We start from the raw sequence: 60,948 nt of genomic DNA on the forward strand, positions 1-60,948 counted from the left end.
CTGATTTGACAACAGGAAACCAATGGACCAAGTTTACTACATTTTTGAGCAGGTAAAACCTTTGTTTTGAGTAAGGGTGGAAAGAATATTCTCTGTGATTGGTTTCTTGGATGAAAAATAGGTTGCATTTGGAAAAGCTGATTGGAATGCTGCGACAAGCTCCATCAGTCTCCATGAACTAATGTACATCAATTTCTGAGTCACATTAAAGTGTAGTTTGAGAAGAGAACGTGCCACTACAATGATGCACTCCCCTACTGGAAACATGGGATAAATGTTTGAATGGGATTCGGGATTTAACCCTTAGGAACTTGGCACTATGTGTGCATACTGGAGCCAATACAACAAGATGTCACTGAATGCACCAAACAGGGACAGAACAAGACATTTTGCTGCTTGCTGGATAAATGAGAAACAAGTGCCTTGCCAAAACAAGTATATTAAGATGACTGGACTAATGGTTGAATCCACCATATTTGAAGCAGCATGGATAAACTGCTAGAGACTATCCATTCTAGAGGAACAGCTCAAAAGTTCATAAGGAACAGATAGGAGGTTTCCACTGTAGTTGCCATGTATCTCCTACCTGAAGCAGTCACAACACTTCACACATCCAAGGTAGTGTTGATCCAGATATAAAAGAGGATACATTCCACTACAAAAAGCACATGTAGGAGATAAAGGAGTAAAATTCCCCTACAGATATAAAAAATAAAATGCTTAATATATATATTTATTAGGCATGTGCAATTGATTTTTAAAAAACTTTCAAAAGTGATTGCAAAATAGGAGGGGCACTGGCACTTCATTTCTAAAGTGTTTCTAAAGTATCATTATTGAAAAATTCATTACTATAATGAGAATAACGAAATTTGGTTATTATTTCATTATAGTAATTGCATACTTGGGGGCTTCTGAGGATCATTTCTCCTTCATTTTTACAGCTATTGGGGTGAAACTTGTTACAATGGTAGAAGACATTAACCACTGCCAGTCCACCAAATTTTGTAATGTTTCACTTATCCAGGGATTTTTGGGGAATTTTCAATTTTTTATAAACAACATATAAATAATAAAGAAAATATATTCCTAGTTTTAAAGTGTTGTTTCCTGTTTAATGGAGCAGTCCTTACTTTCAAAGTAGTTGTTCTACTCCAGAAACTTTGTGTGGAAAAACTATGTTGAATTGGTTGAGATTCAATGATTACGTATTATTAATTGAAAAACTATCACAAAATGTACTATAGCATGATGTCCCTCCCACAAAGACAAAGTTTTTGCATTTGAATGAACTTTCCCCGTGTTTTTATGAAATCATATTTATAACCCAGGAGCTCTTACAGGCAGACATATATCATCAAATCACCCCTGACAGATGGCCATTCAGCCTCTGAATAAGAAGAAGGAAGAAGAAGAAGGATGTGCTGATGAAACAATAGATCACATCCTCAGCTGCTGCAAGAAGATCATGCAGACAGACTACAAGCAGAGGCATAACACCATTGCTCAGATGATTCATTGGAATTTGTGCCACAAATACCATTTTCCTGCAACAAAGAACTGGTGGGATCACAAGCCTGAAAAAAATTATAGAAAATGAACATGTCAAACTACTCTGGGACTTCTGAATTCAGACTGACAGAGTTATGGAGCACAATACTCCTGACCTCACTATCGTATTAAAAAACCAAGTATGGATTGTCGATGTTGCAATCCCAAGTGACAGCAGGATTTAAGAGAAACAACTGGAAAAGCTGACACAATAAAGATCAAACTGCAAAGACTCTGGCATAAGCCAGTCAAGATGGTCCCAGTGGTGATCGGCACACTGGGTGCAGTGCCTAAAGACCTTGGTCTGCATTTAAAAACAATCTGCACTGTCAATATACCATCTGTCAGCTGCAAAGGGCCACCCTACTGGGATCTGCATGCATTTTTCACCTATCCATCTCACAGTCCTAGACACTTGGGAAGTGTCTGATGTGTGATCCAATACAACAGCCAGCATAGTGATCTTGTTTGCTGTGTACTAATCTTGTTATGTTTCAAATAACAATAAAAAATACGTTCCTTGTTTGAAAATGTTATTTTCTGTTTAGTTATGCAGTCCTTATTTTGAAAGTCATTTTTGTACTCAAAAAATTCCATTTATGTGCCAAAAACAATATTAAATTGATGGAGAATCTACAAGATACTAAAGTAAAATGTGCTATAGCATGATATCTCCTGTGCAAAGACAAGGTTTTTGCAGTTTTATAAACTTTCACCATATTTTATGATAGAACAAATTAGGAAACAACATTTATAACCTAGGAACAAAAATCATAGTGTAGCATATTAACCAGTGTATTGGAACTCTGACTGGCTACGAAGGGGAGGAGCAAATCTCTCTGATGCTTAGCACTGCATTCTGGGAAATGTAGTTTAGGGCAAGGACTTTTGAACTCTCTGGCATAGGGCTCCTTACCTTCCCAAACTGCATTTCCCAGAGTTCTGTGCTTCTTCCCAAGAAGCTCTGCTTTCTCCCTCCTTTCTCGCCTCTTCTAATGGCGAGAGGCCATTAATTTACAGAGGAAAGGCAAGACAGCGTTTTGGCTTTGCTTTGCTTCCTTGCACCAAATAATATGAATTAAATTGACTTTGGGAGCCTTCTGAGATTTACAAAATTCAAATGAAAAAGGATGGGGTAAGTTTAGATTCTTAAGTTTTGGGACCATGTGTCAGATATTAATTTAGAAGTACAAATTTAAGATTTTTTTACTATTTACAGAACATCCAAAAATGTTGCACATGCCTAATATTTATGTATAAGTTACCCTCATGTAGCAACCAAAGGGGGCAAAATTACATATTTTGATTTGACTGGTGAATAAGTCATTCCACAAAGGGGGCGGGGAATGGTCAGAACCACCTCAGGGAGGCAATCACCTCTGGTTGTCACCACCATTTTCCTATCCAGCCATTCAAAAAGACCATTCACCACTCCATTCAGAAAAGAAGTTTTTAAAAGGAATCATCCCCTTCTCTGAGTAGTGAAAGCTTAATCCTGGGAGACCCTAAAAGAAGCACTGATTCCTGCTACTATCACACAGCTCTTTTGGATGGAAATGCCAAAGACTGCCACCATTTCCCCACCCAGGCATTCAAAACGGCCAGAGGTAGTGGTAATGCAAAGAGGGAGTTAGTGTTTCCTTTAGGTTCTCCTGAAACAGACTAAGGACACTTCTAGACAATGTCAAAATGCAGGTTTAAAAAGTGGGGCAAAAAATCCTGGAACCTGACATCAAATTCACATGCAGACCCATCGGTCCTGGGAAATGCTCCCCCGCCTTCCTTTGAAGTGAATCTGAAAAAGAAATGAAAATATCAACCATTCTATCTAATGCTTTGAATATATAGAGGCTGGTCATCAAACATCTAAGTCATTAGAGTAGGGAATATAGGAATATATCCTTTTGAGAAGGAAATATTTACTACTGGATCTTTGTCATGGAATATTATTTAGAATACTAAGCTCTTTAAAAAGAGTTGTTATCAAGTACAGCAAGGATTAAGGTTTTAATTCTACACTCACTCATTTTATCAAATCAAAAATGTTAACAGAATGAAGCACAACAATAATTTATTTTCTAATCACTTGTAGAGAATTGAGGAGGGAAGGATAAGTGAGGGTTGGACTTGATAAACCTTTGCTGTTTGTGTTTTAATAGTGATTGTCATGCAAATTCTTTTTTAAAATGCAAATATAAGCATGGGTTAAAACAGTTTTCATTTGTACATTTCTGCCTACATTTGAGCAGCACTGTTTAAAGAATGCACATATTCATTAAGAATGTTTATTATTTTGAATGTTCAGTCTTACGTTAACTTTAATAATATTTCATTTATGTGGAATTATTAGACAGAGTACTTCAGTGGCATTGAGTCATTCACTCTGCATTCCAAGTTAAAATAGACTCAACTTGATGAAGTATGTAATTTGAAATTCTTAAGTTTGTAATTTGAATGATTACTTTGTCTCGCTGTAAGCTGCTTAGGATTTTTCATCTATAAAGCTAAAACATTTGGCTTCACAAATATGGCATCAACATAACTTGTCATACAATCCTTTGTTTTTTAATCATCTTCTCCTGATAATCTAAATGATGATTAGTCTTGTCTCAGTGATTTCTTTGCTCTTCTAATACACATTTGTATTAATCCCTACTACATATTTTGATTTTTTTAAGAACAAGACCATACGAAAATCCTTTCTAAAAAAACAAAATGATTAGGAGAACAACATTTTAAATGTGTGCAGCATTGTGAAAAAGATTCTGAGAAATGCCAGATGTCCCACTTAATATACAAATGCAAATCTAAAAATAAAATGTGCCTTAATGCCATTAACGAGAAAGATTGAAATTAAAAAAAAAATCTGAAGGCTAAAGGAGGTTAGTATATGCATTTAAAACATGCTATATGACCATAGTCATCCCAGACTATGCTGCTGACATCTTCTCCCAGAAAGGTCTTCATAGAAGAATGAAAAGATGTATATATTAGGGGTGATGTATTCTATGAGTTTCAAGGACAGCTATTCAGCAGGGACAGAATCTATAAAATTATCTTTGTGTTGTCAAACCAGACACCACAATATACTTAACACTGTTGTACTGATAGAGACCATCTTGGCATCAGTACACAAAATCCCTTTTAAAGGTAGACAAGAATGCTGATTGCCCTAATCTTTTTAAAGATAGCATTCAGTGTTGTTAATAATTTAATATTAACCCATTAATCAGTTGATCTATTAAATTGACTCTGCATAAAACTGTATAGGAGAAAAGACAATTGTTCTAAAAAAAACAACAGGAAGACACATTTCAGTTTAGCCCTATCCATTTACAAAAAGAACTATAGCCCAGCTTCTTGTGGCAGCAGTGGGTAGGACATCAACTTTGCCTTCAAAGGCAGAGTTGTACAATGTTGGACTGGGACTTGGTTTTAGAACCTAGTACCTCAACAGAGGTACAACAGCACAAAGTCCAATCTCGATAAAATAGTAAAGAGCAGAGACATCACACTGGCAACAAAGATCCGCATAGTCAAAGCCATGGTATTCCCTGTAGTAACCTACGGATGTGAGAGTTGGACCTTAGGGAAGGCTGAGCGAAGGAAGATAGATGCTTTTGAGCTGTGGTGTTGGAGGAAAGTTCTGAGAGTGCCTTGGACTGCGAGAAGATCCAACCAGTCCATCCTCCAGGAAATAAAGCCTGGCTGCTCATTGGAGGGAAGGATACTAGAGACAAAGTTGAAGTACTTTGGTCACATCATGAGGAGACAGCAAAGCCTAGAGAAGACAATTATGCTGGGGAAAGTAGAAGGTAAAAGGAAGAGGGGCCAACCAAGGGCAAGATGGATGGATGGCATCCTTGAAGTGACTGGACTGACCCTGAAGGAGCTGGGGGTGGTGACGGCCGACAGGGAGCTCTGGCGTGGGCTGGTCCATGAGGTCACAAAGAGTCGGAGATGACTGAACGAATGAACAACAACAACAACCTCAACAGATGCAAATCCTGTGCCATTTTCACACATTTCTAAGACACTTCAAAGACAAAGTGCCATGGTGCCCTTCACATAACACAAAACTACTTCCAGTTGTCATCTATCACCTTTCATCCCTGAAATGTAGTAAAAGTATAAAGAAACAGTGGGGAAAGGAGATGTGTTGGGAATGGGAGAAAGAGGGGGAAAACACATGGGATGGGATCTGTCAGATTCCTTGGGTCATCTTGGTTCAGTGATGTGAAGCAATAAGTGGGCAGTCTGCTAATGCTCCTTCAGACACTGTGGGTCCCACTGAAATATGTGCTTTAACTCTCCTTTAGTGGAAGGGTCTTGAGGGCAAACGACCCCAAAGAAAATGATGCCCTAAGAAAGATGCTTTAACCCTGCTTCAGGGGAAGGATCTGAATGGAAAATGCCCCCAGGGAAAGTGGGGCCATGAGAAAGGTGCCTTAATCCTGCTTCAGTGGAAGGCTCTTGAGGGCAAACGACCCCAAGGAAAGTGATGCCTTAAGAAAGGTGTTTAACTCTGCTTCAGTGGATAGAATTTGAGGGCAAACAACACCAGGGAAAGTAGTGTCTTAAGAAAGGTGTCTTAATCCTGCTTCAGTGGAAGGATCTTGAGGGCAAACAACATCAGGTAAAGTGATGTATGAAAAAGGGCGCTTGTTTTAAAAAAGTATACTGGCATCTTTGAAACTAGGGGAGACATTGCTTGCTTGTGTGATGGGAATTAAATGGATGGTTGAGTCAGAAGCTGGAGGAGGCAATCTTGCATGATGGAGTGAGTAAATTCTTCATCTTCTTTAAAGATAGAACCCCATGAAATACCATGCAAAGAAGGTGATGTCTTCAGCTCCATCCCTAGTGAGCCAGAAAACTCTCAGGGTGATTTGGGCCAAAGGATATCTGCTAAATCTGCTTCACATGCTCCTTGTAAGGATAAAAATGGGAAGAGCAGCATGCCTGAAGTTCATGAGAAGAATGGTGGTAAATAAATGTAACAAAAATAAATAAAATTTATGCCACCATTGGTCTTCTGACCACGGGTGTCTTCTCAAGCTCTGTTCTGGAGTGTGAAATGGCATGGGAGGTAGTATTGTTGACTACAAAAAAATCACTCAATCCATTTCCTCTGCTGGGAAGCCTTTAGAGGACTGCTACCCTGCTGAGGTAGGAGATCTTCTCTTTGCAGGGGGCAAGCTAGATATCTGCTGGAAAGAAAATTGCTCTCTGCTGAGACTGGATCCAAGCATTTGTTTTCATTTAATGCATGCAGTCAGCTTTATATTAACAGACGTGTTCCCATTTTCTTCCCAAGAAAATGTGGTGCTTGCCATCTGCAATTTTTGTAAACACTTGTATTCAAAATAATATAGAGCTTGGATTACAACTCTCCAAATTCTTCAGTCAGTGCACAATGACGGTAAGAAGGTTTGGAGATTAACTGCTTGATAATTTTCCAGGGATAAATGTGCAAGCCTGTTGCATCAAAATAATGAAAGCCTAGGTCTATTGAATTACTCAGTGTTATGCAATCACCCTTCTGTATCCATAGATTCAATATCCATGGATTGAACCACCCACAGAAAGAAAGAAATCTTTGATTTTGCCATTTTATATAAAGGACACCAGCTTACATCACCATTGTATGTAATGGAACTTGAGTAGTCACAGATTTTGGTATGGGGTCCTAGCACAAAACACCAACACCATACCTCACCGTACTTCCTTTGTAGAAGAAGGACTGTAGTACCCTCACAAAATGCCATACCATACCACTCTTGAGCCACATAGATAAGTGTAATATTGTTGCCCTGTACAGTTTTACCAAGGAAAACCTAGAAGTCTCAAGCGGAACAAGAGAGGGGGGTCTTCTCCGTGATCGCTCCCCACCTCTGGAACTCCCTCCCTATAGAACTAAAAACAGCCCCTCTCTCCTTTAAAAAGCTTTATAAACCTCATCTATGCACTCTAGTTTAAGGAGAGGAAGACAACTAATTACATCTTTATATATTTCCCGCTTTATATATTTCCCGTTGTTGGACACCTACCTTTACCTGTTAGAAGTTGTATACCATCTTAGCTCTAACATTTTAGCTGGATTTGAAGCGTTTTAAATAACTTATTATGTTGTAAATGTTTGAAATGTTTTATGTTATGTTTATTTAAGTTGTTATTTTTTATAATTTTTTAATTTGTTATTTTGGTTTGTTATGTATTTTACTTGGCATTGAGTGTTTTTGTTGGAAGCTGCCTTGAGTCCCCTCAGGGAGATAGGGTGTGTTATAAATGAAGCATTATTGTTGTTGTTGTTGTTGTTGTTGTTGTTGTTGGCTATATGGCCATGGTCTAGAGGCATTCTCTCCTGACGTTTCACCTGCATCTATGGCAAGCATCCTCAGAGGTAGTGAGGTCTGTTGGAACTAGGAAAAAGGGTTTATATATCATTCCACAGATATATAAACCCTTTTTCCTAGTTCCCACAGACCTCAGTACCTCTGAGGATGCTTGCCATAGATGCAGGCGAAATGTCAGGAGAGAATCCCTCTAGACTATGACCATATAGTCCGAAAAAACCTACAACAACCCAGTGATTCTGGCCATGAAAGTCTTCAACAATACATTATTATTATTATTATTATTATTATTATTATTCTCATATTTAGATCCTTCACCCATTGCTTTTCTTTTCTTTGAATGCCTATAACCTCTCTAAATATTTGAGGGAGGGGGGGAGGAAGGGAGGGAGGGAGGGAGGGAGGAAGGGAGGAAGGAAGGAAGGTTCTTATTTGATAGGAGAATGCCCTAATTGGCCTCTTCTCCCCCACTTACTCTGCTATTAGACATATACATGATGTTCACATGTGAAAATATTCCATAGGTGAATCTATACTGTAAAATTAAGGCAGTTTGCCACCCCTTTAACTGCCATGGTTCAATTTATGGAATCCTGGGAATTGCAGTTTAGTAAGGCACTATCACTCTTTAGTAGACAAGTCTTTTACAGCTACAGTTCTAATACTTCCATTGCACTGAGTCATCACAGTTAGATGTCAAATTTTATTCATTCTACAGTATAAATAAATTACATATTTCATTCATGAAAATAGTTCTGGGCAAGAACCAGCAAAGATGGAAGCAGACAGATGATGGTGACCACAGCTGGCAGAAACAGCCAGCCCATTCACACCATACAATTAAAATGTTATCATTCCTCTTTAACTGGTATGGTTCTATTAAATTAATTCCTGTGGTTTATGAGGCACTGGAGCACTATGGCTTATAATTCTAAATGTCCATCCCTAAACTACCATTCCCAAGATCCAATAGTACAGAACCCATATTAGTTAATATGGAATAATAATGCTATAATTCTGTAGTGTGAAAAAGGTTTTGATGCTGGCAAAAGCCCCCAAATCCATCTTGAAGCCAGCCCAGAGTTTGGCAACCCAGCAAGGAAAGGATAGCACTCAATGGAAATGCTTTATTTCTCTATTGCTTTGCACTCCTGCAGATAAATGCTGCTTTTGGCCAGCACATTTTGCAGAGGAGCCATGAAAAAACTGCTTCTGATTTGGCTGGATCTGGATCAGTTAAATTTTGTGAGCTCTGTGGTAGCTTGCAGCTGGTTCCTGGTTTGACTGTGGGCCCTTCCACACAGCCATATAACCCAGAATATCAAGGCAAATAATCCACAATATCTGCTTTGAACTGGATTTTCTGAGTCCACACTGCCATATAATCCAGATCAATGTGGATTTTATATAGCTGTCTGGAAGGGACCTGAGTAAACACTCCAGCATGAATTGGATCTCTTTGCTCCACACCCTGAACTGGAGGAGATGGCTTTGTAGAAGCCCCTTTCACAGAGCTGAACAAAATCCCACATTTTCTGCTTTGAACAGGAATATATGGCAGTGTGGACTCAGATAACCCATTTCAAAGCAAATATTGTGGAATTTTCTGTCATGATATTCTGGGTTATATGCCTGTGTGGAAGAGCCCTGTGTCTACACTGATTATATAAAACAGTTTAAGCATTGGCGGTGTAGATCCAGCTTATGTTTCAGCCCTTCCTCAAAAACGGTAGTGCCTGATCTCTCCCTCACAATGAAATTGAAAATTTTAGAAATGTCTAATCCATAAAGTATTTAAAAAGCAAATATTATTTGTTACTCAAAGCTGCTCCTGAAAGCTATTTATCTGTAATAATCACATAATAACATAATAACTTACTCCTAATTCCAATTCTTGCACAAAAAATGAACAGAATAGTGAAAACAGCAAGCTATTTTTCCTGAACAGGTGTTTAGGTAATTTGGTAATAAAATTCACTCAAGCCCTGAATTAATTTGTGCTATTTGCACATATTAAAGAAAGAATAAATGCAATTCTATTTTGGAACCTTAACGGGCGAGGGGGAGGGGGGAAGCAAAACAATCAATATATGGAAAAACCTCAGTTTGATGATATAACTATACATTTATTTCTCATGAGGAAAATGCAATAAGAGAAACCGAGATGTGTTATATGTTCAAGTCAAAAATGTTTAATTTTTTTAATTCTAAAAAAGTCAAATATGAAGCGCTGCAGCCCTCTAAAATTTAACGGTTTTAATGGAAATTAAAAGTTAATAGCTACTATAGCTGCAGAGAAAGGTTTCTGTCATTTACTGAAGTGGAACAATCAATATAAAAGCCAGTGACTGAAGTAATAACAAAGACCACAGTATGGTGCTACCAAAGAAGATGACATCTAGGTTTTTCACAGGAAAAGAGGGTGGGGGGAATGAAGCATTCTTATAATAGAACGTGATCCTTTGAACAGCCTGGAGTCCATTACACCTCTTGGATAATGCGCCCTAATTGGACACGGGGAGACAGAGAGAGAAAGAGAGACGGGGAGAGAAAAATCCTGCCAGCATTTTAGAAACTACTTCAGATTTGACATTTAAATATATCCTTATAATAGAGCTGAGCCCACACTGAAATATTATACCAAAAATTAGAACACTTTATCCAACGTTATATTGCAACAAGAGAAACATGTTGGAACATTTCCAAATGATACGAATAATGGCATACAACTCATAGAGACTAGCAGAGGACCAGAAAATGAATCATAACAGCACAGATCCAATAATGTTGAACATAAGTATTTTATTTTATTTAGTTACTTATTGTGTATACTTGTGTATAATCAATCCCATGTATTAGTCAAGAAAGGGCAAAATTGGGAGGCAAATATATCATTTTTGATAGGATCCATGGATAAGTCAAAAGACATTCTATGAAAAGGGGAAAGAGCCAGTACCACCTTAGAGGGTCAGTTAGCCCTGGCTCACCACTGCCATTTACAGCCCAAACATTCTGAAAGGCCAGAAGTGGCATTGTGGTGATGAAAGTAGAGAGGATCAATGTATTTTTAGGATTCTACCACAACAAACAAAGCTCTTGATTTTTGCCAAACTACTCAGAAAAGGGAATGGTTCTTTTTTTGACTAAAGTTAAAGTTCAGTGGTCACAGGTTTTTATGTTGATTTTTTTTACTAAAATTTCTAGACTTATAGACGGTTATATAATGTATTTTAAAATAGAATACAGATGGGAATATCTATTCTATATATCAACCAACAGGATATTATTATAAGTTTGGTTTGTTTGTTAAAAACTACATCTTCCACCAGAGTTTGGCAACTGAGCCAGTCCTTCCCACGCAGACCTTCCTAAGGTCCCTATATATCAATATGCCAAAATGCATGCGATTTTCTTCTCACAGTCCCTCTGAGATATTGCATCACTTCATAGAATCATAGCTGGAAGAGACCACATGGGACATCCATTCCAAAACTCTGTCATGCAGGAAAACCATAATCAAAGCATCCTCAACAGATGGTCATTCAGCCTTTGTTTTAAAGCCTCCAAAGAAGGAATTTCCACTACACACCAAGGCAAAGTGTTGAACAGCTCTTACATTCAGAAAATTCTTCCTAATGTTCAGGTGGAATCTACTTTCCTATAATTTGAACCTATTTCTCTGAGTCCTAGTCTCCAGGGCAGTGTGAGAGGGATTTTCACGAATAGGGACATGATAGAAGCTTTGAGGGAGTTGGGGTAGGCAGGGTAGATTTGCATTTTTTTCTGATGAGAGCACCAAAGGCCCATCTGAGACTAGAAGCTAAACACAACTGTTCTGGGCCATCTTTTAAAGTGATAATGTTTATTGTAAACATTTACATATTTAGTTGTATTGATTAATTCTATTTCATCCTTTATTGTTACCTTAATGAACTGCCTTGGGGGTAATGTTGGCAAAGTGAAAACTGGAACTGGTTTCAGTATTGCTTTGTAACTGGTGGAATGCCAAGAACACCTGCTAAAATTCCCACTTCTTCACAATTGTAAAAGGTACAGGAGCCATCTCCAGTTTTCAGTTTGGCAACTCTGCCTGTGTCTCTTTACATTGGCTAGCTACCAGACTGATAGGAGAAGCAATCCTCTCCCCAGAACTGAAGGATGATTCAGCTGCTTAAAAAGTCAGTTTTACTATGTAGAATGGAACTGTGGAAGCAACACTTCCTCATCCATTATCTCAGATGCCAAAATGTCTGGGACCAGTCCGGTTACAAAGACTATCTGCAGGTGTGTGTTAGAACAGACATAGTCAGTATTTCTATCCTTCACTGTATGATATTTGGCAGAATGTTTGGGAAGCTGGTATCAGCCTCCAAGAAGGCCATTTTTCTTGTCTCCACTTGAAAAATCTCAAAAAGTGCAGTTCCCAAAATAAGCATATACCTCAAAGAACTCGCAGCCAAGTAAGTCCTTGAGAGAGCCTGCATCCAAGTCTAAGCTTTGTGTGTAGGAAAGAGAGATAGAGAGAATACTAGTTCTAGAATTAAAACAGGGAACTTTCCATTGATATTTAGTTGGATGCTTAGTCTAAAGCAGAGTACAGTTCCAACAGGAAAATGCGAGCAGGAGGAACATTAATGTGAATCATTAAAGAGCAAGAACATGGATTTCAAATCCAAATACATGAAGCACTCAAGTGTGCCAACATTAATGTACTAAATATTAGTGTTACTAAATGCATTTGTTCAACATGCTTTTATTTGGTTTCTACTTAAGTTGTATCGATCACAATAAATATGACATTATCCAATTCTTGATTTCTCACAGTCCCTAAATAATGGGTAGGCCACTATGAAGTCAAAAGCACAGCTTTCTTAAAACCCACTGCTCTTGGAATTTCACAAGTTTAGGAGGAAGAAAAAACCCGTTATTTTAGTTCCATAGAAGAGGCAATGCAAATCATGTTGGCAACTTCATTCTTGTTTGCTCAAATGCATAAGTACAGACAAATACTTAAATAGCAGCCCTTAGAAAAATAAACCCAATGTCAGTGGGGGCAGAGAATAATGTTCTACCTTGGATTAAACCTCAATAAAAAAAATTCAAGAGACAGTTTGCCATCTGTCTTGTATTCATGTGAAAAAAACAAGCTTTTAAAACCTAGCTGCTGCTAATGTGACATGTTGAAACATTAATCACCCCCTAAGGCCAACATAATTGTATCTCCATGTTAATTACCTAACAATTAACAGCAGTATTTCCAAGGGGCAATCAATGAATTAGCTAGTGATTTTCCCACAGACTTCAGTCTCACACTGCCAATCTGAATGCATTTCAAACTCCACACCATGGCTCATCAATGATACTTCTGGTGTATGAAATAAAAATTCATTTGCACCCTCACTAATTAGTCTCGATTATATCCCTGTGTGTATTACAAACTCTATTCATTTACACAAAATCTCTGCCACAGGCATTTCTCTTCATTTAAAAATTCATTTTCTATTAAATTATAAGGTCACCTAGAAGGAAAATGCACTAATCATGATTTTGTCACTAACGAATTAAACAGTTTTTAATAAGCTTACTTAATTAAGTTATACTAATAAGTGATAATGGCTATCTACAGCCAATCAGTATTCATGTACTGGTGTTATAAATGGAATGGGCTATTTATAAACACGTGGACATATGTTTTGTGTGTATAACTAGTAGTACTGTAGTATCTGATCTGCTCAAATATTTATTTCATCAGTTCTCACTTCCATGCTCTCTTCTTTCTTTTACATCTTCAAAGCTTACCACTATGGTACAGTCAATGAAAACAGGTGGTTCCCACATGAATGGATAGATAAATCCACTCTGGGTTTTATTCTGAACTTTAAAAGAGCTATTCGAGATACTGAATCTATTTTGGGGATGCAGCTCAGCACCTTGGATAGTTCATTTGAAGTTCAGTCTAGAACGCAGAACGGGTCTACAACCCCATTGATATGAAAGCCAAAACCAGGGCTGGATAAAATTGAAATAAGAAGAAAACAATATCTGTTTTGGAGCCACTGTAGTATCTCAGTTTAATGTCATTTCAAGAGTCCCAGGGGGCTTTTGGGTGTTATGCTGGTCAGCGAACCATCATGAAGTTCCACCTGGATGTGTTTCAGCTTGCAAACTCAGTGGGAAAAAAAAATTTATAGTGAGAACAAAGGTTTACTGAGAAAATTACAGTAGCTGTGGTTTCATCTTTTTGGCTGTAGCTACATCTGGCAAAATATGTCATCTCTGGGAATTTTCAAGGTCCCCCAGGTGAATCTATAAAATGCTTCCACCAGATGTTACCATATAGAGAAGATTGGTTCTCCAGGGTGACTCCATAATAACTTTCTGCAGAAGGCATTCATTTCAGTAAGTTTCACTATTATGCATGGTTTCCTGGTTCCATGGTAAATTTAGGAATGTATTCAGCACAGATATGTGGATCCTCTCCAGCAAAGGATCACCGCCTTGTCGGGGTGCTGGAGCTTGAGCACCTCAATGATGTCATGAGCGAAACCGTGAAGGGCCACCCAAGACGGGACGGTTGTGGCAGAGAGGTCAGACCAAGCGTGATCCCTGGGGAAGGCAATGGCAAACCACTCCAGTATCCTTGCCAAGAAAACTAAATGGACCAGTACAACCAGAGATATGTCGGTATGCCATTGGAAGATGGGACTCCCAGGTCGGAAGATGGCCAAAATGCTACTGGGGAGGAGCATTTAACTTGTATGCAGAACACATCATGCGATGTGCAGGGCTGGATGAATGCAAAGCTGGGGTGAAAATTGCTGGAAGAAACATTAATAACCTCAGATATGCAGATGACACCACTCTGATGGCCGAAAACGAGGAGGAGCTGAGGAGCCTTCTAATCAAGGTGAAAGAAGAAAGCGCAAAAGCCGGGTTGCAGCTAAATGTCAAAAAAACCAAGATTATGGCAACAAGAATGATTGACAACTGGAAAATAGAGGGAGAAACCGTGGAGGCCGTGACAGACTTTGTATTTCTAGGTGCAAAGATTACTGCAGATGCAGACTGTAGCCAGGAAATCAGAAGACGCTTACTTCTTGGGAGGAGAGCAATGTCCAGTCTCGATAAAATAGTGAAGAGTAGAGACATCAGACTGGCAACAAAGATCCGCCTAGTCAAAGCCATGGTATTCCCTGTAGTAACCTACGGATGTGAGAGCTGGACCTTAGGGAAGGCTGAGCGAAGGAAGATCGATGCTTTTGAGCTGTGGTGCTGGAGGAAAGTGCTGAGAGTGCCCTGGACTGCGAGAAGATCCAACCAGTCCATCCTCCAGGAAATAAAGCCCGACTGCTCACTGGAGGGAAAGATACTAGAGACAAAGTTGAAGTACTTTGGCCACATCATGAGGAGACAGGAAAGCCTAGAGAAGACAATTATGCTGGGGAAAGTGGAAGGCAAAAGGAAGAGGGGCCGACCAAGGGCAAGATGGATGGATGGCATCCTTGAAGTGACTGGACTGACCTTGAGGGAGCTGGGGGTGGTAACGGCCGACAGGGAGCTCTGGCGTAGGCTAGTCCATGAGGTCACGAAGAGTCGGAGACGACTGAACGTATGAACAACAACAACATGTGGATCCTATTGTGCAATATTCCTGAATGTAGCCACAACTTCTGACAGCAGCATAAGAACACTGGCAGACACCTATTGGCTTTAGACCTATGACTGAAATTCAGTGTACAATCTGCTTACAATGTAACTGTAATATCATGGTTTTATTTCTCTGGTTATGGGAATGTGGCCCAACTAAAACGTGTAAGAGGCATGAAGCATAGTTCAAGCACCGACTTATGCTATGGTTTCTGTTTCCAGTGTGTGCCCCTTTATGGATTGAAGCAATGGTGGGCTTCGTTTATTCTTAGCTAATTTCTATTAATAACTATCATATTCTTGGTGATATTTCCAAAATATTAAAAACAATATATACAGCATTTCTCTGTTAAAAGAATAGCTTGTTTATTCCTCATCCTTGCTTTATGTTCTTTAGCCATTTGCTATTCCAGAAAAGTATGTCTCCTTTACAGGGGTTGCACTTCTTATTTGTACACTTTCTCAGGTACCTTTAATAAGAAAGCTTTCATGTTAGTGTACAATTTGCTGGTGTTACCTTTACTCTTTTCTAGTCCTATGCTTCAGAAGTTGGTCTTAGTAACAAGTTAGAAATCAACAGCTGTGCTTAAAAAAAAGACCAATTTGGTGGACTTTATCTGGACTTCATGACTTGTCAGTATGATCTACATTTTTCTTCCTTCTCACCATTATTTATATTAGTTCTTCTTAAATTCAAATATTTTCATATTCTATAGTGAGATACAAAAAGAAATTGTTCATCTCCCTACAACTCCCCCAATTCTTTTTATTTATTTATTTTACTGCTCACGTGCTTCCTTAACTAGATTCATGTGTTTATAGATATGCTGAAATATGTAAACAAATGAACTGGTCAACAATTAATAATTGGTCAAAATATTTGAGGAGTGAACACTGGGGGGGGGTCTTGTTATCTACTTACATTTTTGCTGCAGATAACTTCTTTCTCTAATGTTCTTTTTGACATGATTTCCATTCCATTCTCAAAAGGGAATATTTTGTGCCTCTAGTCACTTCCTTGATGCTGCTTGTTAGCCATGCTGCCACCATTGCAAGACTTGTTACTTTTTCTGTTTTGCTATATATATGTTGACTGAATTTCTAATATTGTGGTTTTGAATAACCCTCCAAGCCTTATGGATAAAGAAAATTACCCTCTCAACTTCCCGGGTAACAATTTCTGAGATGTTCCTTCCTCTGAAGTCAAATGTGACAAGGGAAATGTGACTTCCTTGGCAATTATTTTCCATGTAAGCTGGATTTGATAACACTGTAGTCACTATTTCCAAATGCTTAAATTTTGCACCAACTCATAGGTGCTTCTAAAGATTAAGCCCAGTCAATGGAATCTTCCTAATATTCCACCATGACTTCTGAGGGCCTTTCCCCACTATATACATTTCATTATGAATCCAGTTGTCAGAAAGAGGCTAAAAATTAAAGGCTGTTATCTGAGATGCTGATGAAGTGCCATTATAAGCCATATGGGCTATGTGTAAGACAAAGATCAAGGAGAAAGTATTTGATATGCAGGGAAGAAACACAGTTGAAGTTCCAAGAACAGCATACTGTTGGAAAATTCTAGCATCTCCCTCCTGTTCTTGCTGTTCTTGCTAAGGATTTAGATAAAAGTTTCCTACAAGTAGGGCACTTCTATTTTTCTTTATCTTGCATCCTTTTCACACGGCGACCGGCATTACTCCACTTCGTTGAGGGGCATGAGGAATCCAGCGCCTGCCTCACTCCACATATCGCCCAGATCCAGGTGAGAGTGATCACATGGGTGTAAACATGGAGCACGTGGCTTCCCCCATTGATTCTACAGCAACACAGCCTACCATGTTGCTGTGGAAGCAGCAAGCCCTGAATCCACCCTCCTTCACCCACAGAGCCGTGCTTGCATCATTTGATGGGACTCAACTGACTTCATGGGTGACCTGGGCTAAAATCAACACATGCTACTGATTTTAGCCCTGTGTGATGAGGCTGCATCTACACCAGTAGTGAACTAGCCAGAGTGTCAGAGTGCAAAGCTTCTGTCTAGACTGACTCCCCAGAAACTGTACATAAATATTAATCCCTCTAACTAGGGGGCCACTTCACACCGGCAGTGCTCAAGCTGTTTGAAGCCGAATCATTAGTCCAACTCTTGTATGGTGCTCAGCTGGGCCCCTTCCCCAGTTTTGCCCCATTAGAGCTGATTCAGTCAAAGTTTCTGAGATCGGCCTTGCAGGTCCCTAAATGCATTTCTAATGTCACCCTGCGACTAGAGACGGGCTTTATGAGAGTGGAGGCCAGGGTGTGGGTGGCCATACTCAACCTCTGGCTCAGACTATCCCATGCACCCTTTGGTCTTGCCCCACTAACCATGAAGGATGACTTCCAATCCACAGGGAAGCAGGCGGTAGTATCAAAAATCTCCTCATTGGGATTTTCTCCAGCTCTACTACTCGCTATGGATTACAATCAAGCCAAAGCACTTATTAAACAACGTATCACAGACACAGAGCCACAACTAGATCTGGCCTCGTTTCCAACCTTCCTTATCAATGAAGACAGCAGATATCTTGCCTCCCCTATGGCATATTTAACAAATTTAGAGGTTCCCATTCATCGAAGGGCTTTCACCCTGGCTCGATGCCATGCTCTCCCATCAACTGTACTCGAAGGCTGCTACCGGAAGATCCCTTTCCCAGAGAGACTCTGCCCCTGTGACTCGGGTCATGTAGAAACAATAGAACATGTGCTCCTCCAGTGCCCGTTCTACAGGGATATCAGTGCCAGGCTTATCTTACCTCTGTTATACAAGCACCCAGGCCATTCAGGACAATTTTATACCTCCATGCTACTTTCAGATATTAATTCAGCTACAACCTACAATGTTGCAAAATTCTGTGCAGCAGCATACAAAATCCGTCAGGGAATGACTAGTCCCAACAGTTAACTGTGTGTCCAGTAATCTTCTTCTCTGAATCTACAGTTTGGTGATGGATCTGGGCATTGTATGTTTTTACCCTGTTTCCCCTTCCCTTCTGCTCCCTCACCCATATTGTGCTTCAGTAGTTATATTTATATTTTTAATGTACCAAACATACCAAGTTTGTATGAAAATGTGACTATTTCCTGTGCTGGTCAATGACCGAAATAAATGATTTGATTTGATTTGAATCCCTCTAACTAAAAAAAAGGCTTAACTAGGAGTAAACTGTGAGGATCTTCATGAGGTACAATATTTTTAGACTAGGTCTACCACTGATCTACACTATTGAAATAATGCAGTTTGACATCATTTTAACTGCCATGGCTCAATGATATGAAATCATGAGACTTGTAGTTTGGAGGGGCCCCAACACTCTTTTGGCAGAAAAGGCTAAAGACCATGTAAAGCTACATGAATCCATAGCACTGAACCTTGGCAGTTAAAATGTCAAACTGCCTTAATTCTACAATGTAGATGCACTCTAAGGTTTTTCATTTGCTCTTCCTACCCTTTGGAATGTACAACCATAAATCCCTCTGAGTCTGGTTCTACACTGCCATATAATTCAGATTATCAAAGCAGATAATCCACGTTTTCCGATTTGAACTAAATTGTATGAGTCCACACTGCCATATAATCCAGTTCAAAGCAGATACTCCTGATTTTATATAGCAAGACTATGTAAATAAAGACTTTCTGTATATATTTCACATTTTAATATTAATGTCAAAAATGCATAGTATAATTTTACATAGGATTTGTACTACATTAGAACAGTAAAGACAAATATCACTTAAGTAAAATATACATTAAAAATTAAAAAACCAGAAAAATAAAATAAGGTGTAAACACTAAACTAATCTGGGAATCTGCTATTGCAACACATCCAATGAAGTGGTTTAAAACCAGTATATAAGCAATGATAAATGAGCAATGATAAATCATGAGCAGACATCCATAAAATATCACATAATAAAATTAAAATTCCAACGTGGCTTTTCCCATTTTTGGACCTCTTCAATTTCCTCTCTTTATTGCATTGCTTCTCCATCAACAAGATCCTCAAATGTCAAACTGCAACTGTGGAGGACCAACTGTAGGTTCTCTATGTGTATGTAAACATACATGTAAATGTAAAAGTAACTTTGTTCACTTTTTCTAAGTTTGTAATCCCAAACTGCCTTGTTTGTTTGTTTTTTAATCAGTTTCATTTTGAAGAAGCAACATTGGACTGAGGTATGCTTTACTGCTATTCTACTAATTAAAGGCTGATTCCCAAGGTTACAGCTTTCATATTTTTCTACCGAAAGGACTACAACCCTGGCAAGCTCTAATTCTCAATATTAGAAGCAGCTGCCAAAGAGCAGCTGGAAAGGAAAAGAGAGTTGTGGTCTGCTGATGGGAAGACTATTTAAGAAGTATGAACATTGTGGGGGGGGGGGGGGGAGAGAATAGACACCGCCAAAAAGACAAACTAAAAAGGATATAGAAAAAGAAAGAAGAAAGAGGATACTACTAAGGCCCTCTCAATTCAGCCAGTCTCCTTCTCTTTTCAGTATCCATCACCCTTACAGGACAAGGTTGTGATCTGTGAATCAGCAGGTCTAAAACTTTTGCAGACTTTCTGAAAAATAAAAATCTCCTAACTTTTTGGTCAATTACAAATTATCTGAAAAATTGCAAGTCAGTTTCATTTCAGGAATATACCATATTTTATCTTGCTTCCCCTTATATTATCCAAATAATCTTAGCTTTATAGGATGTTTTAAAATACCCCTGTGAATTCCCCATTATCTTCTGCTGATATTTTGTTATAAAATTTAAAAATACCTAATGGAGGAAGAAACTTCACTACTTTGGGGTAAGAAAAGGGTTGAGAAATTCAGAACATTATGCAGGGTGTAACATTATGGATGGAAGGGTGAAGGTGGATAAGGACAGATTTTTTTCCATCTCTCATTGGACCAGAAATCATCCTATTAAGTTGGCCTGCCCATACTCAGCAGGCAAAGTCTAAGGCACGGGAAGGAATTTGAAGGCCCCCATGAAGGAGAACCATAGTTAAGCAAATACAAGAAGTAACTGTATACATTGCATGAACAAATAGGCCTCTCATTTAGTTTGTTGTCTCCTAAGAAATTGCCAATGTTTTCCAAATTTTTCACTGGTGTATGAAAGGAACGTGAAGTGTAAAGAAACTGATATTGGGAAGAAGCAAAAATAAAACTACATTTATCTGAGGTGGAACTCCAATTATGCTTCTAATTTCAGCATTTTAAAATGTGGGAACAATTCAACTTTATGTACCTAAGAATCAAATTAGTGTAGGCGGCAAACAAAATAGTTAAACAGACATTTCAATATTTCTAATAGAAAGATTAATAATCATATTCTTTCACAACAATGACAACTGAAATAATAGATACAATCTATTCATGGATTCCCAATATTGCCATGAGGTTTTCAAATGGTACTTTAATGATGATAAGGAAATAAGTGGAAATGACTCTGTGCTATCTTAGAAGAAGAAAAGTTAGTGCTTTAATAAAGGAAGCCCACTAACTGGAAGTTATAATATATAATATAGGGTTTATTATGACAGTATCAAAATTGTCTGTAAATGTAAATTCCATTTAATATGTAGGTGAGGATATTACTGAAAATAGACGTGAGAAAATAAGGCTCAATTTTTAGACTAATTTCCTTCCAATGTGTTTATTGTGTCTGAGATGTCACTGAGTTTTCTATCATGTTAGGATTATGGAGACTGATATGAAGCTGAAGCTGCTAAATAAGGAGATAAAAATGCAGTACCAAGTACATGTTCAATGCTAATCCTTCCATTTTAATCCTTACATTAGAAATGTTGAAATGTCTATGCATCATAGTAGCATCCCGAGTCATAAAAAGTATAATTAAGAATCACAGTCGTATCAGTTGTCAAGTAGCATTTAGTAATCAGACTGGCAGAAATGGTGAACCCATTCAGCTATTCTGCTTGAGCAATTTAATCAATATATAAGAGAGGAGTTGGGACGCACCAATCATCCCCACCCATAATGTCAAATGCCCCACTGACCCTGACCACATAAGAATCAAGGATCCCTATAGTCCACAATCTTAAATAACTGGAATGCAAGATCGCAAGGAACTATCCATACACAGACTCTTTCTCTTCAGACATACATGTTAAACATGCAAATACTAAGGATAAGCAATGTAGAATGTGTGTCATCAGGGATGAGCAAATTTATGTGATCTGCTCCTTGTTAGTTCATTGATTAAAACCTGTGAGCAAAATATCCAAAACAGACTAGAATTTCCTCAGTCTCCAGATTTGTTCCATGGAGATCTATGGTAAAAAGGGATTCAAAATGCATTCTTGTGGAATGCAACCTGTGTGGTGCTGTTGCTGCAGGAGAAGGGATTCCTTTCCTTTGAAGAGAGGTCAGGTGTTTTCATGTCATATGTAATGCTGCTTGGATGGTGAGTGTGTGGGGGAATGTGTGGGAGGAAAGCCAGGGGAAATTCAAAATTTCTCTTCCCCCTTCATGCCTTTTTTAAAAGGTAGCTATTTTCAAGTATTTTGTTTGGGATAACAGTGAATGTATGTAAGAGGATGCTAAATATTACTGCATTTCCTTCGTGACCTTTTTTGGCACCTGCTTTGAAATACATGTTAGTGGTGACACTGGAATTTATTTCTACTACTACAATGAAAACATGGGGAAATAGCCAGTATTCAATAATCCTTGGTGTCAGAGTTTCAGGTCTCTTCTAGATCTGTATACTGAGGACACAGATTAGTGATTAGCTTTACAAAGAGACCAGTGTTTAATTCAGAGGACCCATTGCCTTTAGGACATTACCATTCCAGCTTTATGGGCATTATGGTTGTTATTCAATTCCTTTTTGAGAAGATAAAGAAGAATCATAAGTGATCAAATTCTCCTAATTATAGCAGTTCCATAAATTCTCAAGTGAGAAGTACTGTTATTCAATCATTGATCAATTTACGTCAGAGATGGACAACATTTTTTAGTGTGGAGACCAATATCTCTCTGAAATCTGCTGGTACCCTCAGTTGTAGAAATATCCAGAAATCCACTTCTGTTTGAAAACAAAAGTTTTCAAAAGTTAAAACATTTTAAAGGTGAATGGGGAATATTCACTTCATTTTACCAAAGATTTGCACATCTAGGATTTTCCTGGGAATTCTCTTTAAAAAAAAACAATACAAACCTGTTTAGCACTACCAAACAAGCTCACAAAAATAGTCTGCAGGCCATGTGCTGGTCATGCCTGATCGGCGTATTTGAAAGCTGCCTTTTATTCATAGCCCTTACATAAAACATCCACAAAATAGAGCAACAAGTTCACAGGCTAACAGTAAACTATTATAATTCACTAAATCAACTTAAAACAGTTTCAGGTCATCTGCAATATGATCTTTCTAGGGAAAAAATATTCCTACACCAGTGGCTTTTAAAGTCACACTTAGAAGTCTGTACTGATAGGACTTTTTAACATCTCAATTAAATATGTGTTCTCATTCTTAGATATATGTGAGTCATAAAATCAAATTCATACAGGAGTGGGAATGACAAGAGCAAAGACTAACCTGAGACCTTGAGATTTCAGGACCACGAACTAAGACCAAAGGCAACAGCTTGCAATATCACATGAAGCAGGCTCTTGTGATGTCACAAGGGTGATGTTACTTGAGGTAGCTTGTAGTGATGCATGATATATTAAGTATCATCCACAGCTGCACAGAGCATACAATTCAAATAAAAATACTACATATAATAAATGGGGAGAATACACACACACACAAGTGGGGTATAACATAGCTACATGAGAGGTGTGTGTACACACACACACACACCTTTTTTCCAATTTGTTCTTTACCTCTTTGCCCTGAGGACTGCAGGAAATTGCTCAGGCTGTGAGACTTGGAAATTCTGCAACTGGGTGCCCTGATGAAGATCTTGGATATTATGACTGGATTCTGGGATTATAACAGCTACGTGGGATACTCAAAAGGTTTTTTGACCTAGTCATGCTCGTTTCTGTTGTTCTATACTGAGAAGTGAGAAGGGTCACTCTTCATATAACTTCTTCATATTAGCAGGTTCACCTAGATTGCTACAACCTTCACTTGTATTGTGTCAGAGAAAGAAAGACAAAATAGAGTATTGCTAAATACTACAATTCAATATTTATTTTAATATATGATTGTTATCTGTTGTGTTTACTGTGAGATTTGGGAACAACCCATGCATTTCTAATGAATTAACTACTAAGGGCTGCTAGCAGTGTGTCATGTAAAACAACTCATTTTAATTCAGACTCAAAATTATAAGGGGAAAGGAGATCAGAAACATTTTTATTGAAACAAGTGATCTTAAGTCCTCTAATTGACATCAATAAAAATCTAGAATAATTTTAAGTCTTCCCCCCACCCTTATTTCTGCAAAAGAAATGATGCTTGCTCCATACCAATAAAATAACTTGTTTCATACATGGATACAGAAGTCTGTAATTTGATGGTTTTTGCTGTTAGCTTTTGTTATATGGATTTTACATAATCATTACTCATAAAGTTCTGACAGATAATTTTATTACCAGAGTTGCTCTCTTTGCTGTTATTACAAAGATTCTCCTGGCTTCATGGAAATGTTAATTTATTAAAAATGCAATAAAGGAACCTCCAAGCCAAACCCTAAATTGAGAATATTTTATAGGTGATGCTGTACGTTCTTGTCATCTTGGCTTCAGATATTTTCACATTTGAAAGGTGAAATCACACTAAGTAAAAAAAAATCTCTTTCCGCATGCTAGCTGTCACTATCTTCCCTAAGATGTATATTTTTGCTTTAAAGAGACAGGTGTACATAATTTTAATGTCAGCACCAGCATCACCAAAAAGTGCCCCGGCAATCAGTGGAAAGGTTTAATAGGTTTCCTGTCTTGTTCTTAATTTGCTGAAATTACAAAATCAATACTTTCAGTTGTAGCTGCTGCTACCCGTTTTACTGCTTTAAGATAAAGTCTACAAAGAAAGTAACCTTCACTTTCAATTTGCAGTACCAAACGTCAGGGTGTTCTTAGCCACTAACTAACTAGTCTGTTTTCTCTTTTCCAGTGCAAGACATGTTGGAAGCGCAATGTCTCCCTTTAAAGGACATATACATTCAGAAAACAGTTGTGATTAACAGCAAGGAAATTATGATTTGTTTGTGTATTTGTGGCTCAAACACTTTTCGTTTATCTTTTCAAGAGTCACCTCTAATGCAGATTGTTTCTTATTTGTTTATATATCCAAGAGAGATGAATTTCTCTTGAGTCTACATCAGTTTCTATGTATCACAAAAAGGCATTTTATTGAGGTTTAGATTATTTGAATATTCTTAATACTAGATTCCAAAGGACTTGACAGTACAAGTCCCTTCCTTGTGTATCAGGACCTCTTCTTCAATGCTGAAGGCACAACACCAATTTCAGAAAGAAAAGTGCATGCAAATTTAGATCAACCTAAGAGTTGGTGTCATATTTTGATTCCCTTTTCTCAAGGTGGGAGGGACTGTATTCTATTAGAATAACTGGGATGAAAGAACTGGCATATAGACTTCATCCCTTCATTATTCTTTGTCACAAGTGTCTGTGAAGGTTTATAGAATGCAAAAATAGTCCAGTCTCAAAAGTGTTTTGCTTACCCTGGCATTCTATTTTCCATAATTAAGGCAATTAAAAGGATAGTTGGATCCACAGTACCCTAGAAAACTTCTTTCTATCCTCGGAATGTGTCCAGTTCAGAAATATCTCCTACTAGAACAGTGGTTCTCAATCTATGGGCCCCCAGGTGTTTTGGATTACAATTCCCAGAAATCCCAACCGGTTTACCAGCTGTTAGGATTTCTGAGAGTTGAAGGCCAAAACATCTGGGGACCCACAGGTTGAGAACTACTGTAAAAGAAGAATGAAGGAGGTGACATTAACCAGTATCTTCTTTCTCAAACAAAGAATGCCATGACTATTTCAGAGAATATTCTGTCATTCCAGAGACAGGGAGCTGAAAGTGTATGGAGGAACTGACCAATTAGATGCTCTGCTCATATGCCTTTGTCCGGGATCCAATTGGTTTGTGTCAGCCACAGTAGAATTGACTCATTCATTGAACTGCGAGTAAATATTGGGACATGCTACTGATTTAAGATGTCTATCCTATCAGGGAGTGACAGTAGGATTTTCCTCCTTATATAAGCTGAGCATGCTTATATAGTCTACCCTATTTACTTAAATCTAATGCTCACTTTTTTGACTAAATTACTTTGCCAAAATTAGGGTGCACATTAGATTGATGTCATATGGTAATCTTAATGTTGAGCCAAAGCAAAAGGGGAAGCTGCTTCAGATGCACCTGGAGGATCCCATAGCACTGAACCAAGGCAATGGAATTGGATTCATCCTGCAGCATAGATACAGCCCAAGGTTTTCCTTTCCATTGCTGGAAGCTTTGGTGTTCTAACACTTTTGTTTTCAAAGAAGGAATTCTAAACAGGAAGCAGCTGTAATGTGCACCTTTTTTTTTTTTTGCCAAATTGCAAAGAGGGCACTTTTTACCACTGCACATTACATTTGGCAGCATAATATTATTAATTTTTTTGTTTCCATGTTTTGAAAATTGAGGCACACATTAGAATCAGTGGTGCATTCAAGTCGAGTAAATACAGATATTCTGTGTAAAACCCATGAGAAGAGCAATTTTTCTATTGATTTCAATCACAGTATTAGATTGAAGTTCTGGGTTCACATCCTGATTTTGACTGGAATCCTGATTCACCTTAAGGATATTTTTAAACTTGAGAAAGTGTGAAAGAAGAGTGAATATCCACTCTACTTCCAGTGACTTTTAATCACTGCATCACTAGAGTTGGTGTCAGCTGTGGTAATTCATGGTATCAACCATTGGATTGCCTCCCATGCAGGATCATCCCACAGCGCTGTACCGAAAAGACCTAAACATTTGACAAAATTAGCAATTATCTTTAAAAAGCAACAAAATCAACACTGTGTCCTTGTAATGTGTGCAGACAAAACCACATGACTTAAAGTGTCATTCTTATTAGCTCTGACAGCTCTGACAAGAGAGCATGCACACTGAAAGATTCAAAAAGTAACTCAGCATAAAGTTTGAACCTTATAAGGATACTGATATGGTATATAAATAGGGATTATCAAAATGTTTTTGTGCTTATATCTAACTACAGCAGTGTTTCTCAACCTCTGGGTCCCCAGGTGTTTTGGCCTACAACTCCCACAAATCCCAATCAGTTTACCATCTGTTAGGAGTTCTGCGAGTTGAAGGCCAAAACATCTGAGGACCCGCTCTGGTCACATCCCGCCTTGACTACTGCAACGCTCTCTACGTGGGGCTGCCCTTGAAGACGGCCCGGAAGCTTCAGCTAGTCCAGCGCGTGGCAGCCATGCTACTAACAGGAGCGGGACGCAGGGAGCATACAACGCCCTTGCTGTTCCAGCTCCACTGGCTGCTGATTTGCTACCGGGCCCAATTTAAGGTGCTGGTGTTATCCTACAAAGCCCTAAACGGTTCTGGCCCAAAATACCTTTCAGACCGCATCTCGGCCTATGAGCCCACGAGGGCCTTGAGATCGTCCGGGGAGGCCCTTCTCTCGATCCCGCCTGCTTCACAGGCACGTTTGGCGGGGACGAGAGAGAGGGCCTTCTCGGTGGTGGCCCCCCGGCTGTGGAACACCCTGTTGACATCAGGCAGGCGCCCTCCCTTATGTCTTTTCGTAAGAGCTTAAAGACATGGCTATTTGAGCAAGCATTCAACTAAGTGTACATCAACTGATAATGACAACTGGAACGGAATACGGATTACGAGTTTGGTTACGATTCTATGATAAGACGGAGCGGATTATTTTAGTGTAATTATATTAATATGTATTAGTGATATGTTGATTTTCGTCGTGCTTTATTGTAAATTGTTTTTTATTATATGTTGTACACCGCCATGAGTCGCCCTAGGGCTGAGAACGGCGGTCAACAAATGCAAGAAATAAATAAATAAATAAATAAATAGGCTGAGAACCATTGAACTACAGAGATATTTTCAGTAAAAGATACATTTCTGCACGAACACTGTAGCAGAACTTTTGTAGACCTTTTTTTGGTCTCACCCCTCTAATAATGTCATCTGATGCAATTTACATCCCCTAGTGATGCAACTGTACTTGATCATAGCGGCATCAGCACTAGTTCAACATCATAATAGCTCAGTGATTTACTGGTGGTTGATCTGTGACCTCAAGTACTATTTGGTCTGAATATATTTGGATAGTCCCATCTGGAAAAGACACAATGACTCAATTGTTGAATAATCAATTAACATGTAGGCAAATCAAATCATTTCAATGGTTCTACTCTAGCTGGGATTGGTCATTGTGTTTGGCCATGGACAGCTTCGTACCCCCATTCTTAACTATGAGTTGTTCGTAAGTCACATGTTTGTTACTCGGGGACTGCCTATACAGGAAGTAATTAAGTATACCCAGGCTGATCTTAGTTAATTAATATACCTGGCACAAAATTATCAAATGTTATTGGTTTCATTGCCAACATAAAATATGTTTTTTTGTATTTTCCTCTCATATTTATTGCCTGCTATTGCATTATAAAATAACACTAAAATGGAAGATGGTGTTATGCTGAATGTCTAAGAAACTGTTTAATCCTACTTACATTTTTAATTGCAGTAGACACTTCCATCAGCATACACCCTTGTGAGATATTTCAAAGCATGAAAATAGTGTCAGTCTTAAATGAACAGCCAACAGCTATGGAAACTGAAGAGTAGACTGAGATTGTATGTGTCAGTCACTTTGTTTTGAATGGTCCTACAGTTGTAACGGCATTCAACTCAGCAGGCACTGAACCCTGAATCTATATTTAATTTAGAACATTGTGGCATTACTCTGAAATCTTTCAACGTTCTTACTACGATCTGAAGAACAAGGGCAAGGGGACCTGTTTACAAGGAGCACCTTTTATGTGCTTTAAAGAAGCACAGAGCAAATTCAAGAATATTTCGTTAACAAAGTAAAATCGCTGGAAGGATCTTTGGTCTTCAAAAGATGGAAGTAAAGAGCAGACTCCTGCTTGTTAAGACTGTTTATCTTATGAAGCTATCCCCGAAGACATTAAAACACTCCATTAGAAGAGGGTCAGAAAGATTTGGGCAGGTTTGTACTACTGAGGAACAGTTGCATCAACCCCAAACTTTTAAGAATAAAGTTTTCTAAATTGAGATTACCACAAAGACTAAGACCCCTTCTACACTGCAGATTATCTGCTATGAACTGGATTATATGGCAGAGTAGATTCATATAATCCAGTTCAAAGCAGATAGTCTGGATTATATGAATTTATAATCTGGATTGTATGGCAGTGTAGAAGGGGCCTAAGACACACATTCACACTACAAAGTCAAATAAGCTCTACTCACTGGGAAACTTGCCATGACCAAAGATCCCAGTTGTAAGTGTAGACTTCAATGTATTTTGTGCCATTTGCTCTTGCTGTTGAGTACATGGGCATTTATTTTTTTACTACAACTTCCAGAATCTCCGTCAGCTATGTCCAGGGATTCTGGGAGTTACTGTCCATAAAGCAATTTTTACAAGTCACATACATTGTATGATGACTATTTCCTCTGATGACATAGTAGGAAGGAAAGCTATCTTTGAATTCCAGCCATGTGTGTGTGTGTGCATGTGTGCAAGCTTTGGATAGCATAAGGAAGGGTTAACACTCCGGTGGTTTTTGTTTTGTTGCCTGTTCAGAAGATTTCACCTCATTTTCTGTCCTTGTAGATGGTATATACTCATATAAAATAAAGAGATGTATACTTGGCGGCGGGGGGGGGGGCACTTTTTTATCTTTAGCTCCATGCAACAGCACTTTTGCCTGCAAACCACCAATGCCAAATACTTGAAACCTGTGTCTCATCACTGAGCACCAAACAGTAATAACAGCTGATATTTATAGGATAAATGAAAAATGTGTATGGGCTACATCGAGAATACAGATTGGAGAGTTCCCATCCCTACTTTCGCTGTTTTGGTACAAACCAGTTCCAATGCCTTTGCTATTTTGCACTTCTGAAAGGACTAGGATCCCACTCTGCAAACAGCACATATGGCATTGTTAAATATACAATATCTCTGTAGGCCTTTTACAACTCCACACTCAGTGGACAAGCTCTGGTCCTCTAAGAACAGTGCATTCAAAATTCTGGAATCTCTGGTGCCTTTCTGGGCAGGAGGATGAGGTATCTGAAGGAAAGAAAAAGAAGGGACAAATAAAAAGAATGAGAAGCCCAGAGGCTCTTCACACATGTTCACTGCTGGCTTTGATTATTTCTTGTTCTGTCGTATCTGTTCCATTCATGCTATAGCTATTAATTAGTCTTTGGATTACTTTTGTAGAATGGTCCATTACAAAGAATACTGTCAAAAACTGAGCAATGAAAAAAAGTAGTATATTATGGTGTATTCACAGACTGGTTTAAAGTATATATATGGCTATCAATGGGATCCTACACATAACACACCAAACGTAAGGCTCACTGAATGCAATGTAACTTATTCTTGGGTAAGTTCATATAGGACTACCATCCCGAATAGCACACATGTCAAACGCATTGCCAGTGGGCTGAGTTCTGAACACCACATCATTTTATGTGGCCACAAGACTTAATGCCAGGACAACATAGTTACATGTATACAGTCTTACAATTACAAACAGCTCTTTGAAAGAAACCATAAGGTTGATGTAACCCTTGGTGAAAATGGGTTTGATGCCTCTGCCCTCTAGGATTGTCCATTTAAAGCTGCAAGCAAACTATACATGAACTTGAACCTGATACAGATGTTTCTTGGTTAACCATTGTTATTGTTATTTCTTTTTTTAAAAAATCATAGGGTTGCTGGAAGTTTTTCGGGCTGTATGGCCATGTTCTAGAAGCATTCTCTCTTGGTGTTTCAACTGCATCTATGACAGGCATCCTCAGAGGTTGTGAGATCTGATGCAGGCAAAACATCAGAAGAGAATGCTTCTGGAAAATGGCCATACAGCCCAGAAAACGCACAGCAACCCAGTCATTCCCACCATGAAAGCTTTTGACAACACATTAAAATATTCATATTTGATAATAATGTGCATTATTTTCCCCTGGCTTATTAGTTGCATTTAATAGCTGGGATCCAAGGAATCACAAAACTACTTCCTCAAACAACCAATAAGACTCCCTTTCTCCCTTAAACAGCAGAGCTACTTAAGAGTGAACTTTCAAACTTATAGCATGACATAGTAATTTGCTATTCAGTTATATAACATCTTTGGACAAACCTTCCCAAACATCACCTGAACTTTTTCACCAATGCAAGTAATGCTACAAATCTTATACACTGAGTTTATTAAAATAATGTTAACATCAGGGTCTCCGTAAAATATAATCTAAATTTCTGGCTCATCACAAAGTGGTGGCACATTATCCTATTCATAAAAAAATACAATCCGACATGTATTTGAATTTAAGCCAAATGTTATGCTGTCTACATTTTGAAAGATAATGTAACATGCAATTCCATTTTTCTTAAACCTTGATAGAACCTGTGCAGTCTAAACTTGCTGCATTCAATTAGGTAAAACTCGAGTGTCTTGAAAGATATTTTAACAATCTAAGTGAATGCATAATTCTAGCCCAATGAGCTAAAGCCAAGGCTTTCTAGATTTGTACTTTAATAATCTGATAGGATATTTTCTGGAACTGTAATATTTTTCAAGCAACCGTCCTCTTTTAGTGATTAACACTAGATATTTCATTACATGGTACAATTTCCCCTAAAACAGTAAAATGTGCCCATTAAAAAAAGGGACTAGCAGAAATCAGTTCACAGTGATGGAGTTTTAAATTACTGATTAATTCAAATCTGTTTGATAAGCTTTAAGGACACTAATTGATATCAGACAACATCTCTGAGGCTACTCTGCTACAAGTACCACTGAATATATAATGTCACAATTATCATGAAATGTTATTAACTGAACACAGACTTAAATGTTCAGCATAGATTTCAGACTAAGGTAGACTAATGAGATATTTTAAGAAGTTTCCAACTTTAAAATAAAAATCTACAACTCCATTTAAATTGCTTAAAGCATTTTATCACATCCTGTAATTAACATTTTAGATACATATTCTGTCCCTGAATTTACTTCCACATTTTAATATAGTTATGCCCATATTACGCATGTACAATGTATCTCCTAATTTTTTGAAAAAAATCATTTTTAAAAATTACTTTGCATACAGCTATCCAAAAAGGGTGTTGCAAAATAACAAGATAAGAAAGGACACATACATTGATGTCAAAATGCAACTGGACTTATCAGACATAGCTTGAGCAACGCCATCAGTCTGTGAGCTGAGAAATAAAATATAATAAACCAGATGTTTTTAATTGATTTGTTTTTCAACATGATACTTCCAAAGATCCTCACTAGCCATCATATAGAGAAATGGAAATCTACTCCCCCCCCCCCCCATTTCTTTAAGGCAAAAAGTTAAGACCTGGGACTCAAAACATATTCTAAGAACCTAGGGCATGCACCTATGATCCCAGCAAAATATCTCTACAGTGCTGGTGTTTCGAGACACATGGATGGAACAAAAGTCTATATACTCCGTTTCAACTTAAGTGCTTGCCTGGGGATACAGCAGGGTTTGGGTCAGGTGAGTCTTCTGATACAGCTGTTACCTAATTTTTCATGCTTTTGCTTGTCTACAAAAATGATACTCCAAATGCATTACAGGCAGGTAAAGTATGAAGCACATGGATGTTTATATTGCTGTTAACGCATAGGCATCTGTCTTCTTAGTTCTATCTTCTAAAGAGTTGCATTAAACAAAAGTTATGCATTAGTGGTAGTACATATGATTTTAACATTGTATTTGAGTTAAGTGTGCATAGGGATTAGATGTCAGTTACCTTCCTTTTCAACATGCACACAATCATCCCTTAACCACTGAAATCAGAAGATGGACAATTATTCTTAGATCTTACTTACTGTATTCTATGCGTTTTTCAGTGTTCAACCATCCTGCTTAGAAGTTCACAGGGTACACTAAGCAAAGAAAATGAAAAGTTTTCATGCAAATCAGTTCATTTCAATGTGAGTGGGTAGGGATCATGCAGGTACATACAGACACACGCACAAACACACACAATGATATGCTGAACCAGAAGTCTCATGTTTCTCTTATAAGGTCAAAGCAGACACAATTAAGCAAATGGAATAAATTGCTTATGTTTATCATAGAAAAGTATTGTTGTTTGAAATAAGAAGAGAAGAAAATACAGGGGCAACAAAATAAGCTTCATTTTTTTATATAAGTACATATGGAAGCTCCATGAATTGCCAGTGAAATCTTTTTTTATGAGGGCATATGAAAGAAATCAGTCAATTGTTTCTGCATATTCCCATCAGTCTAAAGGAACTCAACTAATTCATTGATGTAAAAGTGTTTGGGGTGAAGTGGAAGTTAAGGGGATGCTTGAGGTATAGTGCCACTTCTCTTTCCAGCTGGCATACATTTACTACCACTGTCTTCATATAGGTAAGTAGACAGACATAGATTGTTTTTCTGGAGATAGTGGGATTAATTTCTGTGAAGAAAACTAAATAGTTATCATGATCAGTGAAATGTTACACTATAAGATGGCATCTAAACTTACCAAAAGCAGGGAAAACACTAACATTTCAGAAACATGAGCCTGCAATATAACCTTCATTTTCTTGGGAGTCAGGCATTGGATACAATAGGATTTCCAATTAAGTATATGTTAGATTTTTCTGTATGGTTGCAATTTTATGCAGAAAAATTAACGACGCTTATTTAGAAGGAAACTTGCATATGATTAAGCCATTAGCACCATTGACTAAGTAAGTCTAAGTTCACTTGCAAACAGATCCACTGGAAGAAGAAGAAAATCTTCTGATCTCTCTTAATACACATTCCTTCTATGTCAGGTGGAGATGGTACCATAAATCAGCTGTTCTTCATTTTTTTAAAAAATCGCTCTTATTTGAGTCAGAATAAATTCACAATCACACTTACTTGGTATTAAGCCCAATTCAAATCACAGGCAATCAACTCAAGATGACCAAAGAAAATAGCAGTCCTTCAGAATAAATTGTGACCATATACCAATATCATGATTTTTATCAGTTTATAAATTAATTTAATATATTTAATTAAATCAAAAGCAATTTTAAGTGTGTAAATTGTAGTAATATTTATTGCACAGATAGCACTGTCTACCATTTGAATACATCTTCAGCTATCAGTATATTTATAATTTGCAAAGAAAATTCTTTTGTACCATTCCTCTGACTGACTAGAATAGGTGTCATCCTTTGATTTATAGATGTCTTTGTTAATGTTCCCTCAGTGCCTCCCACACCTTCCTCTCTATCTCTACCCTTTCCCTTTATTTCTGCTTGTCACTCTTCTGTTTTAATGTATGTGACTAATAAAATCAGTTTTATTAGTCACATATTCTATATCCATGGGGAAGAGGTGGGGGACAAAGCCAGACTTTTTTTTCTTTTCCAAATTGTAACAAGGTGAATTTGCTCATATGGTTACGATGCCTTATCCTGTAACCAGAAATTAGATGAGGCCCTCATTTATAAAACAGCAGTGCAGTTGCACTTTGGAAAAGCTGAATATTAGGGAGAGAGCAGGAGAGGGCAGACAGTGGAAAGAAATTAGAAACTTTCCTTCTTCCTGAATTCTACCAATTATTAAAATTGTTAGATAATAGGACTAGGATTTCTCTTCATTAGACACAACAGCAATCACAATATTTCTGGTTCCCTAGTAATTCCCATTGTGCATGACTGATGGACAATTAGTTCTTTTAAACAACAGAATATGCTATTGTTTTCAATATCAAGGATATGCCCCTTTCCAGTAGGCACATGTTTTTGCGCATATGCATCTATTGTAATATTGTTACCAGGTCCTATCCAGGTTATTGCTAAATTCAGCTTGCCAAAGTCGGCACCATGGAGACATTCTGGATTTGAGAGGCAGGTTACCATCAAATTTACATTTCCCATAAAATATAAGTAGCCACCATTTTCTATAATCCCACAGCAGCGACGAAATGGTGGCACAGAAGAAAACGACCCTATCAGACACATTTTATCATTCCCTCTATCCATTGCTATCTTCTCCCCCCAGCATTATTATCCTATATCTTCTTCTCTCCCCCTTCTGCACAACACAGTAGCAATATGCTAATTTTAGATTTCTTTTTATTATTATTTTTTTACAAAAAAATAAATTGTTTACTGAGCCAAAAAATGGTTAGTGCCGGTTAGGCCACTAAGGTATCTCCCGGCAAATGTATTTTGATTTAAAGAAAAGGCTACTAAAAGTGCAGCGTGGTGCTTCTGGCACACACTGATGACTGTATGTCTTGGAGAAGGCACAATAGAAAAGCTGTATCCCAGAGGTAGAGGACATAAGCATGGAGCAGGGATGCAGCATTGGTCAGTATGGGATTTTTATTGTACGTTACCATCACCATATATAGATGCAGATGCATATCATCAAACCCATTTAAGCTAACAACAACCATTTTCCATTTGTATTGTGTGTTATGCTTTCATTCTTCTTATTTTTTACACTTCAGGTGGATCCATGTATTGGCATATTGGATTTATGCATGCATCTCCCTTGTTTGTTTGTTTTTTATAAAAAAAAACCCACCTCACATTGTGACTTTGAATACTATCTTCTTGAAGGTATTGCATAAGAAAAATCAAGCTTTTGTATGGAAATGTGGAATAAATAGAGACCCAGATATAGACATAGGCAAGGATGTACTAGCTATATTGATAAAGGTGTTTATTCAAGTTAATCAGAGTAATGAAGGCAAGTTTTCATGTTGCATTACTTAGTACACGTGATATGAAGCTGATCATACATTTCTTCGTCTTTTAATTTTCTGGAAATCATTCACAAGAGCTATTATTGTATATTGTAGTTACTGTTTCCTATTGTGTATTACACTGTTTTTTTTAAAAAAAATTAAGATTTATCTTCAAAAGTTACAATTGGCATGAATGATTTTTAGGATCAAGGATACAATAAGTGGTGCCAATTAAGGCTGTGTAATGTTTTAATTAATATGATTTGTTGGAGAAAAGGGAGCTAAGAATTGGTTATTTCAAGTAAAAATAACTTGAGAAAGTTATCTAATGCATCTTGAACAAGACTAAATTTGCTTATACCTGCAATTAAGTAGACATAAAAACAATGCAAAGTCCCTTTTAAGTGCTTCCATCCGTTTCGAAATCAAAAGAAAAATGTATTTAGGTAACACTGCCACCTATTGTTTAAATGTGATAATGGCACTATCGTAGTTTATGTAACATCTTGGAAAAAAATGCTTAGATTCTTAAAATTTCCTTTTATTTTTGCTTAATTTTTCAATATAGAAATCTAACCAATAGCAAAAGGCAAATTGTTTTTTATACAATATCATTTATTTTTGTTATTGCAAATAGGTTGTGTACGGTGTTTACAGAAGCATAATTAGATGAAACCAACCCCTTCAAATGTAAAATTTTAAGTGCTATTCAAAGCCAGAATTTATCTTTTTGTAACATTATAAGCATAACAGTAATCAAAATTCAGAACTATACCACATATTGTAGAATGACCACAATATATACAAAATTGATCCCACAGGGAAAAAAAAATTCAGTTTTGTAGGGAAAGACAAATCAGTTCCAGTTCTGCTCAGCTCAAAATGAAATTAAAGGCCCTTGATATCAAGCAAGAAATATTTGGTCCAGATTGGTAAGGTAAGGTAACATTTAATTAAATAGTAATTTTCCTTAGCATAAATTGCAAGTGGCAAAATATATAGAATACCAAATTTCAATTAGCCCTGAATGAAATAACCACTTGCACACGTTTCAGTTCATTGTATCTAGATATTCATCCAAGAAGGAAGAATTTCACCCACAAATATATAGGAAGTCTCACAAATATAAAGTTGTATTATCTAAACTAGACAACACAAGATTAAAAATGGAAAAAAATATGTTTGTTGAATTATATTGCTTTCTAATCTGCTTAGAAACAAACATCTGAGCTTCAAAATTAGATAAAATAGTTTATAAAGAAAATAGAAAATAGTTCAGATTGCAAAAGAAAAATACTCAATTTGCAATATTGTTTCAATCACACAAAATCTCTTACCAAATCAACACTTTTTGTATTATTTCCAGAGTTTTGAGTAAGCTTGCATATGACATTCATGGGCTGACCATGGTATTTTCATCAGATATTAAAATAACTTTTGGGGGTATTTACTCAATTGAAATTGCCACCTCAGTAAGTTACTTATCAAGCCTTTTTTCGGAAACAAGTAAGTAGCTGAGTGACTCTTAGATTCAATGCATGGAGTGAATTTTAGTGAATTTCAAAACTGTTAGCCTTATAATAGTGATAGAGAGATATAGTCTTCCCTGCTCAGAGTGCTAACATTTTCTCTGTATTATAATTTACAGTGTTACAATGCACTTATATTTGAAATTGAAGAGGTGGCAAAATGAAAATGTAAAAAGTATAGAGACGTTCACAAGCATAGGCTATCTTTATCTTTTGCCAGTTAAACGGTAGATTTTGCATTTTGGTTGCAATGATTCTAAACAATTCAAAACACAAATTTTGGCAGAATTTGTATAGAAATAAATGTGTCTACAATCATAGCCTAAATAGAATGAATGTTTTACCAAGGAAAGATTGTGTCAGTTAAATCAGGGAAAAGGCCCTAGATTTTATCCAGTTGTACTTCTGTCTTCATACATTTAAAATAATTGTAATTTTGCACTAAAATATGCAACCAAAAAACATATTTAATTACAGATTGATGGATTTTAAACACCTAATTGGTTAATAATTAGATTACAATTCATTCAGACAAAAATTGAAATTGAACAGGTTTTATAATAGGAAAGTGATGCATTCTGTAATGCTGTGATGATGCATAACACTTGTTGAATTTTGTAAAGTACCAGAAAGGTCTATTTTTTGCCAGAGTAAACAGTAAACTTCTTATATTTTTAATGTCTCTGCTGTATTTTGTGCCTAAAATTATGAGAGTCCAAATCCAAACAAATATTTAAAATGCATCAAAAGACACAGCCTCTCGTAAGCTGTTTTAATTTTGGAAATGCAAATGTGACATAAGAAGCCAATGTAAGAAACAACATACTTAAAATTAGAAATATTCAGAGCATTAAAAGGGACTTTGAATGAAATGCTTGGGGAGAGGGAATAGTCAATTACAGCATATAAACTATTTCTTAATTTTCTAAAAAATATCGTGAACATAAAGACAGACTTGGAAAGAAGAGGGTATTATGATTTTACTAGTTGTTTTTCTGATTAGCACATCCTGGCCTTGTGTATAATTAAAAGGACTTCAGGAAACACAAATATCTGCTTGCATCTAGCAAAAGAGCAGACTTGTTAGCAGAACCTTTATGTCAACAAGGATATAGAGTGCTAGCAAAGGTACATTTTTAAAAAAAGGCAGAAATGAGGTGAAAAAATTATTTTCATAAGAGAAGTGCTATCCTTGAGTACAGATACGACATCCAAATGCATTTTAAAATGCAAAGGAAATATGGTTATAGTCCAATAGCTAATACCATCATTACTTTTATATCTTAGCTTTACTAGATCATTGCCTTAAATGAGCATCACAAAACCAATGGAGCTTTCGCCTCCACATTACATTTTCTTGATAATCAGTTTCATTTTTTCCCTCCCTTCCATGTCATCATTTTAATGTAAATCTTTTTCTTTTCAATAAAATGAAATGATTAAGTAATCCTGCTTTTTGCATGATTAAAGATGACAGATAGGCTTGGGTGGATAAAAATCAAGACTCCTTGCAGAATCTGTGCACCTCACTTGTCAGAATTCTTCCAGCTTGCTTTGCGCTAATGATGGGGATAGGGAGGGGAAGGAGGAATTAGCATGTCCACGAAGTGACTCGGAAGAATAACAAGCTACCAAAGTCTACCTTATATTATTTATAGCTTGGGCTAAATAGTTCATTTAAACAATTTCTCTGTAATTAACCATCAACTAATAGTTTTGATGAAACATTTACAGATTGGTGATGATTTCCATGCTGTTTAATAGCATCTTATGCTCCCTATATGCCCAGAGATGTAATATAGAAGGATTATATAAACACTCTCCTGTACGTTAAACATTTTCACCGATATTCTAGCTATATATGACTCAGTTTTAAAACTGGAAAAGCTGGGGGAAGTGATATTTAATAACATTTAACCCTTTTCCTTTCAACAGTCCTACACAATATGTGTTCATCTTTCCTTTTGCCTCAGACAAGTAAACCAGAAAAGGGATATTACTCTGCGGCACATACATACATACTGCTATTGCCTCCAGACATATGACCCAAAATGATGCTGCGAAGTCTTTCTCTGACCCCTTGCTAACCAGCCTCTTGTGATTAATTCAGCATGTCCTTGGAACTATCTGCGAGAGAGATCCTGGTATCTTCCTTTTTCTTTTTGCCTTCTCCACACTTATTCTCTCCCTGCCTTCCTCCTTTCCTTTGTTTTTCACTGTAATTGTTCTTGAAACCCACCCATACTTTCACTAGGGAATTATATATTTTTTATTACAAGAGGGGGGAAATTAATCTGCTACCACAGACTTCAGTCTCTAGCAAAGCACCACCATCTATGCATTTGCCAAATAGGACCATAAATACCACAACATTCCCTGACCTAAGTTTTGTAGACATCTGTATCATGGTAGCATTGCATTTCCCTTCTTTGACAGATGAAATTACTATTCTTTGATTTTTTTTACTACTCCCCCTTCTATTCCCCCCTTTTCTGATTATGTTCTGGATGGCAAAATTTGGGCCACAAAATGCTAATTTCTAACCTAACACCATGACAGCAATCACAGCCATCACAAGGATGGAATAAAGAGAGCAATCTAACATCCAGGGATATGAATTTCTGATCAGTGGCTGGCAGACTGCCGTGAAAGCTTACAGTAATCCCATTGGACAGCTCGGGTTGATGAAGCCTGGGAACAGGCAGCCACAATGTAGGTAGTTCACAATTGCAAGCATTTGTCCATAATTTAAAGCTATATGAGAAGTGGAGAGTATTCATCTGAACAACAAGCTGTAATTTAACTAGAGTAACATTTACATAGTTTTTAACCCATTATGTCCTTGTCTAACACTGAAACTTCCTTCTTTAAAGTATGTTTGTCTGTATGTGGGCATGTGTATCCCATCCTATACACATGCTTATAGCTGAGAAACATTGAGAAAGCTTGGTTATCACTTATGGATATTAAATTTTATCGTGTGATTTCATAAAAATCAATGTTGTGCTTTAAAGTATAAAGAGTCTTAAACATGAAAAATCTCACTCGCATTAATGCACTGAGGTCAGTAGGGTTTTGCATTGCATAAGCAAATACAGAACTGAATAGAAGTTAATTTTGATACTTTCACTCACAATGAATAATATTTTATTATAACCTATGCACAAAAAGTACTCACTGAAATTAAATCTAGAGGTCTGCAATTCTAGTGAATACTATTATACTAGGTACATTGCTACCCACTCATTTTCACTGATACAAAAAAGGTATAGTATAAGTAATGACATTGGTCACTGATGTCTGTGGAAAAGGGTCCCAAATCTCATTGGATGTAAATAGGCAGTTGATCATTTTAAACCTGAACATATCAACACTAGAACCTGCTTCATTGTGAGTCAGCCTGTTGACCTATCCAGCTCTGTAATACATGCTCACCAACTGCACATTCTCCCAACTTGCTGCCAGAGATGTTTTCAATTGGAAATGCCAAGGGCTAAAGCAGTACTCTTCTTCCAGCAAAATAATTTCACTGCTACTAAGTTATACACTTGTTCACAACGTTGCACTATTAAAATGTTATAGACTCTTCCACTACTTGGAAGAATTTTGATGGATGATCAATACTATAAAATATTTCTTCCTGGATTTGTGTAATCTGGAAAACCTCTAAGGAGCATTAGGTTAGACAATGCTCTTCTATCTAGAGAGGTCAGAAACAAAACAAAACTATCACCCATCACTGAAGTGAACAATGAGTGCTGCATGAACAGAAAGTCCATATATAGCTTACATATCATAATAATAGGAGCCCCCGGTGGCGCAGTGGGTTAAAGCACTGAGCTGCTGAGCTTGTTGATCGAAAGGTCGCAGGTTCGATCCCAGGGAGCGGCGTGAGCTTCCGCTGTCAGCCCTAGCTTCTGCCAACCTAGCAGTTCGAAAACATGCAAATGTGAGTAGATCAATAGGTACCGCTCCGGCGGGAAGGTAACGGTGCTCCATGCAGTCATGCCGGCCACATGACCTTGGAGGTGTCTATGGACAACGCCGGCTCTTCAGCTTAGAAATGGAGATGAGCACCACACCCCAGAGTCAGACATGACTGGACTTAATGTCAGGGGACTACCTTTACCTTTACCTATCATAATAATGGATCTTGGTAACCATGTTTTAAAAACACAACTATTCAAAAGCATTACTTCAAGTTAACAGGACTTGTTGACTGTAAGAGCATTAGACAATAGAACAAATACCTTGAAGGATGATTCTTTGGTGGTCTTTAAATAGAGGTTTAAATACCCCCCCCCCCCCAGTCTTTAAACAAGGGTCTTATGAATATTTTAGTAGTGTATCCCTGCATGGCAGGGTGTTAGACTAGCTGATTATTGGGATGCCTCTCAGTGCTCAATAATTCTATGGTTCAAATTGTGGTATCATTGGAGATCAAAGAGGAAAAACTGTGGTAGGTCCATGAGCCAATTTTCTGTCCATGGAACTTTAAAAGGGCCACATGGATGCCCAAAATGACTCCCCCTGCCAAAAAAAATAAATAAAGGAAGTGACTGGAAGTTTTGCAAAACAGGCTTTTTTGTTTTTGTTGTTTCTTTTCTTTTCTTTCTTTTCTTTTCTTTCTTTTCTTTTCTTTCTTTTCTTTTCTTTCTTTTCTTTTCTTTCTTTTCTTTCTTTTTTTTTTTGCATTAAGCAATGCAAAGGGAAGTATTTAAAAGGTACTTCCAGAAAATATTTTTCAACTTTTTAATCATAAAAGGCGCAGTGCAGGGAATCTGGAGCTGGAGGACTTTAAGAACACCTGAGACAGAACTCCATATGATTATAGAACCAGATTCTTATACCTGATTTTAACAATGGAGTGTATTGTTATGGAAAACATTTAGAAGAAGTAGGCTGGGTCTATTTACAATTATAGTCCATAGGTTAGTCCAGTCTATGGGACATTTGCTATAAATCTCAGGGGGGGAAAAGAAACAATTCTTCTCTTGAAGTGTGGGAGTCCTTGGCATATTTGGGAGGGGTGATGCTGAGTATCAACATTGGATAGCTTGAGATGCACTGAAATAAAACCAAAATAATTTTAGGGGGTTTTTTTTGACATGAGTTTCTCCCATTTCAATGTGATCACACTATAATCTAGAATACCCTGTCTGTCTAATCTGAACTATAAGCTTCCTAGGCAACAATATTATCATTCTGCTCACAAAGATGTGGGTGCTGAAGCAATGTCAAATAACAGAATTATTGAAATATAAATTCAGCATGCCATATATGAATGTGTAGCCAAACTGTCCAATTCTACAGATCATATAACCTAAACACATTAAGGTAAAAAAAAGCCACAGATTATGTATGGTGTCCAGCTACCATACAATCTGCAGTTTGGCCCCGCTCCTAGTACTATGGACTTATGTGCTTTCAAGGTACTAATTTACTTAAAGTGACCCTTTGAATTCCAGAGGATTCTCTTAAGTCAGTGGTTTTCAACCTGTAGGTCCACAGGTGTTTTGGCCCACAACTCCCAGAAATCCCCACCAGTTTACCAACTGTTAGGATTTCTGGGAGTTGGAAGGCCACAGCATCTGGGCACCTACAGGTTGAGAACCACTGTCTTGGGTGATTTAGAGGTGATTTATTATTGCTTTCCTTTGAATATAGTATCTGATATTCTCTGGCAAGTATTAGCTTGGTCTTACTGCACTTAGGTTCCAAGACCTTTGAAGTAGTAAGGCCACTGCCACCCACCCACCCACCCATCCAACACTAGAGACACATTTTAAAAAGATGGCTAGCCGCATGAACTCCCTGGAAGCATCTGGCTGGTCAGGACAGTAGATGAGATACAGAGCTAGGTGGACTACTCCATTTCTGTAGGTCATTGTTATCCACAGTATAATCCATTTAAACCCTTGTAGGTTTGTAAAATATTACATTGCTTTTTCTGGTTAGGGGCTCTGTCTAACACTGAATATAAGAGGGAGAACATTTTCCCCTTCCCATTACAATCCTTAGGCATCCCAAAAAGGTCCAAATAATGTATTGTTCTGGTTTTCTTTAGTTAATTCTAGTGTTAAAAGTCAGTTCTTTGATACAATGGTAGAAGACGGGAAGAAGCTTTGTTACATGCACTACCATCACACTGGATTTTGCCTTATTTCAGTAAAGCCTGGGCCTTTCTTTGTTCAGTAACACTTGCTAACAGGGGTGTGGGATGGGGACTACAGGTCATGGGGTCTTCTTTCTTAAGAACTAACTCAATTCTCACTTTCCAGGCTAATACGCAGATTGGGATACAGTTTACCCTCAGAACTGCACACTTCGTTACATTCTTGGATGCAGTTCTTAGCTTGGGAAAGTCCATAGTAGGAAAAGTCTAATTAAAGAGTATGTATAGGAAATGTTAAATATCCAAAGACAGATACTAAGAGAAAATTGTGTAGATAATGCATATGTTATGGGAATTTGCATACAAAAACAAATTTGAATCTTTGCATTGTATAGAAAAGACTTGTGATAACATACATGACAACCCCATTTATTGCCTTGTATCTAATAATGAAGAAGAGAAAATAGATGTATTGAGAAGTATGTGTTTTGTGTCTTTGACTAGTATGCAGATAGCTGCCAAAAATATTATACTTTGAATGAGAAAAAGATCTATGACTCCAGAGCCACCCATGTTGTCAAAACCTAGCTAACATGATAGTTCAAAAGGGGGATTCCATTGCAGAGTTTCCTAGATTCCTTTTGCTTTGAGAACTGATCATCCACAGGGGTAACTCCAGATACATCCTTCTGTGGTGGAGTAGATTGTATAACTGAAGTTTGAGTTTAAAGTTCAATATGACCCATGGGTCTCCATTTTAGAACTTCTGTCTGCATTATTTTACCCTTTCACCCTGAAAAATCCCTTCAGTTCTGAAAAAAGAAAGTAAGAAATAGATTCTGGAGAAGTATGGTTTTAAGGTATTTATCCACACCCTTTTCGCACCCCTTTGAGACCATCTCTGTATAAAAATTTAGAGATGAAAATACCTGTCAGTTTTGCTTTATCTTCTGCATGAAATGTTTAAGATAAGTTCTTCTCATACTAAATAGGTATAAAGTTGCACATTTTTAAAAATTCTTCAATAAGACAATGTTGTACCTGTCTGCTGTTTATATAAGAAGCTTCTCAGAGAAGGAAAGTCCCATTATTCTGGTATTAACATACTGAAATATACTGTATACAGATTCAACTTTTAAGAGATCGTTATGGAAAGCCGAGGGACTCAATGGATAAATGTATTTATTTATTAATTCCCACATTCAGTGTTTCATTTTGGTAAAATTTTGGTTAAATCTTAATCAAAAACAAACTGAAAGGAAAAGTTCACTCATCCCTAGTAAATTCACACTCTGATCCTGTCCTTGCCCTTCGGATAAAAAGCACTCTCTTGACATTATTTCTAAATTATATCGGCATCCATCTTAAGGAGGAATGACTTTAATCAAATGCTTTGAGCAAAATCTTGGCTTACATATTAGCTGGGTGTATAAAGCATTCTTCTAAAATAGATTTGGTTATTCACTATTATTTTTGTTCACTTTTATTGTGTAATGGTGTAATGTCCTGTTCACTCATTTTTCTGAAATAAGAAAAACTAATTTTTATCCTTCAGAATAGGCTTTTTGTCCCCCAGAGACCCATTAGAAGCCTTCAAATAGACAAATCACGAGTTGGTAGTTTTATCATACATTCCTAAGGTCTCAGGCAGTTCCTATTAAGGGCAAAGTAAATTGCATATTACTTATGTAATGACTTGTCCTGTTCTGTGTTTTTGTTAGGAATATTTTATTGAAAGATTAAGTGTTATTTTCCATTACTGTCTTTAAAATCCCTCTGCCTCTCTCCTTTTAATTCTCTAGCATTCCAGTCATGAAAACAAAAGAAAATATTCAAGAATAAGATGAGCTCAGACCAGATTTCTTCTTTTTCAAAAAGATTGATATGAAGGGGAAAGCTACAGGAAAATAGCAACATTTTAAAGTGTAAATACAGTTTACCATTCACATAATTAAAGATATAAAAAGTCTGATTAGGAGCTACTAATTTCACATTGAAAAAAGAAATGAGAAAGCTTTTTCTTTATTATACCATGAAGGAAGAAAGTAGCATGTTTAAATACTACTCCAATGTACATGCCTGTGAAAGGGACTGTCATTGGTTTTTGTTTTCTTTTGCTTTTTTAGAGAAGGCATTTTTCAATGCTGGGTCCACCAGCTGTTTTTATTACAGCTCCCAGAAGCCTCCACTAACATGACCAATGATAACAGATTCTGGGAGATGAAATCCAAAGAACCTGGAAGACCAAAAGTTGAGATTAATTAATTCAAAAATAAAGAGATGCCTCACAAACTTGTGTGATATCCTTCTGCCATATGACTATGCTGACCATAAGCTGTGGGAAATATCAGTCTCGGGGCTACTTCACACATTATGCTTTTCCTGGACAGAGGGCACGGCAAAGTAGAAGGCAAGGGGAAAGAGTCATAAAACATGTGTGCATGGATTATTAATTTCTTTCACAATTTTTATTGGACTTTATATTCTACATCTCTAGGCACCTAGCCAAAACATTAATAAAAGTCATAAAAGCATCATAAAATACAAATTAGAAACAAATATCCTGACCATTGTAGGTGAACCTTTCCAATACATATATTTCACTGTGTATCCTTATAGTGGAAACTCTAAGCAGTGATGTCATTAACTTTGGACTTGGGGAAAATGTGGGCCACACTCAGAATAGACCAAGGGATGGGGGTGGGGGCACAGAGCAGGAATAATGAAGCCAGATAATTATAATCCTATTATATGGATACAAATGGGGCAACCTGTTATTTTAAAGCTATCTCCAAGCTCATCATGTATTATTGTTGTTGTTGTTTATTTACACCTCACCTTTTCTCTCCACAAGGAGACTCAAAATGGTTTACATTAAAGGCATTTCAATACAATTTGAAATCTACAAATATACAAGCATTAAAACAGAATTAAACATAAATGATATTTTAAAAATCCCAATTAAAATCCATAAAAAATATATTCAAAGCTATCGTCATCATAGACTATCACTTGTGGCAGCAGGTGACCGTAGGGACCTACTATTGATCCACATCTTGATTTTGCAGTGAGGATATCAATTTCCAGATGGAAGGTGGGTTCAACAAAGGTTGTCTTCATACTCCTTCCTCTTAACACATTTCTCCCTTTCACCCTCCATTCATGTCTCTTTGAATTCCACAGCATTGTTGGTAACAACTGACCTCCAGGTAGAATGCTCAAGAGTCAGGGCTTCCCAGTTCTCAGTGTATATGCCGTAGTTTTTAGCTTTAACCCCATCTGTTTTCTGTGCTTGAATCAAAAGGAAAGTAATTGCTTTGAGACGGTGATCATCATGTATACTTTCAGCTGATGCATTTTTTTTTACTCTCTAAAAAGTTGTTACCCATGCATAACCAATATGCACACAGTTATAAGGTCATTACCTAACTGAAAAACTGGTTGTTGGTCCTTTTCTTGAAACTGCATTTAAAACACAGAAGTTACTTTTCTGAACAGTACCTCCTAGAATTATCCAGTAAGCCTAGCTTCTAGTAGTCCAGGTGGTAGCAAATTAATACTTGGATATGACTAGAGCTTGGAATATTAAGTTCCTGAAATTTACCCGGCAACTTTGCCATATTTTTCCCTGCAAAGTTCTCAATGTCTCACACTTGGTGAGCTTTGTATAACAGTTTCACAGACCTCACAGTCTCTGCCATAGATGCAGGTGAAACTTCAGGAAATAATGATTCTGGAACATGGCCATACAGTCTGGAAGACTCACAACAACCCAGTTTCATATTGACTAAGTAGTAAGAAACAAACCCTTAGAACAAATACGTTCATAAAACAGTTATTGAAATAAACAAGTGTGACTGATTTAAGGAAGTGTTCATTTTAGCCAAAATGATTTGTAGGAATGCATTCTGACATTCAAAAAAAGTAATAATGCAGAACTGGCTTACTGGTATGTGACTAGGCCTGGTGAGATGCCTAGTGCACCATGTGTCAAATGAACCTTGTGTGCCATATTGATATGGGTATTTATGACAGGTTCTTCTGTATATTCTTCCAGCTGTGGTTATGGGGAAAGGAAAAAGAAGGGAGGGAGGGAGGGAGGGAAGGAAAAGAGTGGATGAAGTGAAGAAGCAAAAGACATTCCTGGTCTAGCTTTTTCAGTTTGGATTGTGCAGCCATGACAGAGAATATATGCAGTGAAATATTTCCTCATGTGTCATGTGGAAAATATGAAATATATACAGTGAAATATTTTGCTAAAATTCATTCATGTGTAAGCAATGGAAATACATAGCAGTTGCTCAGGAAATGGTAAAATATATAAATTTACATTATATATATTTTAGTTCATAGTATGCACATAATACAGGAAACGCCTGACCACATGGCAGCCTTCTTCAAGATATTTTAATGTGTAGCCAAAGGCCATTACAGGAATTGAATAAATCATTTAAACATCAGAGTTTGGAAAATATCTCTTCGGGGTTTGTTAGGGGGGTCAGGTGGGGATGGACTATTATTGCCAGAAACTCCCATCCACTGGACATATTCAGAATTTTGAAAAGTTGTAGTCTCATGCCATTCTTAACATATGAGCTCAATGAGAAAATAAGTGATCAGAAAAGTCTGCCATACCTTTACAAATATTGATTTAGACCTGCAACGGAACCCTCTGAAATCTGAAAAATGGGGTGGGGGGTATTCTAGCAATCTACAACCCTAGAATTCATTCATTTTATGTGGTTTCATATCTGACTAATATTTTAAATACATTTTACATATAGATTCCATCCAATATAAGATACCTAACACAAGTGAATTAATTATCCATCTTTATGCTACGTGTCCTCCGTTTGCCAGCACGCATTTGCAGCCTGCAGACAGAATTTTCTACCATACAGACAGAACATGTGTGTCTCTTCACACAGGAATGAGCACTTTCTTAGTAGGAGATCTCAAATTATTTATAAACAATTAAGCTTTACAAAGCCAGTGTGAAATCTTAACTCCCTACAGCTGATGAGGAAACAAAAGCATTTAGAAGTCATTTGTAAAATCCCACATTGCTTCCCTAAGGTAGTCATGCAAATCATGCTGGGGGGTGGAGGGAAATAAAAAATAAATAAAGGAATTTATTTAATAGCAATGAATTATGCCATTTTATCAAGCCATACATATGCATAGAGATAAGGATTATGACAACAATACCTTGCTAGCATTCTTATCATCATCCTTCTTGTCTCCATCCTCATCATCCTCATCTATTTATTTCCTTATTTACAAGAGTATGACTTTCTTTCATCACAATATATATTTTAAAATAAGAATGGTTATATTTTACAAATATACTTTGTCTAAAAATAACAACATTGTTTTAGTAGATGCTGGAGTTTTCAGGAATCAGGAAACTCCAAGGCGCCCATGGGCCACAAGAGATTTCTCCAAAGATTGCATGAGGTCCACAGGGTATATGATTCCTATCTCTGTTTTAAATTAAACCAAATCTCAGAAGTTTACAACTAATAACAACAATTAACAATACATAAATATGGTGCTAATACAAACAATATGACAGAATATTGAAACCTAATAAAGCTGTTGGTGACATGTAATAGTTCCCTTATCTTCAAAACAGAAAAAGCCCTGGAAATCTAAATAAGTGTAAGCAAATTTTAGACTTACAGAATCTACTGGAACTCACAGATTAACCACCAAGAATTGGATACACTTAGAATTATCCAGAATTTCAAGTAGGCTTAGTGAGACCTTGAACTGTGTCCCCAGCTATCTATGCAAGCATCCACTATTCATTACTACCAACTTTCTTTATTCCAGTGGTAAAATTTGAGGTGGAAGATCACATTGTTGCTACTTCTCTTAAACAATAGTAACCTAGAGATTATTGCCATGTTACTAATCACCCAGCAATGTACCCATACCTGCTTTCTATTAGATCAAAAAGATATGGTGCAGATAATAGGAAACATGATGAGTGCATTACAACAATATGGATGGAATTCTATCTTTAACATATTTTTTTTGCACATGAATAATAGATATTGTTTTGTGATTGCAAAAGATTTTTCTTCTCATCTCAGTGCTTATTTGTCTTGAAGATGTCAGCCAAAATGGTAGCAGGGTTAGAAATCAACCCTAATGATCAGCTATTGAGTAAATAAAGTCTGCTTAGCCTGGAGAAGATAGAGGGCCCTTCCAGACAAGCCCTATATCCCAGGATCTGATCCCAGTTTTTCTGTTTTAAACTGGATTATATGAGTCCGCAAGGTCAAATAATCTGGGATAAACAGAAAACCTGGGATCAGATCCTGGAAGGGTCCTGACAGGTAATAAAATGGCCAAATATGTGAAAGGCTGCCAAATGAAAAAAGGAACCAGTTTCTGGTTTTGTTTTGTGGTTGATTTATTGTTTTTGTTGTTTTGTTTGTTTGTTTTGCTGTTAAAGGGGTAATATCCTTACTGAAAGATTCAGATTTCAAGAAAAGATATTTTCTTTTGCTAGAGAGATTTAACCAGAGATTGGATGGTTCTCTGTGAGAGATACTTGAATTGCAGGTTCCTACACTGGCAAGGAGTGCATAGTTTTTGGGGTCCTAATCAGCTCTATATGCAGTGATATCTGCAGTCAGAATTGTTAAAATTTATTCACATTTGACATGTAAATGAAACATGGCTTTATTCTGATTTTGCAAAAGAAGCGTGGGTACACGATCTTGTTTTATCCGCTTTCCTATTTTTTAAAAAAAATCTATTGTTTCTTTAATATGTTTGATTTACCAAAACAAGCAGAAAATAAGCAGGATCTCCTAATGCTCATTGCACAAAATATCTGCACCGAGTAATTTTGAAGGCCAAGGCAGGCATTCTGTAAAATTTTAGCATGCAGCTTCATATCGTGTTTGCTTTAGCAAATTACAGGCACTTCAGAGAGGCAGGGCTATTGTTATCAGAAATACCTTGTTCTGAGAAGAGAAGCTGATATCTTTATTTTCTAGCCCAACTAGAATCTAACTGGCCCACCTGCCAATGTTTAGAATGCAATGAAAAATAGTTTCCACTAGAACCAGTGAGATTTTCCCCCTATCCTTCTATTTTTTGTATCTGGGACTGGGCAAGAACCATAGTTTGACCTTGCCCGTAGATCAGTGCACAATGTTCATGATAGATCTACAATAAACTAAACCAGATAATCCATTGCTTTTCTGTTTATAGAACATTGCACTTTGGTCCTTAGTATTAACAGCTGCATAAACATAGGCAATATATTGAGGGATCACACAAAAGTCCATCCCACTGAGTTTCTTATAGAAATCCCAAGTATTAGCAGATGCTATGTGATCCAATAGAAATTGTTCATTAGTCTGTCATCCTTGCACTCCACACTATCAACTCTATGCTATTTCACTAAGTAAACAACAGCAAAAAAAACAACAAAAAAACAACCATATAGCAAAGAAGAAGAGAAAGTATCGGAAATATAGGATATAATTATAGCACAGACATAACATGAGCTATGCACACCTGAACACTTCATCTCTTCTAGTTTTAAAATGCTTTGTCCAATATTTTCTCAATACACTTTTACTGCTATAAGAATAGAACACCAGCTTTATAGCCTGTCCATAGCTTTAGGGTTGGTGCATGCAGGCTGCCCAGATCTAAACTACTCCATCACTACTGACAGTAGCAGAGACAGGGTCAAACTAAATGTTATATGCCATTATGGCTTTGTTGTGTATGTAACCTCCAAAGTCCTGTCCATGTTAAACTCTGTTGGGTCTTTCATCATGACAGTAGCAGGGTCAGGGTCAAATATTCCGAGCCCTTCCCCCTCCACAATCATTGATGCCTTTTATGACTGCCTTTCAATAAGAAAAGAATAGCCAAATGACAGATATATATGCTGGGCAATTTCCAGAGTGTATCTAGACTGCACAGTTGTAGCAATTTGGCACCACATGACTTATTTATTTATTTATTTATTTATTTATGACATTTATAGCCCGCCTTTCTCAGCCATACAGCGACTCAAGGCAGGTTACAGATTAACCACTCGATCACGCTTAGAACACCTTGCTAGAGAGTTTTGGGCCAGAGCATCTCATGCCATCTAATCTGAGGGACCAAAAATATTTTTTTAATGTGTCAAGGACTAATACAATATTGGTGTCCCTTGGCAATAACTATTTATTTAACGGAAGTTTTCCATGGACCACTACTTTGAGTAGCACTGCTCTAGTGCACTTCCCTGAACAATGCACTCAATCTATCTATCAGAGAATTTTAAGCAGTATGAAACCCCAAATAATACTAAGGGCCCTTCAATACTGACATTGGAGCCAGTTTGGGAAGAAGCAGTTTTGGTGTGCAGGTAATCAGACCAGAGGATCTGTGACTGATTTGAGGTCTGGAAGGTAAGTACATTAACCACAGGACCTGGCCTCAAACTAGTCTACAATGGTTTTTTCCCCATTTCCAAGAGAGATGAGCATCAGCGTACCAGAGGCATGCGAGCCAGGGGGAGCGGAGTGACAATTAAGAATGGAGTTAATCAATTACCCATCTCAGGTGGTCAATTAGCCCTCTGCAGCAACATCCTAGTTCTGAATTTTACAAAGCGCATCAGCAAGGGCAGGTGTCTTCAATGTACTTCATATTCTGCAGAGCCAATTTCACACTGGAATTTGGGATATATTGGGATCTGCTGCAGTGCATTAAAGGGCTTAACTTGGACTTTTGTACAACTTTATTTAATGTACTGTAACCCCTTTAATTCACACTGCAGTGTACAATGGTATCATGTACTTTGTAACTGCTGCAGTTTCAAGTTGGCTTGGAGCTATATTAAATAGTCAATTCAGATGGGGCCTAATGGCCTAATCACACAGCCGTTGGAATCACCACATGTTGTGGAGAATCTGGTGACCCTCGTCAGGGGGCATAGGGAACCCATCTGCCACACCCCACATTTCCTAGCTCATCAAGAAGCTGATCACAAGGGGGGAGCATCAACCATACTGCTTCCCCCCATGTTGCTGTCATGGTGACATGTGCCAGCTCCCCTCCAAGTCATTCACTGAGCCCCACCAGAAGTTCCTGTGCATCATTTGATGGGAGCCAGCAGGCTCCATGGATGACCTAGGGTTTAATATAAGTCTGCTGTCAGGAAAAGCCTCACCTGATTAGGTAAAATGATACATAGAAAATATAGAGAGATTTCTGATATAACAAGATACAAAATGCCTAATTAGTCAGGTCTGTTAGATGCACAGTGCATTCTCACATTCAAAAATATTTGTGTAATTCAAAAAATTTTGTGTGATCCAAAAATATTTGCAACAAGTCTGCTTTTAATGTAGTAACAATCCTGCTTCCTTGCAGCATCCCTACCTGAGCTGACTTAGACGGCTTCTGAGATGATATGAGAAAATATCAGTACTATGATGAGTGATTTCAGCATCCATGTTGGGCAGAATACTGGCAACTTTCTTATTAGCATACTGCAGTGTCCGCTACATGGAAATCCACTTGAAGATTTTCAGAAAATACAGCTAGTGAAAATGTTGTGGATTGATTATTAACCAGAACATTATATATAGACAATATAAAATCAGTTACAAAGGAGTTAAATTGCTAGTATCATTCCATATTTATCAATTGTCTAATTTGGCAGGAAGAATCCTGATTAGTTCTCTATCATCCCACTTTTTCAGTTGCTTTTTAAATGCTCTGGTTCCTCCCCCTCCCCTCCCCATTACTTCAATTGCTGCAAATTGAATTCAAAGTGCAAAAGTAGTTTACACTCAGTTAATTCAAAAGAGGGGAGGGGAGGGGAGGGGAGGAGAGGAGAGGAGAGGAGAGGAGAGGAGAGGAGAGGAGAGGAGAGGAGAGGAGAGGAGAGGCTGGGATCTTACCCTTGCTAATGGTTTTAGGCCAGAGGCACCCATTCCTAGATTGTGTGTTCTTCCTAATTAATAACTTTTTCCATCTTGACTACACTCTCGTGTTGCTGGACCACAAGTGTCTCAGGTTTCATCTGTGAAATGCTGGAGAGTATGTGACTCTGTTCTAAACTCAATGTACTATGTAGTGATGATATTCCAAGCCCTAAAAAGCTTAGGATCTCATGCATGAAAGCATAAGGTTTGCTTGAGCATTGATGTCTGCTGAAGGGATAATTTTTTGTAGAAGAACATAAGAAATGACCTTCTCTTTCCTTAACATGTCAGCTATGGTATAACCCCCTTTAAAAATCTGATTAGTAGTAATGCTGTCTTCACTGTAATGGCAAGTAAAAATATGCATGCCTTTGGAGTCTAATTGATTTCATTCAAATCTGAGTCTAAACTGTCTTGTTTTAATTTAACCTGTTGAATATGCTGTCAATCTATTTTTTTACTGTTTTAAATTATTTCAATAGCATTACGTTGATTTCATAGCAGACTGCCAATATATCCTGTGATGAAGGGCAGTATATAAACATTGGAATAAATAATAAATAAAAATAAATAATATATCATTTAAAACTTCATTCTAAAAATGGGTTGAAACTTCAATAACCAGTGTTAGCTGGTACATGAAGAAAATAAGCAGTTGGTGGGATTGTTGTGTTCTGACTAGTTTTGGACACTTTCCAGACCATCAGGTAGCCATGAAACCGAAAGTGAAATTGAAACAGTGAATGAGGGATAATGTCTCTTAATAGTCAAATCAAGACAGTAATGTGAGTAAACACAGCATATTGTTTATGGAATTCATAGGAGCATACTAATTTACCTTAATAATTTGTTAGACTATTGGTCCATTCATCTCAGTGACTCCAAAATTTAAGTCAGGATTCTTTGACAACCCTACCTAAAGATAAAAGGCACCTTGGAGCCTTTAGAATTCGAGTTTATTCAGGACATATTTCTATAGGAGACAAAGGACAAAATGGCTATCTCTACATGCAGAAGCCAACTGCTATTAAGCAAGTGAGCTTCTACATGCAAAGTGAATCACTAATCTACATGTTTCCATTAAAAAAACACAGTCACTAGTACTGAAACATTTCTAGACATAACTATCTAGACTCTCTCCATCTCTGCTAAGAACCTGGGAAAACCCATGAGCGCTATGGTCTAGTTTCTTTCTGGTTACAGTAACTTTTAAGTCAGTCAGTAAAGTTACTGAATTTCATTTGTACCATAACTACCAAAGGCCAGAAAAGTTCCTTTTTTGGACCACAACTTCTGTGACAGACATTGAAAAATGATACTTTTCCCAAATGTTATAAGGATACACATGACAGCAGGCTTTTGCAGATTTCAAGAAAGGAATTTCAATCTTTGTTAAGGCGAATTGTTGCTGAAAATCTCTTATTCTGACTGATGGACATCAGCAGCATACAGTTTTTCTTCATGGTGTGTAGCCCTGCAAGTTAGTGCTTTTAGCCTGCTCTGTGTCAGGACTATATTTCAAACACTTGGGTGCCTCTGGACACGTCATCAAGTAGCAGAATTGTGAGTGGTGAGTTTCTGGATTTCAGCACTAGCAAAGGGAGCTTCTGTCTCCTCCGTTGGTTCAAACAACTTTTCAGCACTTGGCTGGCACAGCGTAATAGCCTATATTGGCAGTAAGCCATAAAACGAGCTTTACTGTCATAGTGCATTCAAAATACTGTGAAGTTTCTGGAGCAAAGGAGGAGAGTCAGGTATGAAAATATTTACAATTGTGTATATTGTAGGTAGCCTTCCAGAATAACACATGCTCAGCATTTTTCAACCTTTAAAATTAAAAAGATAGAGGAAAAGTCATCTACATCCAGCACCATTAACATTAGTCTCATGAGCATGTGCATTTTTTAAAAAAAGATTCAAGTATTATCCAACAGTCACTGTATAATATTGTAAAGAAAATATAAGGAGGTCATAGCTGACCACATTCTTACTAATTATAAACATTTTGGATACACATTTAATACAGATTTCTGAATATATATTTTTCTATAAGGAGAGGGGTTTTTTTCTTTAAAGAAAAATGGTTTATACAGTTCACTTCCTGCCATAATCAAGGCCTTTCTAACCTGATATCTGAAGGTTCTGCTTCAGTGAATAATTCAGTAGGTTAGTGAAACTGTGGCAGCAAAGAAAGTGCTAATCTTAGATAGAAGCTGTGAGGGATATTAAGAAACAATTGCAAAAAGTGACATATTTAATAGAGAAAGATTACTCTGTGCTACATCTATTTAATTTGAAATGAATAAATTTTGCCAGTATTTTATGAGATGCAGTCTGCAAATTATGTGAAACTTCATAGTGTCACTGAAGTCGAAGGGAAAGAAGAAAAGATGTTCCTCCCCTTCCTTTCCCCCACCTCCTTTCCACCATTTTATGAGCACTGTGATTTTGGAGGACTTTTCAGTCTTTTGAAAAGAATTTTCTATGGAAGAGAAGGATCATTCACTGCAGGACTTTATTAATTTGAATTAAGAAGACGAGGGGGAAGGAAATGGCGATCACACACAAAGATAAATAACAAGAGGTAATAAAGGAATCTTATGTAACATGGCTTTTAAAAAAATGACTGAATTCCTCCTGGACTGTGACTGGGTGAGGCTGGAGAGAGTCTCAATCTTTCAGAGGAAATTTAGCTGATCTAGCCAAGACGAGTCAGAAAATGCGAGGGAGCACAATGTGAAAAATGATAAAGGGCACTTCAGGGTTTTCATCAATAAGGAGATTCTTAAAAACAGCCCAGTCCTGATGTGAATAATTTGTTTTACTGGTCATGGGGAGCGGGGAAGCACAAGTGGAAAAAAGCTGCCAGTATTAAAGAAACAAATCTCAGGAAACCATTTTGGGAGAGAATTAAAGATTACTGTAATGTTTAAAAACATGGCATATGAAGACTTATGAAGCCAAATTGTTCCATCTACCTGCCTATCTATATACCTGTACACACTCTCATACACCTTCAAAATTTCTAATTTTCACCATTTAGAGATGGTTAAATATACATTGCAAAATGGTTAAGACAATGTGCATCAAAGTCTTAATTAAGTTAGGCTGAGACTACAGTGATAAGTAAATACAATTTATATATGGTGGAATCTTATATAACAACTTAACATATAACTAGCTATGTAGCAGAGGTGCTAAGAAACCTTTGACTGAATTGTAAAAATATATAATATGATATTAACAAGGGCTAATGTATATGATGTGCATCACACATTAATGCATATAATGCACTTTGCTAGCTCTGCTTTGTAGTTACACAACAGCAGCCCTTTACTGGATATGGATGTTATGTTAAGCAACTGCACAAATCTAATTCTTGCAGACGTTAAGTCCATTTAGGAAGATGTAGGACTCCAATCCGATTTCACTTACTGATTATAATTTCTGTAGCCTTTTCACCATACAAAGTGTATTGCTTTTCTTAAAAATCCCATTTAGCTTGCAGTTCTGTGTACACATGCACATAACTACTATTGATTTCATAGTTTTATCCAACTTATTTCTTGAAACTATATAAAATAAGATGAGTCAATCAAAACTTGGGATCATTACTTTTGCAGATTATTTTCAGTAGCAACTGATAATTCCCATGCCAATAAACATTAGATCCACTGTGGGAGTTATCTCAGGTGCTGAACTTTTGTTTATGAAGGAATGGGTTCTATACTTTGTATAGACCCTGTGTAGTTTAGAGTAAAACCGAGAGCAGATTTACCACCTAACTTACATTAAAGTCATCATTTGATACAGCTCCTAGAATCCCTCCCCACCCCACCCCCCAGATGGTCAATGACATTTGCTCAGGTTATTTTAGGAGTCCAATTAAAGTTCCAATAATTAACTTTACAAGACTCTGGAAAGAGCCATCCATCCAAAGTATTACATGAGCTTCATGTTTGAACAAAGAGTCTACCACACCTAATCTTCAAAGAGCTTTAGTTTGCTTTGTTCTGTTTACTCTGTGCCCAAACTTTAAGGGTTTTCCAAACTGAAGTGCCAATGTAAGTTTCTAATTTTCCCAAACTAATTATTAGAATGAACACATAAAAGAACCCATTGAATTGCTTTCCCCTTCTGCTGGATGGTGAAAATGATTACCATGTGAGAATTTAGAAATGAATCTGTGTATCTCAATCAGATTTGCTGGTCTTTAAAGAAATGGTAAGTCATGTGATTCATCAAACATGGACCCTAAAATCTCTCCTCTCTCACTTAAGGAATATCATAATGGACTATTACTATGAGTTTGCTTCAGAAACATTTATTATGTATTTGTCTGAAGAAAATGATACAATAAAGAAAAGCTGGGAATGCACAGGATTCTACTCTAGTCAATAGTTATGTGTGCCTATGTATAATAGCAAAGATAAATAATAGCTACTTTGAAAACCTCTAACTGTTCATGTACAAGCTGCAAAACAGAGAAAAAGAGGGGAGGAGATAAGGCTCTTACTATCTAATCACAGTAATTTTTGTGGGTTTTTAAAAACATAGCTCCATAAATTTAGACACAACTTGAAATCATAAGAAAAGTGGTGAGGAGTGAAAGAAAAAGTTATCAACTTTGGAAGAAGTCTTCAAGTGGTCTCCAGAAGGTTCAAAGCAGTTTTGTTTATTAATGCAAGGTTTTCCTGACCTGATTGTTTCATATGTGAAAATAGTTCATTTTTACCGAAATACTTTGTTGAAACATATTAAACTGCCTTCTTTGTGTTATAGGAATCTATTTTCCATGTTATTATTTGTTTCTGATTCATTTTTTTCTGTTAAAGAAGCAATATCCAGGACCACATATAATAACTGAGGTATGCCTGTACAGGGCAACTTCCCATGTCCCTATCTCAAAGGCTTAGGATGTTTAAGACTGCATCCTTGATTTAAAGCCTTAATGTACAAATTTGGAAGCACAGTTGTTCCTGTCTTTTCTCCTCAATACTACCAGATGTTGATCGAGGGTAGTTGTCGACCATTCTTTCCTGCCTTATATCCTTTCATTTAACTAACACATCATAGTGTTACTGTTTATATAACTGACATCGAATCTCCCAATATATAGAATACAGCAGAATGCAGTGCCTGTCACCAGCTTCCCACAGACTCCAAATTAGGCTCCATTTATACTGCTATGTAATGTTGATTCAAACTGTATTGTATGGTCATTGAAGACACACATAAATGTCATTGAACTGCACTGAACTGCATTAAATGAGTCTACACAGACCATATAATGCAGTTCGAAGCTGCATTATATGGTGGTGTAGATGAAGGTTACTGGTTATTATTTTGCTTCCAGCTCTATAAAGTCTAAGCATTGTCATTTTAAACCCAAACAGATATTTGCCTAGCTATATTTTTCATATCTCTGCCAAAACTGGTTGGCCTGGAATCTTTCTTGGTTTAGGACAAAGAAGAGTTAAAACAGAGGCTGAAAGGAAGTATTCCTCTGATCCTTAAATAAACATCCAGGGAAAATTGTAGAAAGATAACACTAAAATCATAGCAACTATCTAATGATGATGCTCACAAAAATCAGTCTAACATTATTGGGAGTGCATTCCTTTCCTCATGTTGTTCTTGAAGGAGGCAATTAGTCTTGAAGGAGGCAATTTAGGAAATGTCTGCTAAAACCATTGATTTGTGAAGACTATTCACAGTTTTGAACTTATTATGTGAAAAATGAACACATGGCAGTTTGGCACTGAAGGCAGAATTTTCTGTTTGGTTAAAAGAATATTATTTCTGTGCAGAAATTCATGTTTTCTGTGCAAAAAAAGGCTGATTTATTCCATGAAAAACATTCTCATAAAGTTTTTTGTTTTTTGTTTTGTTTTGTTTTGTTTTTGCAGAAAATAGCATTTTCTGTGTAAGTAACAGAATTCTCTTCATGGTCTACAGAAAAAAAAAAAAGGACGGTAAATGGTGTTTCCCATGCAAACATCTCATATACAAAATGTGTGTAGAATAACTCCCAAATTATGAAGACTTTTTTACCATTTCAGGATTATGTTTGTGAATAATTTTTTTATCTTGTTCTTGCTTTCTGATAATTTTCCAAGTATTGCCCTCTATTCTACACATCTCTTGACATTAAGCACAAATACTGCCCAGAAAAAGAGCTTTGCCCACAGATGGATGTCTGGTATCTAGACAATACGTGTAAGATATGGTTATCATCCCAGGTGTGTCAATCAAGTACGAATCAATTAATAACAAATATTACCACCATACTTTGAACATCTTCCTCTTTCTTTCTCCCTTCTCCTGTTAATAGCCCCTGAATCTCAAACTGCTCAGCACCACAGCCTGCCACCTCCACCAACTTGAAGCCAGTCCTCTATAGCACCATTCACTGTGTAAATCCACTTCTTTCTAGCTGATATTTCCAATTTTTGTTTTAAAATGTATTCTAAACTACTTTTTGTATTTTGCATGTACTGTTTGTCATTCATGAAGCTCTTGCAGAATATTTGCTATTCTGCAATACAATAATGGTAAATGCTTTGCTGCTTTAACAAACACTTTTAGATGGCTGTAGAGGGATCTGGTTTATTGTGTCCAATCTGCCTAAGATATGCTAATGCCAGTGTCAAAGATATCTTAAAGCATGTATGTGAGTGCCTGTGGTATCATCTAGGAAGAATACATATAGAACATTAAATAAATAAACACCCTCCTATCTACACCCATAATTTAGAACAAGCGATCAAAAACTGTCATTCCATGTGTGATCACTCTCTGATGTGATCTTCCCATCTATCAAAAATGAAATGGCACCTGTACTATGGAACACAAAAGAAAATCAAATTTGTCTTTTCATTTATGTAGTTAATTAAGATACTTCTCTTTCAAATGTCCTCTCATTGATACTGTGTTGTCTGACACATGTTGGGTCCATTTCTATGTGCTAGTATTAAGGGAGTAAGAATAAACAATTTCAAAGAGTGTCTTAAATGTTTTTTTTAGACTACAGCTTCTATCAACAATATTGCTGAAGGACTTCTAGGAGTCATAGTCCAAAATTAACTCTTCAAAGCCCTGGTTTAACAATTGTAAATTGTCCCTTCTTCCATCCCAATTGTCACTACAATAACCTTAGATTGAGAGGGGAACGGGTAAACAAAGCTCTATAATCCATAGGTCCAGTAGCTGAAGAGGGGCTCTCCCTCTATTTCAACTGCCATTGATGTGTCCATGGAGGAAGAGGAGAAGCAGAAGCAAACACAGCTCCATCATGCATAGGCAGAAGCTGATGAAAGTCCTTCCATCTATCCAAGTTGCCACTACTGTGGCCACAGAGGAAGCCAAGAGACAGCATTTGCTGAAGTTAATCCTCTCCCCACTACCATCGCCTTGTCCTTGTGTGCTGTGTCTTATTTAGATTGTAAGTCTGAGGATAGGGAACTCTCAAAATGACACTATGTAAGCTACTCTGGGAATCCTTTTTGCTGGAGGCTGGGATATAAATACTCTAAATGAATGAATAAATAAATAAATATATTTTGGACCTGTATTGTTGTTGTATTAAGTTTACAATTTTTCACTAAGTTGTTTTAGTTCTTGCAGACATCATGTTATTGGCATATAGATGTTAAGATAAATATATATGAATCAATAGGCTGTGGCTCTACTGAGGATTTTGCAAGGAAATACCATACTGTATTTGTTGCCTGCAAGTCATTTTTCACACACACACATACCCCTTACTATGACAAAAGGTA

The 60,948-nt window shown here is 37.2% G+C and overlaps 1 long non-coding RNA gene across 1 annotated transcript; it reads left to right on the top strand.

The window, feature by feature from the left end:
- The first annotated feature begins 35,108 nt into the window (after window positions 1–35,108).
- On the top strand, window positions 35,109–60,740 carry LOC137096920 (uncharacterized). Its single transcript, XR_010909801.1, has 2 exons — window positions 35,109–35,184; window positions 59,502–60,740. It is a non-coding gene; the product is annotated as an uncharacterized lncRNA (long non-coding RNA).
- Window positions 60,741–60,948: the final 208 nt, after the last annotated feature.

The sequence above is a fragment of the Anolis sagrei genome, chromosome 4 (assembly GCF_037176765.1).
Source record: "Anolis sagrei isolate rAnoSag1 chromosome 4, rAnoSag1.mat, whole genome shotgun sequence".
Taxonomy (NCBI): Eukaryota; Metazoa; Chordata; class Lepidosauria; order Squamata; family Dactyloidae; genus Anolis; species Anolis sagrei.